The following is a 69,905-nucleotide window of genomic DNA, read 5'->3' as shown; positions in this document are numbered from 1 at the left end:
CAAATGCATTTTCATTGGATGATGTCAATACAGGTCCTATGTATATGTGCAGCCCCAATTCTCATTTGGTGCCACAAAATCTCAATTTAAATGCCAGTTTAACAGATAATGGCATCGATAATAGCTATCATGTGGAAGTTGAACATCCCAACGTGCACAAATCCAGTGGTCCTCTAAATGAGCATATTCCACCTCCGATTACTTCTGGTTCTTTTTTGCTTCCTTCTGGTGGAAGTAACAGCATTTATCTCGGGGATACCGATGGTCGGCCAGGTTGTTCTCTAGACACCCGCCGTGTATCTTGTAAACGAAAGGCAGTTGAAGGAAATGGTGGACAATCTTCAGACGGTGGAAGTTCTAGCTATAGTCAGCATACAGTTGGCAGTGCTTGGAATACTCTTCCTACTCAGGATTATGCAGGGAACAATTTTAACCAATCTGCACCGGCAGAACAGGTGAATGCAAGACTTGGCCTGAGTGTCGGGGACGGATCTTCTGAAACCATACCTGGGTCAACTGTTGCAGGAAGCTCGGAAAGCTTCCACAGAAATTTTCGTTTGAGGATAAATCCTTCAAGCCAACAAATCCAACAAATTTCTCTTCCTCCAACCACATTCTCAAATGGGAGTGTGATCAGAAACTCTAGTGTTCCTTCATCTGCTCCAATATTGCAAAGGTACCACCCTATCAATAATCCTCTGGACTTGAGGTCAGTACAACCAGTAAATGTGATGCATCCTCAAAGCGAGCCTCTTCTGGTTCATGTTCCTGCGTTACCGAGGAGTGCGCAATCCATCAGGTGGAGTGGTGGTTCTAGCTCAACAAACAACCATTCATCAAATTCAGTTTTAGGCTTAGATAGGGATAATCAACCACATGAGGAAGCAGGCTCAAGAGCTATGGCTAGAAACATTTTAGATCACCCATTGTTTGTACCTGCAAATGTAAGAAATGCGGCTCGAAATCCAACTAGGTCTTCGAGCAGTGCAAACTTAAGTATTCCAGGAAATGTTGCTTCGTCATCAAGAACTGCGCCAAATCCCCCAGCTATGAATCCATCATCTGTCTCGGCGTGGGTTTCTCGTCCTAATCCTCAGCAGTATCCTCGTAGGTTATCTGAATATGTCCGTCGGTCCTTGTTTTCTCCCGGTTCTGAAGGTGGAAGTTCAAGCAATAACTATCCTTCCTTGCGTGGTCCTTCTACTTCGTCAGAATCAAGAAATCTGCCATCTGGGACCAACCCTGGATCATCTCCATGGTTGGAGAGGTCAGCTGATAGTGAATTTGGAATTCCCTATTCCTTACGATCGTTGGCTGCTGCTGGTGAAGGAAGTAGTAGACTTGTATCCGAGGTCTGTTTTTAATCTCTTATCTCTTTCATTTCAATACTATTGTAGTGGTAATTGGTAAATGTTCAGAAAATATTGTTTTTTTTTAATCTTATATGTTGATAATTTAACTTGTATTTTTTGTTTGAGCCAATAATCTTTTGCTTCCTCCTCAAGATATTTTCCTTTTCGTTGATATATCTGTATTTTTATGAGCAATAACTGTTCTCTTGGAGTTGACATTCTTTATATTTTGTGCAGCTCCGCAATGTGTTGGGCATCATGCGTAGGGGTGGGAACCTGCGGTTTGAGGTTAGTTTTATTTTAAATTAACGGTGTATGTTGACCAATGCACTGATTACTAGTAAAACTTTCTTGAAATTCAGTGTCTTAAAATTGGTTCAGTTCTCATTCAGTTATAAAACAAACAATACGTTTACATGACCTGTTTAGCTGTAAGTGATGAATTGTTAAGTGCCCTCCTATGACTTATATATTTGTAATTCTGCTCAAACTTGCACTTATTTATTTAGAGACTATTCCTAAATAGAGCTTATAAAACCTTAGAAGTCATCACCTTTACTAGTGACCAATGCACTGATCACTAGTAAAGCTTTCTTGAAATTCAATGTCTTAAAATTGGTTCAGTTCTAATTAAGTTATAAAACAAAATATGTTTACATGATCTGTTTAGCTGTAAGTGATGAATTGTTGGGGGCCCCCTATGACTTATATATTTGTAATTCTGCTCAAACTTGCACTTATATATTTAGAGACTATTCCTAAATAGAGCTTATAAAATTTTAGAAGTCATCACCTTACGAGTTGGTTTTGTAGGGTTGAATTAGGGCTTACTCAAATTCTAAGATGGTGTCAAAGTTCATCCTAGAGTCGTTAATTGGCCACCGTATAGAAAAATCCAGAAGTGTTGGGTGTGAGGGAGCATTGAGAAAAACATTCAAGTCCTATATTGACCAGAGATAATGCCTATATAGAGCTTACAGTCTTACAGAGCTGAGGCACTCGTCACCTTGGCAGTCATTTTTTCTATTTTGTTCTCATCGTTGGCTCTTTCCTTTTATCTTCCGTTGAAGTTTTGTTCTGTTCTCATCTAACCTGTTGATCAAACGTTACCAAAGACTATTGTTGTGAGTTCCACATTGGATGAGATATTGTCTGAAAATGTATTTAAGAGTGGGAGACATCCATCACCTTACAAACCGGTTTTGTAGGGTTAAATTTAACCCAAGTTTAAGATGGTATCATAACCTATCCATGAGTTGTTGGGTCACCTGCTATTGGGCCACTTGAGCCACGCTCTAGATATTTTGTCATGGGTGTGAGAAGGTGTATTGGACTGTTGAGAGTCCCTTATTAGATCAAACATGACTTTAAATTATGTTTATAAGTAGAAGATATCAATCACATTATAAGCCAGTCTTGAATTAGGTCCAACCCAAATTTTAAGAACTATTATCATTAAGATGTAAGAATGATATAATCCAGATTTGAAGCATTTGAGGGGTCCAGAGCTTCTTGTTCTTCATTTGAATATTGGAGTTTAGCTTGGGGTCATAGGTGTTTGTTCGCCTTTGCTGCGAGGATTGCTCTGCTCTAGTTTCATTAATAATTAACAATACTACTTTCTCCCTTATTTTGATAGGAACTATTCTTATACAAGTATATGATGGTATGTTGGGTTTTTTTAAGTTTCGGTGCCGGGAGTCTTGTGTTTGGCCGCCCTCAATCAGCTTGTTCCATGGTTGAAAACACTAAAAATAATTGTGTTCATTATCTTGTTTAGGCTGTGTGCGACCTACTTGACTTTTATACTTATACTACTAAGATATTGTTTTAAGACATGCGTTTTGATTTTGTGATAGGATGTTATGATTCTCGACCATTCAATGTTTGCTGGGATTGCTGATATGCATGATAGGCACAGGGATATGCGGCTTGATGTTGATAACATGTCTTATGAGGTAAACCTAGTTTCAACATTTGGATCCATGTGTTTATGGAAATTTATAAACACTATGAAAATCCCTGATTGTGCAATACTTTTGAATCTAATAGGAGCTATTGGCTCTGGAAGAACGCATCGGAAATGTCAGCACAGGATTGAATGAGGAGACCATTATGAAACATTTGAAACAGAAGAAATACTCAGTTGATGGATTGGGTTCTCAGAGTGAGACAGAACCCTGCTGTGTTTGTCAGGTAAACCATGATTTTTTCTGTTTTCTGTCATTTGCATGCATGTGATGTGCACAACTGCACATGGGATCTTGTTCTTACCACATGAATTATATGATGCACAGGAGGAGTTTAAAAATGAAGATGATATTGGATCGTTGGATTGCGGGCATGATTATCACATCGACTGTATTAAACAGTGGCTAACGCATAAGAATATCTGTCCAATTTGTAAGACAACAGGCTTGGCAACATGAGGCTTGTGACTCATATTCTATTCTATCTTATTATAAGATAAGATGAACACATAGAGGTCAAGAAAACTGGCACAATTAGTCAGGAAAATTCTGCTTAATTGAAGTTGAAGTTTCTGGTGCCTTCGTTACTTATTAAATGGCCCTTAAGATTTAGCCAAATTTTCTTTATTATCATTTTTTGTTTTATTTGGGGAAACCAATTATCTCCCGGTTAAGGTGAAACATGAGATGATTGGTGTTGGATGAAGGAATATTTCTAAACTCTAGCTGATAAAGATTGTTTTACATTTGGGAAATTTTTATACATTGCTATATTTGCACTTATTGGTTTCATCCCTGTTATGATTGTTGATATGTGGGATATAACTTTGAAAGGTATAATAGAGATTAAAATGGTCTAGGGGCTATTTTTCAAACATCCCACATTTCTAAAAAATTTTATGGTGTGTTTCTAGGCTGTATAATATTTACATTTTGCTGGATGTGTACATTTGAAATCATTTCACGGGTAGGAAAGGTTTATGCCAATAGTTTAAGGTGATTGCTCAATAAGCTCCTCAAATTGCCCAATCCATCAGTTCTTACCTCCCTTTGCTTATGACTGTTTTTTGTGAGTAAAACTGCATCGAGTCGTAACCCTTGATGGTTATTTTTCTAAAATTATGAGCAATTGGTGGGGCTTATTGAGCAAAAATCATAGTTTAAAGGCGTGAAACTGGTAGGCCCATGCCCCATTATGCATGATAATTGGCTTGGAAATGAAAATGGGCCTAAGCCTGAAAATGGGTTGCGCTAGGGGAATTCGTCGGGGAGAAGAGAGAAGGAGAGATGAATTGGAATACACTAAAATGTATTACATGTATGACAAACTTTTCTCTCCAACATATGTTGAAGTGAACTCATACACTTTTTTTGTTTCCCGTAGATTATATTACGTCGGAGATGATACTATTTGAGGTGTGTCTCACATTAAATCCGGGAACCTCTCTTAGTCAGGGAATCTAATCCCTTCCACACCCTTGTTCCTGTTCTTTAGATTTAGGATCTTGAATGCTTGCGTGCATTTGGTATGTTATGTTTTGCATGTGTTTGAAGGCTGTAGCTTTGTTTCTTACCTTTCATTTGAATTTTGTTTGACTCAAATTTGATACCTAGAACTGTAGATAAGCCAACCATAGTCTATGCAGTACAAGTGTAGCATCTAAGTTTCCAACACCACCAAGAACATCTCAATCAGACCTCTTAGCTCAGGATACAACAAAAATAACATGGACAGACAAAGTTGTTGTGTGATTTGTGTTGTAATTCGTTTTGAGCCGATTATTTTGATACCGAGTGATCCGTTATTAGAAGAGGACCGCAATCCTTAGGCTTAATGTAGTCAGTAAAACTGAATTCTAAACTCCACATAAGTTTAGAGGTTGTTCCTATGAATTAATCAAACAAGAAAAACAATCTGTGAATTCTAGGAAATTCTATTAAGGTAAGGGGTACAAGGAATGTGAATGAGGAATATGAGTGTCCCAAGACCCCTATACTTTGCGTGGTAACATTATTAGCGTGTTTCCTATAAAATTGTTTTGTTTAGATTAATCTGTACATTTAGATGATTATTTTTGCGAAATCAAAAATATTTTGGTCTCCTCATATGTGTGAGATATTATATATTAAATGCTGTTGCTTTTTGATGAGTTTTACTATGTGAAAATAATTTTGAAATGCTTGTAGGACGAATATGTTTTAACTAGAAATTAAAATTTTGAGTAAAACAACCCCAGTGTGTGTTTTTTCTTGAACTCCAGGATCAATTCTCATATACGAGTTAGCTATTTCAATAAAAATAAGTTAAAAAATTTTAGTACATGTTTGGATGCTCATTCAGATTTTTCCCTTAACCGTTGTTGTGCTGTAAATTATGCTCGTTCTGGAATATCATGCACGTTTTAGTATTCTGACCTCGCTTAAAATGGATCCACATGCATTTCATCATAGTTTTAGGATTTTATATGCATGAGTCATGTTGATTTGTTGTTCTTATGTCTTGTTGGACATAGATGAATATTGTTAGTCACGATGAGCATGTTATGCACATTGCTTATCCTTGTTCCTTCACTCTATACACGATTTGAGTTTATGATGACTAACCATTTATGTGGCTATACATACCCAACCCAATGTGATATGCATAGATGATGAATTGTAGGTGTTGGGGATATAGATGCCAAATGTAATAACTCATTAGATTAAATATGAGTGGAGAGCATAAAATTGTATTGTTACGAATGATTATTCGTTGGTTGATTGACTATCAACTATCATTCCTAATTTTAAAGGAATGAATGTTTATTCATATATTTTTTCTTTTAAACCGATCTTAATGTCAACTTTATCTTCTTTTTTTCCCTCTTCACAACTACCTCTCATATCATGCTACACATATAATGAAGTGTTTATATGACATTTTTTACTTGATAAACTTTGATATAGTCACTTCAAAACTTATTAAACATTACCACCAATCCAATAAGGCATATAACAAACTCCAAGCCCATTTAGACTTGGTAGTCACATTTAACCGACGGTTGATTCAGCTGTCAGTTCATTCTTCATTGGTTGATTATGTGCCGGCTAATTGTGATGCAACTGAAACTATTGTGTTAGTATAAAAGATCCAAAAAGCTCATGAAATGTCAAAGCAATGACTTTTGCTTATGTTGTGTCTCCACCTCCAAAACCAAAGCAATGACTTTTGCACACACTCTCTCTCTCTCTCTAATCTCTCTCATCACAATTGGGTTGTTTTTGTAAATTGAAGATTACTACCCTCTTTAATCTCTCCTCACATTTTTCATTTTTTCCTATCTCATTTTTTTCAATTCATTATTTTCTTCCTCTTCCTCTTCCTCCACAACAACAACACCACCACCCTCTCTTCTTCTTTTTTCCATTTTCCCTTTCATTTCTCACTATTTTTTCCTTCATCAGGTGTTGAAATAGGACAGAAAGACAATAAAAAAACATCATGGGTTTTGGTTCTTTCCTTGTTTTTTCAGTTACTCTTCCATTGATTTTCTCATAGATCTACCTTCTTCCATTTTCATCTGGTAAGCTTCTTTCACTTTTTCATCCTTTGATCACTCTATGTTTTGCTTAGATTCAAAAGCTATTAAAGTTTGAATTTTTATGGGTTTTTTATTTTAATTTTTAAATTTTACAATTCTGGGTTTGTTTGGAAGAACATTTTCAGCTTTTTTTTTCACAAAAAATTTATGGATTTTGTTTTTTTACGATTATTTTAACCTTATCATTGATAAAGTCTAGTTTTTGTTTTGTGGGTCTAGAATTGTTTAATCCATGATGGTTTTGGATTGGTTTATACCCAATTTGGTGATGCTATAGTTATTCTGATTTTGGCAAAAACCTATGTTTTTGTTTTCTTTGTTTTGTTGATTACTGTAAAAAGGAGTTGACTTTATGTTTTATTGTTTATGGGTATTTTTTATTTTTATAGTTTGTGTTGAAATTATTTTTGATGATGATGAATTGACAATGCTGCATTAGTGGTTTTTGTACTGCAGGGTTATATAGGATTGACTGGTAATGGTGATTTTGATGTTTGGAAATGCTTTCATGTTCATTTCCATCACGAACTTTGTGCTTATGATGAAGCTTATCTGCATTGATTATTTTGTTATGTTCAAGTATGTTGATTTTGGGCCTGTTTGGATAAATAACTTATTTGCGGCTTATAGCATAAGCACCTATCATGATAAGCGCTTATGTATAAGTTTAAGCTATTTTTATAAGCTATATTAGAGAACTTATGAAAATCAGCTGAAAAAGACTTATGAAATTGTCATAAGCGGTTTTCATAAGTTCTCCCAAACAGTCTCGCAAAACTTACGCAAGTAGATAAGCTCAAATAAGCCAATCCAAAGAGGTCATTTGTTATCTTGTGTTATCATGTAGAAGTAGAATTTGTGCTGTCAACACAAGCTACTTTGTTCTTGATTACTTGTGTTGATCATAATTTTTTTTTATATGAGGCTTGACTGATAATGGTGATTGTGATGTTTGGAAATGCTTTCATGTTATCAATCATGAACTTTGTACCTATAATGAAGCTTAGTTACATTGACTTTTTTTATGGATATGATTTTGTTGAGTTGAAGTATGTTTATTTTGTTATCTTGCGTTATTAAGTTGAAGTAGAATATGTGTTGTCAACACAAGCTACTTTGTTCGTGATTACTTTTGTTGATATGCAACAATTTTTAATGAGGCTTGATTGATAATGGTGATTGTAATATTTGGAAATGCTTTCATGTTCTCCATCACGAGCTTTGTGCTTATGATGAAGTTTAGCTACATTGATTATCTTGATGGATATGGTTGTATTAAGTTGAAGTATGTTGATTTTGTTATCTTGTGTGATGATGTAGAAGTAGAATTAGTGCTTGTTGACATACCAATATTTAACCTGGTTTCCCCGATGATCACTATTTATTATGACAGAGCATTTTAGTGATAGTGAGTTCTTTAACCTGTGTCCACTTTCAATGCTTGCTAATCACTGTTGTGTGTTTTGTTGGACAGGTCAACTAAACTTTTGTGCATTGTTTCATTGAGGAAATTGTTTCGGATATAAAACTGTATTGAGTTGGGAAACATATACATTTCTCAATGCAAGGGCAGAGAGGCACAATTGGTTCCTCGTCTGAAACCTTCGAGTTTGATTGTGGATCTACATCAAGTACTGCTGCAGTTGATCAGCACATTTTTTGGAATAATATGCACACTCCTGCCGAAAATCGGATACCCGAATTTATGCTTTCCCCAAGTGAGATGAACCCGCCTCATGGGAATTCTCTAAACCATGAATGGCAGAACTTGAGCGGATGGAGCTTAGGAGAGCCAAGTTCCAGTAATACACAGAACGAAGTTAACAACAATGAGCTGAAAAGGGAGTTAGGGTTATCACCTCCGATAAATGGTGGTGCTATAGCTGGTCCAAGACTAGAAGAAAGGCACTTCGAACCAACAAATGCATTTTCATTGGATGATGTCAATACAGGTCCTATGTATATGTGCAGCCCCAATTCTCATTTGGTGCCACAAAATCTCAATTTAAATGCCAGTTTAACAGATAATGGCATCGATAATAGCTATCATGTGGAAGTTGAACATCCCAACGTGCACAAATCCAGTGGTCCTCTAAATGAGCATATTCCACCTCCGATTACTTCTGGTTCTTTTTTGCTTCCTTCTGGTGGAAGTAACAGCATTTATCTCGGGGATACCGATGGTCGGCCAGGTTGTTCTCTAGACACCCGCCGTGTATCTTGTAAACGAAAGGCAGTTGAAGGAAATGGTGGACAATCTTCAGACGGTGGAAGTTCTAGCTATAGTCAGCATACAGTTGGCAGTGCTTGGAATACTCTTCCTACTCAGGATTATGCAGGGAACAATTTTAACCAATCTGCACCGGCAGAACAGGTGAATGCAAGACTTGGCCTGAGTGTCGGGGACGGATCTTCTGAAACCATACCTGGGTCAACTGTTGCAGGAAGCTCGGAAAGCTTCCACAGAAATTTTCGTTTGAGGATAAATCCTTCAAGCCAACAAATCCAACAAATTTCTCTTCCTCCAACCACATTCTCAAATGGGAGTGTGATCAGAAACTCTAGTGTTCCTTCATCTGCTCCAATATTGCAAAGGTACCACCCTATCAATAATCCTCTGGACTTGAGGTCAGTACAACCAGTAAATGTGATGCATCCTCAAAGCGAGCCTCTTCTGGTTCATGTTCCTGCGTTACCGAGGAGTGCGCAATCCATCAGGTGGAGTGGTGGTTCTAGCTCAACAAACAACCATTCATCAAATTCAGTTTTAGGCTTAGATAGGGATAATCAACCACATGAGGAAGCAGGCTCAAGAGCTATGGCTAGAAACATTTTAGATCACCCATTGTTTGTACCTGCAAATGTAAGAAATGCGGCTCGAAATCCAACTAGGTCTTCGAGCAGTGCAAACTTAAGTATTCCAGGAAATGTTGCTTCGTCATCAAGAACTGCGCCAAATCCCCCAGCTATGAATCCATCATCTGTCTCGGCGTGGGTTTCTCGTCCTAATCCTCAGCAGTATCCTCGTAGGTTATCTGAATATGTCCGTCGGTCCTTGTTTTCTCCCGGTTCTGAAGGTGGAAGTTCAAGCAATAACTATCCTTCCTTGCGTGGTCCTTCTACTTCGTCAGAATCAAGAAATCTGCCATCTGGGACCAACCCTGGATCATCTCCATGGTTGGAGAGGTCAGCTGATAGTGAATTTGGAATTCCCTATTCCTTACGATCGTTGGCTGCTGCTGGTGAAGGAAGTAGTAGACTTGTATCCGAGGTCTGTTTTTAATCTCTTATCTCTTTCATTTCAATACTATTGTAGTGGTAATTGGTAAATGTTCAGAAAATATTGTTTTTTTTTAATCTTATATGTTGATAATTTAACTTGTATTTTTTGTTTGAGCCAATAATCTTTTGCTTCCTCCTCAAGATATTTTCCTTTTCGTTGATATATCTGTATTTTTATGAGCAATAACTGTTCTCTTGGAGTTGACATTCTTTATATTTTGTGCAGCTCCGCAATGTGTTGGGCATCATGCGTAGGGGTGGGAACCTGCGGTTTGAGGTTAGTTTTATTTTAAATTAACGGTGTATGTTGACCAATGCACTGATTACTAGTAAAACTTTCTTGAAATTCAGTGTCTTAAAATTGGTTCAGTTCTCATTCAGTTATAAAACAAACAATACGTTTACATGACCTGTTTAGCTGTAAGTGATGAATTGTTAAGTGCCCTCCTATGACTTATATATTTGTAATTCTGCTCAAACTTGCACTTATTTATTTAGAGACTATTCCTAAATAGAGCTTATAAAACCTTAGAAGTCATCACCTTTACTAGTGACCAATGCACTGATCACTAGTAAAGCTTTCTTGAAATTCAATGTCTTAAAATTGGTTCAGTTCTAATTAAGTTATAAAACAAAATATGTTTACATGATCTGTTTAGCTGTAAGTGATGAATTGTTGGGGGCCCCCTATGACTTATATATTTGTAATTCTGCTCAAACTTGCACTTATATATTTAGAGACTATTCCTAAATAGAGCTTATAAAATTTTAGAAGTCATCACCTTACGAGTTGGTTTTGTAGGGTTGAATTAGGGCTTACTCAAATTCTAAGATGGTGTCAAAGTTCATCCTAGAGTCGTTAATTGGCCACCGTATAGAAAAATCCAGAAGTGTTGGGTGTGAGGGAGCATTGAGAAAAACATTCAAGTCCTATATTGACCAGAGATAATGCCTATATAGAGCTTACAGTCTTACAGAGCTGAGGCACTCGTCACCTTGGCAGTCATTTTTTCTATTTTGTTCTCATCGTTGGCTCTTTCCTTTTATCTTCCGTTGAAGTTTTGTTCTGTTCTCATCTAACCTGTTGATCAAACGTTACCAAAGACTATTGTTGTGAGTTCCACATTGGATGAGATATTGTCTGAAAATGTATTTAAGAGTGGGAGACATCCATCACCTTACAAACCGGTTTTGTAGGGTTAAATTTAACCCAAGTTTAAGATGGTATCATAACCTATCCATGAGTTGTTGGGTCACCTGCTATTGGGCCACTTGAGCCACGCTCTAGATATTTTGTCATGGGTGTGAGAAGGTGTATTGGACTGTTGAGAGTCCCTTATTAGATCAAACATGACTTTAAATTATGTTTATAAGTAGAAGATATCAATCACATTATAAGCCAGTCTTGAATTAGGTCCAACCCAAATTTTAAGAACTATTATCATTAAGATGTAAGAATGATATAATCCAGATTTGAAGCATTTGAGGGGTCCAGAGCTTCTTGTTCTTCATTTGAATATTGGAGTTTAGCTTGGGGTCATAGGTGTTTGTTCGCCTTTGCTGCGAGGATTGCTCTGCTCTAGTTTCATTAATAATTAACAATACTACTTTCTCCCTTATTTTGATAGGAACTATTCTTATACAAGTATATGATGGTATGTTGGGTTTTTTTAAGTTTCGGTGCCGGGAGTCTTGTGTTTGGCCGCCCTCAATCAGCTTGTTCCATGGTTGAAAACACTAAAAATAATTGTGTTCATTATCTTGTTTAGGCTGTGTGCGACCTACTTGACTTTTATACTTATACTACTAAGATATTGTTTTAAGACATGCGTTTTGATTTTGTGATAGGATGTTATGATTCTCGACCATTCAATGTTTGCTGGGATTGCTGATATGCATGATAGGCACAGGGATATGCGGCTTGATGTTGATAACATGTCTTATGAGGTAAACCTAGTTTCAACATTTGGATCCATGTGTTTATGGAAATTTATAAACACTATGAAAATCCCTGATTGTGCAATACTTTTGAATCTAATAGGAGCTATTGGCTCTGGAAGAACGCATCGGAAATGTCAGCACAGGATTGAATGAGGAGACCATTATGAAACATTTGAAACAGAAGAAATACTCAGTTGATGGATTGGGTTCTCAGAGTGAGACAGAACCCTGCTGTGTTTGTCAGGTAAACCATGATTTTTTCTGTTTTCTGTCATTTGCATGCATGTGATGTGCACAACTGCACATGGGATCTTGTTCTTACCACATGAATTATATGATGCACAGGAGGAGTTTAAAAATGAAGATGATATTGGATCGTTGGATTGCGGGCATGATTATCACATCGACTGTATTAAACAGTGGCTAACGCATAAGAATATCTGTCCAATTTGTAAGACAACAGGCTTGGCAACATGAGGCTTGTGACTCATATTCTATTCTATCTTATTATAAGATAAGATGAACACATAGAGGTCAAGAAAACTGGCACAATTAGTCAGGAAAATTCTGCTTAATTGAAGTTGAAGTTTCTGGTGCCTTCGTTACTTATTAAATGGCCCTTAAGATTTAGCCAAATTTTCTTTATTATCATTTTTTGTTTTATTTGGGGAAACCAATTATCTCCCGGTTAAGGTGAAACATGAGATGATTGGTGTTGGATGAAGGAATATTTCTAAACTCTAGCTGATAAAGATTGTTTTACATTTGGGAAATTTTTATACATTGCTATATTTGCACTTATTGGTTTCATCCCTGTTATGATTGTTGATATGTGGGATATAACTTTGAAAGGTATAATAGAGATTAAAATGGTCTAGGGGCTATTTTTCAAACATCCCACATTTCTAAAAAATTTTATGGTGTGTTTCTAGGCTGTATAATATTTACATTTTGCTGGATGTGTACATTTGAAATCATTTCACGGGTAGGAAAGGTTTATGCCAATAGTTTAAGGTGATTGCTCAATAAGCTCCTCAAATTGCCCAATCCATCAGTTCTTACCTCCCTTTGCTTATGACTGTTTTTTGTGAGTAAAACTGCATCGAGTCGTAACCCTTGATGGTTATTTTTCTAAAATTATGAGCAATTGGTGGGGCTTATTGAGCAAAAATCATAGTTTAAAGGCGTGAAACTGGTAGGCCCATGCCCCATTATGCATGATAATTGGCTTGGAAATGAAAATGGGCCTAAGCCTGAAAATGGGTTGCGCTAGGGGAATTCGTCGGGGAGAAGAGAGAAGGAGAGATGAATTGGAATACACTAAAATGTATTACATGTATGACAAACTTTTCTCTCCAACATATGTTGAAGTGAACTCATACACTTTTTTTGTTTCCCGTAGATTATATTACGTCGGAGATGATACTATTTGAGGTGTGTCTCACATTAAATCCGGGAACCTCTCTTAGTCAGGGAATCTAATCCCTTCCACACCCTTGTTCCTGTTCTTTAGATTTAGGATCTTGAATGCTTGCGTGCATTTGGTATGTTATGTTTTGCATGTGTTTGAAGGCTGTAGCTTTGTTTCTTACCTTTCATTTGAATTTTGTTTGACTCAAATTTGATACCTAGAACTGTAGATAAGCCAACCATAGTCTATGCAGTACAAGTGTAGCATCTAAGTTTCCAACACCACCAAGAACATCTCAATCAGACCTCTTAGCTCAGGATACAACAAAAATAACATGGACAGACAAAGTTGTTGTGTGATTTGTGTTGTAATTCGTTTTGAGCCGATTATTTTGATACCGAGTGATCCGTTATTAGAAGAGGACCGCAATCCTTAGGCTTAATGTAGTCAGTAAAACTGAATTCTAAACTCCACATAAGTTTAGAGGTTGTTCCTATGAATTAATCAAACAAGAAAAACAATCTGTGAATTCTAGGAAATTCTATTAAGGTAAGGGGTACAAGGAATGTGAATGAGGAATATGAGTGTCCCAAGACCCCTATACTTTGCGTGGTAACATTATTAGCGTGTTTCCTATAAAATTGTTTTGTTTAGATTAATCTGTACATTTAGATGATTATTTTTGCGAAATCAAAAATATTTTGGTCTCCTCATATGTGTGAGATATTATATATTAAATGCTGTTGCTTTTTGATGAGTTTTACTATGTGAAAATAATTTTGAAATGCTTGTAGGACGAATATGTTTTAACTAGAAATTAAAATTTTGAGTAAAACAACCCCAGTGTGTGTTTTTTCTTGAACTCCAGGATCAATTCTCATATACGAGTTAGCTATTTCAATAAAAATAAGTTAAAAAATTTTAGTACATGTTTGGATGCTCATTCAGATTTTTCCCTTAACCGTTGTTGTGCTGTAAATTATGCTCGTTCTGGAATATCATGCACGTTTTAGTATTCTGACCTCGCTTAAAATGGATCCACATGCATTTCATCATAGTTTTAGGATTTTATATGCATGAGTCATGTTGATTTGTTGTTCTTATGTCTTGTTGGACATAGATGAATATTGTTAGTCACGATGAGCATGTTATGCACATTGCTTATCCTTGTTCCTTCACTCTATACACGATTTGAGTTTATGATGACTAACCATTTATGTGGCTATACATACCCAACCCAATGTGATATGCATAGATGATGAATTGTAGGTGTTGGGGATATAGATGCCAAATGTAATAACTCATTAGATTAAATATGAGTGGAGAGCATAAAATTGTATTGTTACGAATGATTATTCGTTGGTTGATTGACTATCAACTATCATTCCTAATTTTAAAGGAATGAATGTTTATTCATATATTTTTTCTTTTAAACCGATCTTAATGTCAACTTTATCTTCTTTTTTTCCCTCTTCACAACTACCTCTCATATCATGCTACACATATAATGAAGTGTTTATATGACATTTTTTACTTGATAAACTTTGATATAGTCACTTCAAAACTTATTAAACATTACCACCAATCCAATAAGGCATATAACAAACTCCAAGCCCATTTAGACTTGGTAGTCACATTTAACCGACGGTTGATTCAGCTGTCAGTTCATTCTTCATTGGTTGATTATGTGCCGGCTAATTGTGATGCAACTGAAACTATTGTGTTAGTATAAAAGATCCAAAAAGCTCATGAAATGTCAAAGGATCTTTTACAAAAAATTATTGGGAGATCAAATTAAGCTCATTTATAGCCCATGACACATAATCTAGTTAAATTGGTATGATGTTGTTGACTTAGATCTTAAAATTTAGTTCTCTCATAGTCTCAAATTCGATTTTCTCCGTTTCTTATCTTCATTGGCTAATGCCTTCTTACAAAAAATTGGCCATGGCACATTTCTTGTGAATCTTAACAACCCATGTCCTAAGAAGACCTAAAGTTACCTAACCAAAATTGGGAGTCATGAACCCTAGCAAAACTTGAGCCCCAAAAAAGGGAAGTCTAGCAAAGAAAAACAGAGGTTAGGTGTTTTATTTTCTATGGGAAAATTAAGAGCAACACAACACGGTACCAAAAGTTGCCTCGGGAATGTCACATTTTGGCTCTATAATAAATTGGTCTTGCTGGTCGTTTTTGGTTGGATAAGACTGTGATGATTACTATGACGTCTTTGACTTTATTCTTTATTTTTTTCCTTTTTCCATTTTCATTTTTCAACTAGTTACAAACCCGTGCTTCGCACGGGGGTTAGCTACTTTTTTGACAAAATATTATATCGGACGGATAGATTGCGAAATGACAGATAATTATAAAGCATAACACAATATTTAGAGTACTCCTGCATCACGGGTTAGAAGATGAAATGTTCAAAACGGCTTATCACGAGTAACAAATGAAAACGTTAAGGACTTTTTTTTGTAGAGAGAGATACAAAGCAAGTTGCAGTGAAGACAACAATTGAGAAGGCTAAACGTGCATTGGAAAAGTAGCAAGGGTTGAATAACGCATCTTGTAAAAAAATTGTTCCAAAGCAAAAATGAGCAAATTAAGGAATATTGCACAGACATTAAAAATATTAATCAAAGCCTCACTAAGTCTTGATTCATGAAATAGTTAAAAACTCGTGCTTCATACGGGTTAAATATCGTGTTTTTGAAAGATTTTGTTATACACGAAAATTGAGCAAATTAAGGGAAATAGCGCATTCAATGAATTACACCTTAATGAATTAAGGGAAATAATGCCTATGTTCTTAAATAAGTTGTACAAATTCGATTCAAAATTGTTGTGACACATTGTTGTAATATAGATAATGGATTACACCTAAATTCAACAACATAACCAAGCTGCTCTTTTGTCCTGTTTCAAGATGCATACTGGAAATTTCAGCCCCAAACAAACAAAAAGTCAAGAGACAAAAAAGAAAGATGAAGAAGAAACAACAATCTCAACCTAATAGAAAGAAATGCTGCAAATAAATGGTTTCATTGAATTTAAAGGTTTCATTGAATTTAAAACATATTCTCTTTTCTTAAAAAATGAATAGTTACATTCCCGTGCTTCGCACAGGGGTTAGCTACTTTTTTGACAAAATATTATATCGGACGGATAGATTGCGAAATGACAGATAATTATAAACCATAACACAATATTTAAGGTGGATTTGTTTTTCGCAAGGTTCGATCTAGAAACCTCACTTGAGAATATCTTGTACACATTTGGGCATTGCATACCTAGTGTAGTGCCATTAAGCCAACCCATTAGGGTAGGAACAAAGTGTTTGCTGAGTGCCAATTCTAATTCTAAGCAGAATTGTGTTGATTTGGTGTCTAATAGAATGAGTGGTTTCATTTCATTACTGTTGTTTTCTTTTTTGATTATATGAATTTAATTATCGGCATTAACATGACAATTTGTGAATCAATATACCAAAAAAATAACAAAAGATACAATTTAAAATTGAAAACTTATATTAATACAAAGACAAATCATAGCAACAGCATAATAATAGTCAATGAATCTCAAAATGGTTGATGGAGGGTAATTCATAATGGTTTGAGGCATTAGTAGTGAGTCTTTGAGCAATCCGGAGGATGGAAAGCCAAGGGACCAGCTGTATATATAACAGCCTCATACCTACTTCCGCGCAATCTCTTGTTCTCATAACGAAGTGGAGATCCATTCAAATCGTAATTAACATTCGCTAGAACACTGCAACTTTCAAGAGGAGACCAAACAGGCTTCACGAAGCAAGAGTGAAGTGGATGATCTATTATATAATGCTGCATCTTGAATCCTTCTAGTTGTGCATAGAGGTAACCATTTTTGTCTGTCTGAAAAACCTTGTAGTAACTAACATGACCTTTGTGTGTTTTGCAGGTGATGCTTACTTTAGCTGAAGGAATTGGCTTGGCTCCATTTAGAGATCAGGTTCCAGAATGGTCACAGGTTTGACAGAAGACTGTAGTTTCCACAACCACATCTATTTTCTTCTCTGTTGTATATGGAACAGCTTCAGTAGCATCAAAATATCAAACATAGAGTATAAGCCCCTGATCATCAAAAATTAAAGAAAAACTGAAAAATTAGTTACTGTCAATGTGGTGCTCATGATATAATATAAAGTACACTTTTAATAAATTTCGCCTAAGGCCTCAAAAGTCTTAGGCATGTCACCGCATGTACAAAGTTAATAGAGATTAAACCAATCTTCACTTATTGCATAAAAAGAGTAATTTGAGTAAATTAAAATTTAACTTTTAGTATAAACATCGAAATCAAGATTTCATTCAGAACAACAAAGAAATCAAGATTTCCTTGAGAACAACAAAAATTCGTACAAATATTTTTTATTCATCTAATTTACACTGTATCCCAATCAACTTCATCTACTCTATATCATCAATCCAAAGTATATCCCAAAAAACTATCAATGAAGAGCAAGCTAAACCTGTTGAAGGTGGTAGATTTCTAAGGACTTTCTTTGAAAGTTCATTCACTTAAGAGTTAAAGCAGATATTTTTACTATATGAATGAAAGAAAGTTTAACATAATGTTAGAGATGTGTGAACCAAATTCAGAAAAAGTAGCTATCAGTTCACCATTAGCTATCAATTGACTTCAAGTAGGCAGAAATATACATTTCAGATGCTACATACCACCACTACTGGTCTATATGCTCATGGTATACAAGGATTTTCAATTCTGATTATAAGAGTATCATGTGTGTGACATATTTTGTCCGCTATATGCAGTGCTGCTGTATAATTCTACTTAGTTAAAAACAATGAAAGAACTGTATTACTCTGCAATCAGAATTATACATCCATTATAAGGATTCGTGCCACAATTTTTGTTATACATTCCATGTCTTGAAATATATCAGAGTTCATAAGAATGTAGGCACTAAAATATATAATTTTGATATAGTTTGGAATAAAAAGAAGAATGAGCAATGAGTGATAAATTGGATTACTGCCTTGGTATCCAGCATACAAAGCAAAGCTAGGAAACTGTTATAAGGCCAACTTTTGATAAATTTAAACCGATGGTGTCTATACAAAGTGTTTACCTATAAGCAGGCGATGAAACTATATGTAAAAATAACCCTAGAGCATACTAAAAAAGCATACTAAAAAGAAACTACATTGTAACAAAATTGCAACCAAATGTCCACTGGATGAAATATATGGATTACTTAGGTGTGAAGAAATCAATGACACGCATATATAAACAAAGCGGTTATCAGTTCTACATGTCACGCCAAACACATATATGACACACATAATTGCTTCATTGAAAAATACATGAAAACTTCACATTCATATATGCTTGATCAAAACAAAGAATGTTCAAGTATAGACATTTTACCAATGCGATTTCAAATTCAACCATAAACCTGATGTTAGATAAAAAGGATTGAGGTTCTCAGTGGCAAAACATATTAACTTACAGATGTGAATTCATATTCAACCATATATGTCTTCAAATTCCAGATGTCCTTTCCAACAAAAGCAATATCATCACCAATATGCTGAGATGGTGGAAACACAGAGCATAGACAGATGAGTGCATAATGTGAAAATATACAAAAATTGGATATTCTGCACACAACAATAAAAGAAGACTATTTTTAGGGAACAAAACAATGAATCTTGTGTTTAACTCTAAATAAAAGAACCAACATATTGTAAACCGAATGAGCTGGTAAAATGAAGTTATATAGTATTGTAAAAAAACACCATTAAAATCATTAAAGAGGCACACCTAAGATCATCTACAAAGAAACAAAATGCAACGAAATAAACCAAAAAATAATAGAAGCTAACCTGGATATGTAAGTTGCCCTCATAACACAACCCACTCATATAATCTCGCAACCTGCAAAAATGATGTAAAGAAATCAGGAAAATGAAGGAAGATAGCCAAAGCAAGACATTTTACAACCACATCTAAACTCATAAATATCACCTTTGAAATTTTACCATAGTTTCAACTTCTTCAGGTCATAATGTAGAGTCCACATCAGCAACAAAGGAAGATTCAACACTCTGTACACATGAACAATCAGACCTATTTGACTTGACAATAACTTCATGTTCAGGGAAACCAAGTCAGCCAAATTGTAGTCATTTATTAAGAAAGCAATGGAAATAAAAACCTGCATCATGAAAATAAAGAAAAGTTAAGACCTAAAATGGAAGAGAAAAAAACACAACTCAAATCAAAGAAGTTCTAATAGAGTGTTCTTAAGTTTTTGTTTATTCAAAGACCTTATAACCATTAAGACTCTTCATGATGTTTCTTTGTCTCTGCAACATAACATACACATTGATGAAAAGATAGACATAAACTTGGAAAAACAGCTTCTCAAGCCGATTCATATAACTCAAGTTTTGGATTACCTAAAGTCAACCATGTACCTTAAAATTCTGTGACAGAACAGCTGTGTTTAAATAGCAACTGGGACATATAGGCAAATTATAAAATTATGAAATTAAACATGAAGAAACTACTGTAAGTCCTCTTTCAAACGCAACTGGTCCCACTCGAAAAGGAGTTTCCAAGCTTAAGATATTAACTTTCTAAGCTGACTGACGCAACATAACTTGTAAAATCGAACAGCTCAATTCATAAAATCACTATAAATCACATAACCAATATAAAAATATAAGACTTGACAGTATTAAAGTAGTAAAAGTAAGCTTTCCAATCTAATTGGTTTCGCAACCACCAGATTCATATTTATGCAGGCATATATCAACTGTGTGTACAATTATAGGACATAACAAATTTTAGAGAATAGAGATACATTTGAAATTATACTCTTTGAAAAATGAAAGCATGAATTATATCACAGGTATGTTACAATCATAATTTTCACTTTTATATTATCTAGTACTAATCATAATTAAGCATGTTCAACTGTTTTGCATACAAACAAAACATCATCAATTTTATCACAATCATAATTAAGCATGCTCAATAATCAAACCCTTTAAGAAAAAACAAATGCCAAATGTGTAAATGTGTAAATAATAGTAAACCTCATGTGTAAATGTTCTGACAGGTATGCCAAATGCCCTAGCCAATCCAAAATCTGCAAGCCTTACTGAATTAGTGCGACTATCAACAAATTCTGTGGTTTCAAGTCTCAATGAAGAACTCTATGTGAATGACAATAAGCAACTCCACAGAGCATTTGATAAAGGAACATCTGCAAAAGGATTAGAGAATTCAAACTCCAAATTAACTGGCCAAGTTCACAAAAATTAGCAGCTCTATTTTTAGCAGCTCACACAAAAATTCGCATAACTTTTTTAAAAACAGAATCTAGATGACTAACAGTATAGAGACTAATCCCTATACTATGTGGAATACTTACCTTACACGAAGAGTTTCCCATATTGCTTCATCACTCATGCTTTCTTCATCCCCTGGCATTAGAGCTTTACACATTCTGCACATATAACAAACATGAACGACCCGTGAGTGAGAAATGGGAGGGAGGGAGGGAGGGGAGTAATGTTCTTTGTCTCACAATTCATTCATAAACACATTTTACCCAAGGTAAGGCTCTAAGCTAAAAAGGAACTCACCATGACTTATTCTGAACACTCTCAATAGATTATGCTCCAATTCAAAGCTCTTGCCATTGCTATCCCTTCAGCCCTCTTCTCTTCTCTTGCTCTTAAAACCATAGCTCCAGACATATGCTTCAATCCTTGTCATTTCAATCCGGGCGGTGCACCAAATATTTCAACATGAACATTCCAACTACATTAGAGCAGATTTTTTATTCAACAACTGAAACTTGTAACTCAGTTTTCTCCATCATAACATAATTGAATTAAGCAATTCCAAAGCCTATTTCAAGTTAATTTCTGTCTTCTTTCTACTGGTATAAGTCCTATTCCAAACTGGTGTATGAACATAGAGATATGACAGAACATTCCAACAACAACAGTTCAGATTTTTACTTCAGTAGCACAAACTTCTAACTCAATTTTCTCAGTCATAGAATAACAAAATTAAGTTCTTCCAGAGCCTATTTCGTGTTAAATTTTGTCTATTTTCCAATGGTTCAATTTTCCCTCAAAAATGATGCCAGCACAAATATTTATGACCATTTTTCTAACAGTAGGTCTATACAAATTTTAACCAACATTTCTTAAAATTCCACCATAACCAACTAACAAATCCTTCTCTATCAATTGGTTTGTAATTGCATTCCTCTAACAAAATCACACAACCAAATCAACCAAATAATTTTTTAAAATTCCAAAACTCAAAAGAATAACTAAAAGTCTTGTTCCATGCCAGAAACTCCTCCACCACAAACCAAAAATTATCAACAGAAAGCATGAACAAAGGATTTTCCATACACAACTCACTAAAAACGTACACAATCTAAGGTTCCTTTCAGATCAACAATATGCTCAATGTAATTCAAATGCTTCTCAAAGATTCATTGCATAGAAAATCTGCATTGATGCTATACCAGAAAAGTACTTCTACACACAAGATTACAGAGTGAAAATGCATTTCTTTAACAAATTCTTTTTAACAAATCAACCAATTTTTTTTTTCAAATTCCAAAACTCAGTTGAATAGCTAAAAGTCTTGCTCATTGTCATTGAATTGCCTTAACATTAACCACAAAACCACAAAATCAAAGTACGTTAACGACACAAACATGATTAGCACAAAACATGAGATGTGACATTGTAACTTTTGTAAGGCTTATAAATAACCATCAGTATCAATTAGATTTTAATAAGTCAAGTTCACAGTTGCTAGTAGTCCCCTGAGTTTGGTAAGTCACATTCAAACTCATAAGATTCAAATTCATTTCAACACCAAAGCAAAGCTTTTAACAACACTGCCAAATTTGAACCATCATACGCATAAGAAAGGCAACAAATCTTTAATACCATTCCCAGAAATAAATAAATCAATACCATTTGCAAAACTTTCAATAACATCACCAAATTTTAACCATCATAGACACAAGAATGGCATCAAATCTTTGTCATCATTCCCTTATCAACTCAACAATATAGCAGACAACTTAAGCATTATTACCTATTATATATTTAGAGAAGTTAGAACCACCAAAAGTATCCTCTATGAGCTGTACATAATCCAAAGAGTATCAAAATTATTGTTTCAGTTGTAAAATGTAGAAAGGAGGAAATTAGTTGCACTGTAGAAGGTAAGGAAAACATAGAAAAGATCTTCCCCAACCAAAACTAAATAAACCTTTGAAGAATACCATATATAATGAAAGACAATCAATGATAAAATTTTGTTTCAAAGCAAATTTCAAGTCACACCAAAGAGAGGAGTGAATCAACCAAATTTTAACTCACATGATTTCTTGACGATGGCTCCTAAAGCAGAACATAGTTGGCATTTATTGTATGTAATCAACCAAATTTTCTGAAATATAAGTTTTTATCATAAAGTAATCATAACCATAGGTTTATAGTTGGAATTATCTTGCCTCCTAGCATAAGCAATTGTAGGCAGAGTTGAAGGGTTGATCTTTTCAGTCATTGCTCGTGGATTTGCTGGAACTTCAATAACCTCACAGTGACCCCAGAATCTGCACCTTGTATCACATTTTGATGGCCTTGATCCTATCTGCTTCCTCACTATCACCTTGTTATCACCTAATGTCTGCACAAATCACATAAATTAAATTACATAGATATCTCTCAGAATTGTAAAATTCATGGGATGGGAATAGTTGCTGCATTTCTACTTCAGTTTGGTTAAAAAATCAATGTATAATTTACACATTTCCATTTATGAGTCATGAGAACTTATTGTGAAGAAAAAATATAAATAAGTGTAAAATTTCTGAATTCTTTACAAAGAATAATTTCAATCAGCAGCTTGTAAGACCCCTCTTCAATAAAGGGCCAACCTTGGTTTCCTTCATAAACCTGAAAAAACAAATAAAATCAAAACTTTTTTTCAATGTAAAGCAAAACAATGGAAAAATCAAAACTTTTTTATTCAAAGTATTTGAAGAAAAGAAAACTAACATCAAGAAGCTCCTCAACAGTTTCTCTAACCCTCTTCATACCTACACAATCAAAATCACAGAATTAAATCAAAAAATTAACAATTCAATTGATCAATTATTAACAACAACATTAACAACATAATTAACAATTTGATTAACAATATTGAATTGAATGTATATGAAGATGACCCAGAAAGTGAAAAGGGAAAAAAATTCATACTTTATGAATTTCCAACGAAAATTATGCTGAGAAAACAACAACTTGAGTAGAAAAAGGGGAGAATTTCATCTTCTATTCTCTCTCAGGTTCAACCACCGTACCCATAAACCCCATTAACCAAACTTCCAACTTCCATGAATCAAGCCATATTTATTCATTTCTTTTCATCTCTTTTAGTTGATAGAAGGTGGAATTCCAGCAAAGAATGAATCCTAAAACTCAAATTGGAAAAGAAAAAAAAACCTGAAAAAGCCAAATTGAAGAAATAAGCTTGAATTTGAGCTAACATCTTACCAGGATTAAGTTTCCAAGCTTGCATGTTGATTTGGAATGGATTTGGTTGATGAATTTGGTAGGAATTGGAAGAAAGGGGGAGGCCGAGAGAGAAGTAGAGAGAGGGAGGAGAGTTTTGTTTCTAGGGAATTTCTAGAGAGAGGAAGAGCAGAGAAAATGAGAGAAAAAATTGTGGTTTGGCATATATATAATCCTTAGGTAAAATTACCAGTTTGTCCTTCCTTACCATTTTCTAAATGACCAAAATGCCCCTCAGAAGGACAAAATGGTAAAATCAACGGGCATTAATTTTTATATTTAGTTTAGTAGATAGGCTTAACCATTTTTCTTTTTTTCCTTCATAATCTGAAAGAACAAATATTGATGAACACGTCAAGAAACAATAAAACAAAACTATATCTGACACTGCAATAAATAAATCAGTTTTCTCTAGAAGCAAATTGTATCCCATAGCAGAAAACCAATGAACATTTTTCTTCAAAATAAATATGCATTCATATTTTTATAGTATTATTTTTACTTTATCGCTTCACACAATAATTGAGCCATGCCTTCATAAAAGATAATAAGAAAATATTATATATAAGATATTAGCATATTTTCAATAATGTTTATGTAACCAAAAAAAAAAAATCAATAATGTTACGCCTACCATTTTTAAGACAATGTTTAACTTTGGTCCATTGTAAAATGTCAATTTATCATAGAATTATATTTTGTTCAATAGCTCGAGTACACTTTGGTTTCCTGTTAATCACTTTGAAAATAATTAAACTATAATTCTCAATTCATGATACGTTGATTATTTACACCTCCTCCACCAATCACATGTAATATAGACTCATACATACTTGTATTTTATTTCATTTTCATATATATAATTCAATGAGTTAAAAGGTGATGCACTTTCAATGTAAATTTATTTTACTCTCATAACTAGTTGTCAACCCGTGCTTCGCACGGGATGGATTGCTTTTTTTCGGATAATTTTGTTGGCAAACACATATTTGTTAATACGCTTAAAAGTAAACTGATTCGAAATTTAGGATATATAAAACTGGCAAACACAAATATATAAAACCTTCTAAGCTAAGAAAGGATATATAAAACATTCTAAGCTAAGAAAGGATATTTTTAGATATCGGTAGTTGTCCGGTCGTACCCAAACAGTTAGATTCCAGAGGAAAATGCACCTAAGATCAAATATTTCGAGCCAGCTTCCGTGGAAAATTACAATTTTGCAGATTTGACCCAATTTTCCTGCATGAAACATGTCAAAATTCATCCAAAAACAGTCCCCAAACAGCCCAAACCAGTTTAATCATCATTACCTACAAAACTATTCGGATTGAGCAGCATTTTCGTTCGCCAGCCTTCGATATCCAAAAGATAGAATTCCGTGTTCATGAGATCTGAATCGTGCAACATGTTAACGAACCCGTTGGCGTAAACGCTCAGGGTTCAAAAAACTCATTACCACTAAAACTGTTCAGAAACAAAAAGAGAGAGCATGGATAACAAAGCAGAAATTTACGGGTCAAATTGAAAGTGGCTATGCCACTATTGTGGGTTTTAATAGAGAAAAAGGCCATGAAATATCAAAGGGATTAGAATGATAGATTAGTTTTCATTAGTAATAAAAATTTAGATGGATAACTCTTATAGCCATATCAATCACAAGCTTTATGGAGCAGTTGCATGTCTGCTAAACAAATTCTGGTTAATTGTTATAACATGTTATATTTTCAGTCCAACCCAATACTCTGCCAGTTGTAGTATAGCAATCTATGAATCAGAATTTAACAACACTTGCTTTCATACAAAACTGAATCCAAATATTTAAAATATCTAAAACAAAATTGAAGCAAAATCAATCCAAAACTACAAACACAACACTCATTTGTACAAATTTCCACATATCTAATTTCTATCCACCTTTTACTGCATGATTTATGTTGCGGTGTTCAAATTTCTGCACGAGACGGCGAGGCAGAAAGTAGAGGTTGCATGTTGAGTGGCATTAACCTCAAATTTACGTATCTTGTAATCAACATGCAACCTCTACGCACAAATTTCTCCCTGCATTATTGTTAATATGATTCCATGCTATACCAAGAGAACGTTATATTTGTTACTCTGCCTCAACATGCAACCTCTATGCACAAATTTCTCTTCTTTGAACTGATTTATCGTTTTGAACGGGGTTAGCATTGATTTATCGTTGAAACATGCAACCTCTACGTAATTCAACCCATGCTAACCCTTAAGATCGTTGTTGCCTTCGCACAAGTTGAATTACGTATTTTTTTAAAAAATTGCTCTAAAGGAGAGATGTTTAAATTACGAAACATTGTCATTCTTCGTAATTTTGAGAACGAAGATCGCATAATAAGAATTTTGGTTCTTCATTGTCTAATGCTAGTCTAGTGATGAAGAAAAAAGAAAAAAGAAAACTTAACCAAGAAACACTTAATCTTCAATCGCATGTTCGTCACTTGACCGAAATGCATACTCAATCAACACAAGATGAGATGCCAATAAAATAAAATTAGTGTTTCAATTATTCACACCATCTAACAAAGAAAATGTTAGATCCCGTTTGCCTGTATAAAGGGCGCATTCTCTTTTAAGAAGATGATTTCAGGACTCAAAATTCAATGCCTTATCTACCCTCACTTATTAAAAAATTACAAATTTGCAAAATCTATTGTAAGAGTAAATACTTAAATAATTGAGCATATGTACAGGCTCTTCATTCTTGGTATGAATAACATAAAAGATTTGGCCGTGATCAAGTTCACCGCTAAACCAAGGTGACCAAACCTCCCTGACCAACCAACCAACCTATGAAAAGCAGAACATCCATCAGAATATGTACACGGAATTGGTACAAAGCAAATTGGATTCAAAATGAGCAGAAACCAAACATACCCTGTGTAAATAAGTTTCTGAGTTCTTCGGAAAATCAAAGTTAATAACAACATTAACCGCTTCGATGTTTATTCCTCTAGTAAAAAGATCTGTAAATGTTTCACATAAAGGAAGAGAAATGAAAATGATGAATTATTAGGACAATATATCTATATTGTAGGTTAAATATCGTTCCAAGCAACTTACGAAAAATAAACACACTGCCTGTTTATAAGAGGTTTTTTTAAGTGTTATCATTAAATAGGCTTACATGATCTGCAATCTCTTGATAATGTCTAAAAATGAATGGCCTTATGGAGTGCATCAGAGTGAACCATTTCTGGCTAAAATCAGACCAAATAGCATTAGCTTTGGGCCGTGTCTCCTTCAATGTTTTCACTTTCTCTATGAATTCCAACAAAATTTCCTCACATGATAGACTTCAATTGTTAGTCATTCTAAATGACCTTAGATAAATATGAAATGGAAGGGTTCCCTATTACTTACATCTTTTCACATGAAACTATAAATTAGTGATGATGAAGTTGTTAAATTCAATATGAACTATCAATTATTAAAGCAACTTAATGGCACACAACCAAATATAAGATAAATATGTTTTCGAACCCTTTCTTTCAAATTAAAAGTATATGTTCCCACGCGGATCTCAGCAATCACTTGTTCTGATTTTACATGTTGATCATTTTGAACTATTAGCCAAACCAAGCAAATTATTAAAGCAACTTAATGGATGTGCAAAATATAAAGAAAAACTGGGGTTATCTTTACCATTAAAGCATGACCACCATCACCAATGTCTGAAATCGCATCTTCCTCACTTGGACCCATAAAATAGGGTATTCATTTGTAAATAAAAAACATTGAATCAAACAGAATCAGAGGTATAAAACATTAAACAAAATTAATTATACACAAAAAACCTAAATAAAAAATAATAAGTAAAAACAAAGAATAAATCATATCATAACAAATGAAGGGAGAAATTTTGGCAAGATATTTTTTTCCTTTCAAAATACTCTGTTAAATCCACACACGCATGACATGGTTTCTTAGTAAAATCAAGGGCAAACAATGACAAAATATATTCAGATTTGATTCATCAAATTCTAAATTGCCAATTTCACTACATCTGTTTATCTAAAGAGAACTTGGACCAAAATAAACTATTCTCATTGGAGAATAAACTATTCTTATCCCACAAAGGTAACACGCTTACCATTAAATGTGCCGAATTACATTGAATACAACCTAGAAACACCATTCCTCAATTTTGCAAAACCTCACAATGACAGAATTCCTGAGACAATCGAAACTATTTCAACCATATTTCAAACTTCACTGTGCTACTTCCGATTATTTTGTTGAAGCAATGGTTAATTTAAAAAGAAGATAGCATCAACATATGAAATTTGAGTTTAAAATATGTCAAAAAGGAAAAGGGAGCAGTACATACTAAAAACAACATGCAAACTTGGTGATTGGAGTCACTTCAAACCACTACAAAAGCATCATACTTGAGTCCACATACATACTTTATATCATAACTTTGGGAGTTTGCTGTTCAGCATCCTTGTTGGCTTAGACTTGCCATGCTCACAAGAGAAGAAGCTGAAATCATATATTGAAAGATAAATATCTCAAAGTTGTATAGTGTTAATATTGTCAAGTCCATAATCAAACAAAAAATACTGCAAATTTCTGCTTGAATTTTTATTCAGTTCATATCTTTTAGCCACTGCAAATTTCAAGCACCAAGATATAACCAAAATAATGCAAACACATAAAAAATTGATGACTCACAATTAAATGGCAAGTAATGGTGTATTATTTCCTATATGTAATCACTAAGTTGGTTGAGAATCTTGAGATTGTTCTTTTATAACCTCAATTCATTAATACAACTACAATGGATATTAGTACCTGTTTGTCATGGAGCTCAATGAATTTTCTGATAAGGACCTGCAAGTTCACATGATTAACCTTCATACCTTTTCTAGTTATTGCCATAAACAACAAAATAAAAAAATAAAATCAGGTGTAGGGACTTTCTTGATCCTGAAAGCCGGAACCGCTTGTAGTTTTTAGGAAAATGAATATTAGAGAAAGCTATACAGAAGTGTATATATTCCTTTCTCTTTACTTTCTTTTTGTTTTTAGAGAATACCGAAAGAGTTACACGGAAGATACCTGTCAACATTTTCAGTATTCTTTGCTGCGATTCCCCCTTTGGGAGCTGCTGATAACTGCCAAAAGAGTACAAATAAAATACAAATTAGCTTGACCAAAAGCACTGTCAGTTGATATAAGTGCAAAGATTAATAAAAGCTTATTCCTACCTGAGGCAATATCCACACCGATTTCATCAAGCACCTGCCAAGAATAGGGTAAGTGAAATTACTATAAGTTTCTTTTTGTAATTTCAAAAGCTAATATTATCTTAATGTAAGGCCTTGAATTCATTTATCATCTTTAAGATTTTGTTTTAAAAATATTTGTATGTTTTATAATCTAAATTCACAAGAACTGCATTAGAAATATAGAAACACTGCAACTAAAAATATAATTAATCCTAGCCTTTAATGTTCAAGATCAAGACAATGACGCTAAAAAAATATACACAGTCTTTGTTGCTAACACTTGCATACAATTATTATGAGTGCTCAGAGTGCATTTGTAACAGAATAAACCAAAAATCATTAAAACAATATTTAAATGAGAAATTAACAGCGATGAATAAACCTAATCAAACAAAATAAAAGTCACGGCGACCAAAATAAACCACAGTTCATAAAAGTCGCGAAATCGAGGTTTCTACTTACATCGTGCAGAATTTTCCGCGCTTCAGTATCCATTGGTAGTCACAATCTGGCAATTTCAGTTAAGCAAGAGCACCATTAACTGACCTGAAAAGGTAACAACCAAATTATAGCAAGTAATTACCGTGTAAAACACAACAAACCCATCGCTCATGATTTTTTATGGGAGAAACATATCAAGCTTAAATCAAAATTGTGGGAGAAACTCATCTCTCATGATTTTTTATGCCTAACTATGATTCCAAATCATTGTAGAAACCTGGCAGAGAGGGATTTCTTTGTCAGTGTGGTGAATCCCGAAGAGGTATGTAACATATCAATATTTGAACTTGAATATTGGAATTTGAAGAGGTATGTCTCTTAAATAATTTCATCGTTTCAAACTGATATTTTAAAATCTACCTGGTTCTGAAAGATGGAGTTATTTGAATAATTAACTCAATTCAGTTTCCTGTTATCATAAAATGTTAAGCTGGTCTCTCACTTTGCAGAAAGTTTGTCAAATTAGTCCATTTGTCATGTATTTTCTCATCGCTTGAATTTCATAGACACTAAGTATGTAATTTCATGGACTAAGAATATGAAATTTCAGGGACAACTTGATACTCAGTATGTAACTCCAGTGACAACTAAGTGAGGGACTGACGTGACATTTTATAAAAGCAGGGGACCAAATTGACACACCCTATAAAAATAAGGGAGCAAACTGGATATTTACTACCCTATCTATAACCAGCCTGATTTTTCATTACAATTACAGGAGTCTTCCATCTTATTTTTATCAACATAAACTGACAACAAATTTTAGAAAATGAAAACAAAATATGTTTTTAAAAATTAAACAGACACTTACACTTCCTTTGCTTGTGCCACTTCTCTATACTTCCATACCAGTTCCACTGGAAACATAGTGCTGCAATACACATTATTCCAGCAGCAATAACCTCAACAAATGCCATTAAGAAAGACCTCTGAGGGGATAAACCTGAAGTTGCTAGGGATAACGCATACCCTCCAAATAGGTTACATAACAGATATGATCACAACTGATCAATGATAACAGACACACATGTTAAAGCTTACATACATTCTTATTTTTAAACATCGGCAGAAGTCACCGGAAGATAAAGCTTACCTACATCAACTCAATTTCAAGCCGGTCATGATGAATGAAAGGAAGGCGACATTGAGGATGATCATCACCGGAAGTTTACGGCGGCTAGCGAATCCTGTTTCAGAGATTCGAGTTCAACGACTGATTGAGCATCAGATTGCAAGAAATATTTGATTCAAAGATTTCAAATTCAACGAAAAAGATGGAGAGAAAGATTGAGGGCGATTCACTTCCTTGCACGTTTTTGTCTCTCTTCCTTGAAACGCTGCTGAACCAATTTATAACAACCCTTCTAATGGTCAGAACCCAAATCGTTATTCTGTCTTGCCGCTTGTTCGCCGTCTTGCAAAGCCATCTCACCGTGTCGCCATTATGCAGCCCACTGCAATACTTTGTTCTGAAACAGTGAAATTTAGAGATGAATTGTTAATTAAAATAAAGAAACAACACATAACATCAAACACTAAGCATATATACACCCTTGATTTATTTAGGGCTAGTTTGGATTGACTTATTGTAGCTTATCTGCTGAGATATGTTTTGTGAGACTGTTTGGGAGAACTTGTGGAAAAAAGCTTATGAAAATTTTCACAAGCTTTTTTTGGTTTATTTTCATAAGTTCTACAATATAACTTATAAAAATAGCTTATAGCATATATAAAAACACCATTTCTATAAGCTATTTAGATAAAATTAAGATTTTTCACAATTTAGATTTAAGGACCTATCCTAGCCAATGTCATCAAAATAGCTTATAGCATACACAATTTAAGTTTTTTCACAATATAAACTATTTTTAACACCTATTATGACAACTTAACGACCAATGTAATCATCAAGGTTATTTTGATAAAATTAAGATTTTTTGCAATTTCTGTGAAACTGTTTTTGTATATACAAAAGCACCTATTATGACAACTTCATTTCACAATTTACCATCAGGTTCATACTACATACCTTGATGAGGCCAGTTCCAGTAACATGATCAGCATGTACGTGTGTATTCATAGCATACACAAACTTCAAACCCAATTCTTGAATGAGTGATAAGTCTCTATCTACTGTCCTATCAGCAGGGTTAATCAACTGAAGTTTTCAACAACAAAAAATCAAAAATCAAAATCATCAACAACTAAAATTTTCATAAAAACACCAAAATCATCAAAACAACTGAATTTTTCGTAACAAAAAATAAATCACCAATCATCAAAACAGAAGAAATCCATTATTCAATTCAACAAATAATTCTGACCCACATAAAAAAATTCCCATAAAAAAAATCTGACACTTCAAAATCATTTTTTTTCACAGAAAAATAAAAATTCGTCAATCACCAAAATAGAAGAAACCCATCATCAAATTCAATAAATACTTCCAACCCAGATATAAAAATTTAATCTTCAGAAAAATCAATTAAAAAGGCCACATACCTGACATTCTCTATTTTCACCAATCAATTCACCAAAAGTTGAATTCTACGAAATCCCTACATCAATTTTCCTGCACAAAACCAAACAACAACCCAAATCCAAAGAAAGTAAAAAAATCACCATTGATAATCAAGAAAATGGAAGAAGAAAATGAATAAGCAAGTACCTTTCCTAATCCCTTACCTCCCTTAACAGCCAAACCTCTACTTTGTACCATCCTCCAATTAATTGGTTCTGGTCACCAACACAACACACAAACAGTTCCAAAATCACCCATGCATAACTCTTGAAGCTTGAATTTGATTAAATCTCAATAATGGTGAGAATGGTGGTGAGGTTCAGTTAGGGACAAGAGAGTGGAAGATTAAAAAAATAAAACTTGCATAAGATAATTGAGGCTACATGGGTCATGATCTTTGAATTGCATGCTGCAGAAATTTTGTCAAAAAAGAAACGGCGGAGACGGCGAGGTCGCGGTGTGAGGAATAAGAGAACGGGTGGAAATTTTGAAGGAAGAAGAGAACTGTGTACGGTGTGAGCAAACCCAGATATATATGCCATGCCCGTTAATTTTACCAAAATGCCCTTCTCCAAAATTACAGGATTACCAAAATGCCCTCAGAAGGGCAAAATGGTAATTTCCACGGACATTTATTTTCTTATTTAGTTTAGTAGATTAAATAAGACCACTTCTTACAAATAATTTCAACATATCTTAAAAAGTGAATTAATGAAGTGGTAGAATAGTAAACTGTAATCGGATATTAGTATAAAACAATTTTGGTGCATGCACTTCAGACTCTAATCCAGTTGCACCCTAAGAGATAGATGAAGATATCCATTTAATCTAGAAAAGAATGAAAAAACGGTCAGAAAAAAACACAGTTAACATAAATGGTGTTTTTTCTTGACCAAAACACATAAATGGTGGTTTGGATATATACTATACACATGGTAAAAGGAGATATATAATCGTTGGGGTAAACCTAGTTCCAAATTCCAATCATCGCAGAAGAAAGCATTCATGGGGTATTAGGACATGGAGATATATTGTCTCTATGTCCACATAGTGTGTGTTTGTTTTTTGATATAAAATTATAATGTGATTTATATTGTTGTTAGAGAAACATTCTGGACATAAAAAATGATCGTATTTATATTCAATTTGTATATGGTATTTTTTTTTTTGGGGGGGGGGGGGGGGGGGGGGATCCTACACTAAGTTTTTGGTGAAATAATGGTGTAAAAAAATTTGCTCAATGAATGTAAAGGTTACATGATATTTCACCTAAAATAACAATTTTGGTAATTTTATTTAGGCTAATTGAAATAAATAAGTCAGTAGCATTCTCTAACATTTAATTTTTATGGACATCCTTCATATCTAAAAAAATAAAATAAAAAAATTGGTGTGGCTATAACTACCAAGTCATATATTAGATCCCCCCATGGGTGTGATGCTATTTTCTTTTACTTTTCTCTTTCTCTTTCTGTTACATTAATAATAATAAGTTATGAATTTTGATTTAATTTTGGATACAAGATAAAAAAAAAAATTATGTGCTGTTCATAGTTAGATAACACAATGCGAACGTATCACGACACAGGGGGCATGATTTCCACTCACCTACTATTTCTTGATAGCCGCTCATCCCAAAATTTTCATTGGCTTGATTTTGGTTTGTGAATGGTTCCAGATAAATCTTTTCGCAATGAATAGCATTGCTCATAACTTTATTATGTGTTGTGAATTTGAAAAATCAAATGACACCAATAAACCTAATATGTGGAGCAAGAGTAAGTATCGACCAAATCTAAAGTATTTAAAGCAGCAACAACAATAACGACAGATCTAAAAACTAATTAAGCAAAGCAAGAACAAAGTTAAAGAGAATAAAGAAACAAACAAAATACCATTTGATTATCCAATTCGATCCAATAATGACCTATGTCTGGGAAGAGAGATATTTCTGGTCCACTGTCAATGAGTTTTTTTACAAAGAGATATACTTAATTTCTATCTATTTTCCAATCTTTTCCATGAACAAGAGACTTAAAGATTTTCACTCATCCAATGTGTTTACAATGTTTCCTATCCTAAAAATCTCACTCAAAGATCCTCAACCCTTAGCCTCTATAGTTCATAAAAGTCCCTTCATTTGGTTTCATAAGATTACGCAAAAAGAAAAAGTTTTGACCTTCAAACATTAAACACTCTAAAAGCCGGAAGAAAAAAAAAACCAAACCCTACAACGACTTGTGCGCCCTCCCATACTAATACAATTTATGTTGTATAGGTTGGTGTAGCTAACACATCGGACCCTGCATCTAATGTAGGCTACTAATAACATCCTTAAAATAAACAGTCATGCGCTGAAGCACCTAGCGCATGGCTCCATGCGCTTTCATTGTGAGATTTCAAAGCATGTCACAGCACTACTTAATTTATTACTCTAATTCTAGTTTTACTTTGTGGCAAGACAAGATTTAAGAAGGTGGTGGAGAGAGAGAATACCAATTTAAAACGTTAATCCCGCTTCCATAAACCCAACGTCACTCTTTTTGTCCGGTTTTTCTATTTCTAACCTTCTTGCTCAGCATATCATATACTACTTGCATATCGCTTGAGAGAACAGAACAGAAACAGAACACCATCAACATTCTCTCTCTCTCTCTCTCTCTCTCTCTCTCTCCTCTTTCTCTCTCTCCCTCAAAGTTTCATAACAATAATAACAATAATGGCTGGTTCTTCTGATGATGATATACACCAAACACACCCATCACTTGTTCCTCCTGATTCTCAAGACTTCTCCAATTTATTCAACCAACTCATGGATCCATCTTCTTCATCATCTTTCAATTTTTCTGATCCCTATCCTCCTAATCCTTCCACCATCTCTTACCCTCCTCCTCATTTCTCTTCTTCCTCTTCTGCTCAGGTATATATCTATATTCTACTATCACTTCTTCAAATACATAAATAAATACCATAATTCAAACTTCCTAAATATTACTATAACTTTATCTTGCACCATTAGGGCTTGTTTGCTAATACGGCAAGTTTGTCCAAATCACGAGCTTGTTTCTGCTAACACCGTGATATCAAACATGCACTTAATATGGTTTTATAAGTTAAGAAAACTCAAAAACAAAATTTGGTAGATCTTATGCTACTTTTTTTTTCAAGTTCAAAATTACATTTTGTGATATCTCTATGTAACTTTTTTAAACTTTTGTGATTATTTTGATGACTTTTTTTATTCTTTTTTTTGTTTGAAGAATGATGAAGGTTCAGAGTTGCCATCATCAAAGGCTGCCCCACCACCACGTTCTTCTTCAAAGAGAAGCAGAGCTGCAGAGTTCCATAATTTGTCTGAAAAGGTTCAATTCAATATTTTTTACCCTTAAAAAGAAAGATTCTTTTTACTTTTTTTTTGCCTTTCTGATTTTGAATTTTAATGAATGGAACAGAGAAGGAGGAGTAAGATTAATGAGAAATTGAAAGCTTTACAAAATTTAATTCCAAATTCTAACAAGGTGATGTATTTATGTAAATTTTCTAGCATCTTATCTCTTTTTATACTTTATTTTAATTTATCTTACAAAATATTATTATTTTACTTCTTATTCTTGTGGATGAGTGAGTAATTTTGTGTTTGTTTATTTTTAATAGACAGATAAAGCTTCAATGTTAGATGAGGCCATTGAATATTTAAAGCAGCTTCAGCTTCAAGTGCAAGTGAGTTTTCTTTCACTTAAGATGAACAATGAAACTCTAAAACATGTTAAATACTATTATGAATGGTTTTTTTGTGCAATAGATTTGTCCTTAACCATGTCAAATTGTCAAGTGTTGTTGATGAAACAAAAGGCTAAGGTTTGTCCGGATTGACTTATTTACGCTTATTTACTGGTATAAGCACTTGTGAGCGTGTTTCAGAGAGCTTATAGTTAGAAACACCTTATAATATGTACATAAGATATTTTCAACTTATTTTGGTAAGCTCTTCAGGCTAGCTTAAGAAAACAACTTATAGCTTATATGAAAACGGTTTAAATTTATATCATCTTTTGTTATAGAAACAGTTTATATGTGAACACTTATATGTAAGTGTTTATGCATAATCTCATAAACACTTAATCAAATCGTTTATCCGAAGTCCAAACTCGACCTATGACTCAATTTGGATCATCTTCTAGCTTACTGAGCTTCACAATTAGCTAAGGAAGAAATTAAATAAAAGAGCTTCTTGATTCTTTAAATATTTATTTTCTCTGTGAATGTTTCTTGAAAAATTTATCCAAAGTGACTATAGGTCCATTATTCCATCATGGACTAATTGTTACTTTAGTGTTTGTGATTAATTCTGCAGATGTTAATGGTGAGAAATGGTTATAGCTTGCATCCAATGTCGTTATCAGGAGGATCGCGGCCTACGATGTTTCCTCAGACTGAGTTGTTCAATCTTGATGAGGGTAATAGTGGATTTCACAATTCTAACAATGCAATTACCCCGCCTGCTAACAATGAATATTTCGCACGGCAAGCTTTTAGTTTTCCAGAACAATGCAGCATGTCAAATCAATCTGTAATCATACCCTCGGCGACAAATTTAGCTTCATTTGATACCTCATCAAGTTTTCAAACCTCTATTAAGGTTCATGTTTGATACAAAATAATTTTAATGAACAGTTACTTCATTTATTTGTTTATTGAACTTAACAACTCTTATTTCTGATGTGAAGGATGTTTTCAGCCACAACAACATGCCACAACTGATTATGGATACAACAAGGATTGGAAAAACTCCTTCTTCTGATGTGTCATAAACAGCTTGAATTCACCAGAGATAAAGGATTTTTTGGACATGTCATTTTGAAAAGGGTAGTTTTTGTTCAGACATCATGTTCTACAATTGAACTCAAATTTGACACTACATTAGGTTGTTTGTGGTACAATTAGCAACACGGTTTGACACAATCTTTGTGCCATTGATAACTGTAATAACATTTTAAGAATTCATCAATTAGAAAAGGAAGCTAATGAACATTCTGCAACATGCAACCACTTGCTTTGGATGGTTTAGTCTTGAGTGACTAGATTATTGCAAATCAGTCGTTGTAGTATAGTGGTAAGTATTCCCGCCTGTCACGCGGGTGACCCGGGTTCGATCCCCGGCAACGGCGACTTTTTTTTTTAATGTTACTTTAATTAATTATGATTTTTTTATTTTTCAAAATGTTAAGTTTTTATTGAGGAGCCTAAGTAGAAACTACTCCTATATAAGGTCTATGTAATTCTACACAAGAACAAAGCCTAATGTAGCAAGAAAAAAAAGTGGACAAGTTAGTTGGTCGATTCAATTCAACCCTTTTTCTGGCTGGTTGGCTAGTGTGTAACATCAAATTTTGTTTGATGTTCAAAATATTTTGATTTCTGTATAAGGTGGATAAAAAAGCAAGCTATGAGTAGTGTTCTACCGTTGAGCATGTGGAGTGTCATGAACAAAAAAGATTTAGGAACAAAAGATAAGATGAAGACACGAATCTTAACGAAATACAAATAAGGAAGAAGTTGATATCTATGCATGCTAAGGCAATCAATTAATTCATACTAGTAGTGAACACTAATCATCTTCCATCATCATCCCTACCTCTACTCTACCCTCATTTCAGACGTGGTCCTCACCCAACACAACAATAGGATTTGATTTTCTTCACATTTTTGGAAACTTGAGCTTTAGGTAACATTATGACCTTGCCCCAAAAAAATGGTAACATTGTGACCATGGATTGTTATTTTTTGAATTATTTTACCATAGTCAAAATAATATAACTTGGCTTTAAATTGGATAAAAAAAACTGGTTTTTAAAATGAGGAACCCGAAACTGCATTTTTTAGAAAATAGAAGAATAAAAAGGTTTAAATATGATTTTCGTCCCTGTAATATAGGCGTGTTTTGATTTTCGTCTCTGTCAAAAAAAAAGTTTGAATTACGTCCCTGTAAAAAAAAATTTGTTTGAAAATGGTCATTGGCCCCACTGTTCAGCTGACTTGGCATGGTTTTGGCCATGTGGCAGTTGCTGACTGTGCAACTTTTGTCACGTGGTGCTGACGTGGCATGCCACATAATATTAAATTTTAAAAAAATATTTTAAAAATTCTGAAAATTGTTTTTAAAATTAAAAAATATGAAAATAAATTTAAAAATCATAAAAAAATTCCGAAAAAAATCTGAAAATTATAAAAAATTTCCGAAAAATCTGAAAATAAATTTAAAAATCATAAAAAATTTCTGAAAAAAATCTGAAAATTATAAAAAATTTCCGAAAAATATGAAAATAAATTTAAAAATTCTGAAAATAAATTTTAAAATATTAAAATAATTTTCTGAATTAATTTTTTTGTATAAATTTCAATATAAAATTAATTTTTTTGAATATTATATATCCTGAAATTTCTGAAAAAAATAATTTTTTTTAAAATTAGAATTTTCATAAAAGAATAAGAAATTAGATTTTTTTATTAAATTATAATTTATTTTCAGAAAATATAATTGCCATTGTTTTTCGAAAAAAATTTATATATAATTTTCAAATTAAAAAATCTATTTTTCGAAATTTTTTATGATTTATAAATTTATTTTCAGATTTTTCGGAAATTTTTTATAATTTTCAGATTTTTTTTGGATATTTTTTATGATTTTTAAATTTATTTTCAGATTTTCCGAAATTTTTTTATAATTTTCAGATTTTTTTTAGAATTTTTTTGTGATTTTTAAATTTATTTTCAGATTTTTCGGAAATTTTTTATAATTTTCAGATTTTTTAGGATTATTTTTATGATTTTTAAATTTAAATAAATAATTTTCAGAATTTTATTTTTATTTTTTAATTAAGTGGACCGCCACGTCAGCGCCATGTGGCAAAAGTTGCACAGTCAGCAACTGCCACGTGGCGAATACCATCCCAAGTCAGCTGAACAGTGGGGCCAGGGACCATTTTCAAACAATTTTTTTTTTACATGGACGTAATTCAAACTTCTAAATATCCCATATTGTTCTAACTTCTTAAATGCTTCTTCTCAAATCTTGTTTTAGGCTTCAAAATTTGATGGGTCGACCTCTATGTGATAGATTGAACTCTATGATGGTCTCTACTTTGTACATTGTAAATTTGTTGACAGAAAAAAAAAAATGTTGTTAGAGATGGTGATTTTCTCATTTTCGTATGTTAAAGTGATTTACTTAAAAAAAATGTGCCCATAGACTAGCCCATTTAGCATGAAGTCCACGGAGGGATAAGGCAAATTATTCAATAAAATTGTTAAGTGTGGCCAATAATCTTTTGGCCACCCCGTAAACTTTTTCTTTAATTCCGAAAACAATTTGGGTACCCAGCAACTTTTTTTCTAAAAATGATTTTCACGATCAAGAAAGACGTTAACAGTAAACATGACTTTTATGATAGTAATTCTAAAGTTGACTTTTATGAAAAAGAAAAATATGAAATATAAAGAGTAGTGATATTTGTACACCTCTTTCTAAACAACTTCCATGACAACTTTGTTTTTATTTATTTTGATTGGTTAAAATCAATAGAGAGAGAGAGAGAAAAAGGTAGAGAGAGAATAAAAATATAATGTGAGTATGAGAAAGAAAGCTGTCAAAAAGTTGTTAGAAATTGGTTGTACAAATATCATTTCTCAAATATAAATATGACTTTTACAATGAAGCAAAATATGAGCAGTAAACATTACTTGTAGGATATACAACTTTTTTAGCAAATCACGATAAGGATGACCGTAAAATATATGCGTGTTTTTGTGCGATAGTGTAGGGTACTCAAATAGGTGTTGAGATATACTCCCTCCGGTCACATTTATAAGCAAAAAACACCTTTTTAGGTACATTGAATAACTAATGTATCTAACATATAAATGTGACCGGATACATTAATTATTCAATGAACCTAAAAAAGTGTTTTTTGCTTATAAATGTGACCGGAGGGAGTAGATAACAATTTGCACTACTCAATCTTGATCGAATTTGCCTATCATGGACGATTTTCTAATCTGTCTGGTTTTTCTTTACTGATTGTTCTATTCTTTGGAAGGAACTTTCTCCACCCTAACACGACATCAACATGGTAGAAAGAAGATAAAGAGAGGAAGAATATGAAGGAAGATAGAAGAGCAAAAAAGAGAGGGAAAGAGACATAGTGAGAGGTAAAGGAAAGAGTGAATAAGGGATGGAGTTAGAAGACACATTTTGTTGGTTGTAATGGTGATGCAAGTAGAGGATGTGGGAGACTCACATTTTAGAAGGAGATTGATGATGAAGGTAAAACGATAAGCCTCATATGATCTCTTTCACCATTCCATGGGCATAGCAAACCTCTTTTGGTATATGGGAAGGAAATTTTGAGTTTTTATGAAGATGTGAGTAAAATCATTTTTGGACAAATAAAATTGAAAAGTGAAAAATAATTGTGAGATGTTCAAAATGTGGAAAACCTAGGCATGTAAGAAAAACCAAGTAATGTATACTTTTTATGGTGGAGTATTATACTCCCTCCGGTCACTATTATAAGCAAAAGTTGACTTTTTAGGTTCATTCAATAAATGATGTATGTGGTCTATATATAGACTACATACATCATTTATTGAATGAATCTAAAAAGTGAACTTTTGCTTATAATAGTGACAGGAGGGAGTAGTTCTTTTGAACTATGATTGTAATGTTAAGCAATGTGGGACATTTTTCAAGATGCTTCAATTTCAGCCAATTGTAATAATCTTTGTCTTGATTAAAATTGTTACATATTTTTCTTCAACTGTCTACACATTTCCTAGCATTGACAATCACAATTCAATAGAACTATAATAATCCACCATAGATAGTACACTTCATTTGAAGCTAAACAACTTCAAGAATTTCTCATATTCGTTTGTGAAGTATGGGAGAGCGTCGAAAGCAACAATGAGCAAATGATCCATGACTAACCAGAGCCTGAGCACCACATATAACTCTTATATATTCAATATATTCAATAATTAACAAATAGTCATCGCATGAGCGTATAATGAAAAAAATCAGAAAATTACTCATTGTCTTATATCAGCAGCAGTTAATTGTTGTTAAATATTTTTCAATGGCAATTAACTGTCGCTGAAACATTTAAAAATCGGTTCAATCACTTTTTAAATTGTTTCAACCGATCTTAAAAGCAGCAGCGGCAGTAGTGAACAATTTCATAAGTGAGGAGAGTATTTTCCAAAAATCACTTGGTGAGTTCATATTTGGGCCTAGATTGTCGAAATCTCAAAGTTGGTCCAATCCATATGATATCTTTAATTTCGTGAATAAATAAAGGAAAGGGGTAAGTGTGGAAATTCATAGAAGAAACTTCTTCATTGTCCTCATCGCCATTCACATTCACATTCCCTCGAGAGACTTCTCTCTTCTCTCCTTCTTCTTCTTCTTCTTCTTCCTCCTCCTCCTCCATGGCTTTTCTTCAAGACCAGTTTCAACGCCACTACCAGCAACAACCACAACCTCAACCACAAACCAAATCTTTCAGGTAATTACTATTTACACCCCTCTTAATATTCCAAAATAATTCCAATTTCTTTCTACCTTTCACTTTACCAAACATTTTTTTTAATCTCTCTTTCTTATAATTTAATCTTGTAATTGATCCTTTAATTATCTATTTCTCACTAATCTTAATTAATTTTTGGTTAATTTCAGAAATTTACAAACAATTGAAGGTCAGATGTCGCAGCAGATGGCTTTTTACAACCCTACTGATTTGCAAGATCAGTCTCAGCATCCACCTTACATTCCTCCATGTATGCAAATTCTTCATCTTTATTCAATTTGTTTCATTTTTATGCTTTTTATTTTCAGCTGCATCAATTTTTGCTCTAAAAATTGAAATTTTTAATGAAAAATATGAATTTTTGGTAGCTACCCTTTTGGTCATTTTGAGTCAAAATTGTTCCTTTTGTGTTGTAAAATGATTTAATTGCTTGAAAGTTTAAATCTTTGAAGTCTATTTAGTATTTTCTTTAGGTTTTTCTTAGGGGCTTTGTAGATATAAGCTACCCTTTTGGTTATTTTGAATTAAAATTCTTTCTTTCATGCTGTAGAATGATATGATTTAACTGCTTGAAAGTGTAAATCTTCAAAGTTTATTCAGTTTTTTCTTTAGCATTTTATTGAAGGGGTTTTTAGATTTAATTTTGGGATTCATATAGTAAGTTAAACCCTACATTTTCATGTGTTGTGACTATTTTGTTTTTGATTTTTTTGGGGGTTTAGTTCATGTAGTTGGTTTTGCTCCGGGTCCTGTCATTCCGGCTGATGGAAGTGATGGTGGTGTTGATTTGCATTGGAATTTCGGTTTGGAACCAGAGAGGAAAAGACTAAAAGAACAGGATTTTTTGGAGAATAATTCTCAGATATCTTCTGTGGATTTCTTGCAACCTCGATCTGTGTCCACGGGGTTAGGATTGTCGCTCGATAACACTCGCCTGGCTTCAACAGGAGACTCGGCTTTATTGTCTCTCATAGGGGATGACATTGATCGTGAGTTACAGCAGCAGGATTTAGAGATGGACAGATTTCTCAAACTGCAGGTTAGCTCAGGTTTTCTATGTCTAGTTTAGCATCTTATTGGTTTATGGGTTACTTGTTCAAAGTAAATAATTTTCAATTAAGCTCGTTTTATTGTCACTCAAATGTAAATTCATCATGATCGGTAACTGGACCATATTATTTAATATTTACACACACTTGATATATCGTATGCTGATGATTTGTAAGTGGATCTGTTCAGTGTTTTCTCAAACACTGTTTCATTGCTTGAACTGAAAAATAAATTTAAGCAGCATGTCAAAGTAGCATTTATTGTATAAATGTTTTTGTGCTTGTTAGACAATGGTTTTGATATTTGACATTGCGTAAAGCCATTGTCCAAAGATAGAGAAAAGATTGTGTAACATTTTTCTTGTTATTTTTTCTGTTGATTATGAAAGTGCTCTGATTACTACATTTTTGTGTTATAAATACGTGTATCACCAATCGATTATTTCACAAATCACAAATCTTATCAAACTGATTTGAAGTTCAAATATATGTTCTCTTTGTAGTAATTAATTTGAAGTTCAAATGCCGTATTGTGATGCATTCTAACCTGTATATATTGTACTCGTAAGAGCCTAATTTAGCATCTATGAAGAAATGAAATCTCTCTCTTTCAAATGAAAATGCTACGCTAATTAATTTTCTCTCTAATAGGGTGAACAATTGCGGCAAACAATTTTAGAGAAAGTTCAGGCAACACAACTTCAAAGTGTTTCAATCATTGAAGACAAGGTCCTCCAAAAACTTCGCGAGAAAGAAACGGAGGTAGAAAACATCAACAAGAGGAATATGGAACTTGAAGATCAAATGGAACAGCTAAGTGTAGAAGCAGGCGCGTGGCAACAACGAGCCAGATATAACGAAAACATGATTGCTGCTCTCAAGTTTAACCTCCAACAGGCATATCTCCAAGGTAGGGACAGTAAAGAAGGGTGTGGTGACAGCGAGGTAGATGATACAGCTTCTTGCTGTAATGGTCGTTCGCTTGATTTTCATCTGCTCTCCAATGAAAATTCCAATATGAAAGACTTGATGAAATGTAAGGCTTGCAGAGTCAACGAAGTGACGATGGTTTTATTACCTTGCAAGCATCTTTGCCTCTGTAAAGATTGTGAAAGTAAGCTTAGTTTTTGTCCTCTATGTCAATCCTCTAAATTCATCGGCATGGAGGTCTACATGTAACTGGATATTTTATTTCAACGGTATAAATCTCTAATTTTATGTTGAAAGTTATGTGTCCTGTGTTGTTGCTTATCATAGTTATAGTTTAAGTTATTGTTCAACCATTGTAACAAGTACCGTGACACATTGCAACTAGTTTTTAAGATGTATTTTACTGTAATGTAACGATTATCAGCTATTCAGTTTTAGTAAATTTTGGAAGGATGTCTATATTAATTGTCTGTTATATGTTGTCCAAAAGCATAAGCTTTTGGGATGATGAGTTATAACTGCGTGTGTCTAAATTCATTTGTGGAACATTGAAGATTTTCTCTTGATTATTTATGAATATATGGGAAAACCTTCTGATGAGGAAAACAAGATCATGATAGTGAATCTGAACCAATCCTATGAAATGTTTTTTAAAAATGTTAACATATCAACATGATAAATGATCATATAATACTTCAATCACACTTAATTATTTTAGAAAAACATGTTATATAGTCTGTAATTTAAAAAAAAAAAAAAAGTAAACCTTCAATTCAAACACACCCTAAAATTTGTAACCTAAGGAATCCAAGTCTGTAACTTAAAGAGATCAAAACTAGTCGCCGACCCGTGCTATCGCACGGGTTATTGATGAGATTCATGTAGAGGCAACATATGAATTTTGATTTAAATGAAAGATATTCAATAAAAACGACATAAAATATATGTCAATTTCATTACAATATTAAAGGATAAACATTTCGAAAGTTTAATCAATGACATTTTGGAACACCTCATCATTCCATATCTAATGGTTGCCGTTCTAATTCTGTGCATATATATTGACTTATTTGATCTTATATAGGACTACAATAAGCCAAAACACTAAATAATACAACGAAAGGAAATTTTCATTACAAACACGACATGATGATCAACTCACGACCAAAATACTTATGACCAGAATAACCTTATCAGGTGAAGTCAATCACAATCTTGTAATTACCTCTCATACATGATGATCAACTTTAAATCTTTAGCGACTGAGAGAATAGAAACTCTTACATATCTATTGAAATACAAAGTATTGTATTTATATGGAAGCTTATAACAAAGCTATTGCTGACAGTAGAGCTCAAGTACTTGGTAGAATTGAAAGCTGCACAACACACCAGCTGATGCCAGACACACCAGCCGCTGCTGCACTCCACTAATGCCAGGAAAAAACTCCAAAAAAAACAAAGCCAGGACCCATAAAAAGCCACATAACAGCAGGGTCCCAAAGAACCAAACACGCAGGGGTCAAAAACACCTGCTAGCATCCCCTGCAACAACAAAAATCGTCCCATCGAGCCATTGACCACTCCCCCTTCACACAATTATAATCACCAAAGTAAGTATATATTAATACTTTATACTTCATAATACACATTTAAAATAAAAATTAGATTCCGACACATTGTTCAAAGTCCAAATTAGTACGTAAAATGGAAATAAAGAAATGGTTGAAAACAAAGTTCCCTAAACTTAATCAGTGCTTCTAGATTGGACAAAGGAGTTCATTTCACATTGACTCAACCTTTCCAACCAATAATGAAGTTGCAAAACAAAATGTTTCCACTACTAAATAATCATCAACCAATATACTCATTGTTATTTGGATCTCACAACATTACATATCTTCCACTTTTGAGTCTAAATTCATTCTTCACAAATCACGCTGACAATTTTCCTTCCTTTCTGCTGCAAAATAGCACTATCATTGTAAGCTTGAGTTACAATGGCTATGTGAGTTAGCATTTCTAACTTTGCAAAATATGAATGGCTATGTCATAGATGAAATTCATCTCCTTATAACATGAAATATAAATACAAATTACTGCTTAAATATTAATATTTCTCAATCCAAACCATTCATATTTCAAAAATAAATTACTATTCTATGTCTCTACCTCAATCATTAACATAACTTCAAGATGTTAAACACACATTCTCGTAGCAACGTCCACTTGCCAAAATGATATTTTGCATCTCATATATGATTGTTACGTTATCTTTCTTTCCTCTATAGAGAAGATACCACAAAGCACAAAGAATTTTTTTTTTTTTGAAAAAGCAAAATTATATTAAAATAAAAGTCAAAACCACCAAAAATAGAGTTCACAGTATTTCAATTCTGTCCAGAAACATCCAACAATTATAGCCTAACTTCCAAACACAACACTACCAGAGTTACAAAACTTGCAGCCATCTAATTCCAACTTGAAAACCATGAGACCTCTACAACACCAATTAATCAGAAATTCCTGTCATGACAGATGAAAGAAATATGAAACTTACGATTTTCATGACTGTTTTACAACTATAGTTTCTTTAGATATTGAGATATTATCTATTTCTTCTTCAAAATGAGCCAAAAAAGTATTTATAGTCTAAATAAGCCAATTCCTTTCTCCCAATTAGTTCATTACCCTTAATGATTTGAACAAATTAAAAGAGATAAACAAATTCACATGTGCACCTGCTCTTAGTAGAGGAGAATAACACCCAAGTATTTTTCAAGCAGAATCACCAATTTAGTGTTGAACGGAATATGAAACTGCAATGAAGAAAGGTTAGTTATCCTCATTTCTATCCATTCTTTAGTCAAGCATTGTTATTCATCTTTTGTCTTTTATATCAAACATTAAGTAATAAAATGAGGAAATATTTAGTACTGCATCAGTCATTGTACACAGATAAAACAATGTGTTATATTGTTATTCTTCTCAGAGTAAAAAATATGATAAAGACTAACTTCCTCTCAGTTGCATGCCATGATGGAAAACCAACTGAAGGCCTCATGTGAATGCTATCAAACATTTAAAATTTAAAATTGAAAACATTCATACCATGTCACATAAATTTCTGGATAATACATATACATATCAAATGTCAATTAGGGCAGGCTAAACTAATTCTTTTCCTATATGGATGCATCTTGTTTTGACTTTGCAAGGAAAAAAGGTCCCAGGGCATAAAAAAACCAAATTAATAACTATTAAAAATAAAGGATTTTGAAATAGAGATAAATTTAAGAATCAGAGATGCATCTTAATGATAAGGATGGACCTAAAAAGGATTAGTTTTTTTATTGTTTTATCAAATCACATACAGAAAAATTCTGGAATCAACTTCCCACAACAAATGCCACAAAAAGTAACACTTTCAATTCCAATATCATGTTGGAGTTTCAAATTGAAGTGTCAAAAGAGATTGAAAGATAAATAAAAATTCTCTGATATAACCTATATAACGTGTACTCATAAGCTATGCCTGCTTATCTAAATGTGCCAAACCTGTCATACAATGTTTCTATAAGCTCTCATAATCAATTTCACAAGTGCTTATGCTAATGTCAAACACTGTTTCAATAAACTCTCCTAATCAGTTTCACATGTGCTTATGCTACCAAATAAGTACAAATAAGACAATCCACACGTGCCCATATGCAAATAAATTGAAAACAACTTATGCAAATGCCATACACTGTTTCAATAAGCTCTCTCAACCAGACCCAGAAGTGCTTAAGCTTCTACATATATTCAAAGAAGCCAATCCAAACATACCCCAAATTCTAAAATGACAAAAAATTCCAATAACAATTACAAACAGAAAAGAACATACCATGAGCCTTGAGGATCCTCGTTGTATTATTTAGTGTTTTGGCTTATTGTAGTCCTATATAAGATCAAATAAGTCAATATATATGCACAGAATTAGAACGGCAACCATTAGATATGGAATGATGAGGTGTTCCAAAATGTCATTGATTAAACTTTCGAAATGTTTATCCTTTAATATTGTAATGAAATTGACATATATTTTATGTTGTTTTTATTGAATATCTTTCATTTAAATCAAAATTCATATGTTGCCTCTACATGAATCTCATCAATAACCCGTGCGATAGAAAGTGTAAATAAGCCATGATCAAGTGGACGTTGCTACGAGAATGTGTGTTTAACATCTTGAAGTTATGTTAATGATTGAGGTAGAGACATAGAATAGTAATTTATTTTTGAAATATGAATGGTTTGGATTGAGAAATATTAATATTTAAGCAGTAATTTGTATTTATATTTCATGTTATAAGGAGATGAATTTCATCTATGACATAGCCATTCATATTTTGCAAAGTTAGAAATGCTAACTCACATAGCCATTGTAACTCAAGCTTACATTGATAGTGCTATTTTGCAGCAGAAAGGAAGGAAAATTGTCAGCGTGATTTGTGAAGAATGAATTTAGACTCAAAAGTGGAAGATATGTAATGTTGTGAGATCCAAATAACAATGAGTATATTGGTTGATGATTATTTAGTAGTGGAAACATTTTGTTTTACAACTTATGCAAATGCCATACACTGTTTCAATAAGCTCTCTCAACCAGACCCAGAAGTGCTTAAGCTTCTACATATATTCAAAGAAGCCAATCCAAACATACCCCAAATTCTAAAATGACAAAAAATTCCAATAACAATTACAAACAGAAAAGAACATACCATGAGCCTTGAGGATCCTAAGGATTTTGCTGCCAGTGATAAACTTAACCTGAGCAATTCCATGAGAATCTCTAAGAATAACACCGATCTGCGATGGAGTCAAACCCTTCTTTGCAAACTTGCAAATAGTCTATTCCACCTATAATTCAAATACAAAAAGTCACATTTTTAAGCTAAATAAATCGATTAATAAAATAACAAAAAACAATAACAGAAAAAATAATGGGTAAGAGAAAAATTGTATCTTGGAATTCATTTAAGAACAAATCAATAATGATAAATTGGAGAATGAATCAATACACTGAAATAGTGAAAATGAAGAAATCGATTGAAAAAGAATGAAATATGCAAATCGAAAAACTGGAAAGATTGATTACCATGTGTTAATGAAGCTGAGAGGGCCCAGCGACGAGACCCTATCTCCATCCGTTAGCGCCACCGCGATCCCCTTTCTAATTTCACCGTTAACACAAACTCTGTTAGAAACTTCTAGAAGCAGAAAACCCTTGCCACCACAAAACACCATAAATCTTTTCCTGAACTGGTGAATGAAGGGAGGATCCTATCACCCTCATTCATTGGATCTCCTTCGGCTCAGTTTGTTGTGTCGCCGCTGCCGTCTCATAGTTTCCGCCTGATGCACGAGTAGGGAGAGAGACAGAGAGTGTGTGTTTGGATTTGTGAAGGAAAAATTAGAAATAGGTTTGGATGAGAGGAAGAAGAAGATATGGCTTTCAGAGAGAGAAGAAACTGGTTATGAGAAGAGAAAGAGAATGAGAGAGAGAAGTTGTATTATGAGAGAAATGGTTTCAGAGAAGAGGAAGAAGAAGGGAAAATTCAAACCGTATGGGAGAAAGAGAGAGTTTGAGTTCTGTTATGAGAGAAATGATAGTGTTTGCAGGTCACACGTGAAGCATCCTCTCCTATTGGCCATTTGTGTGGTGGTATTTTGAACAGTGTGCGCCCCCAGAATTCAGCACTCATGAAGGGTTAAATTGTCATTCCTCAGTTTCAAACTCTAGGGTTTTCCCTCCATGCCTTAAATCAGTACAAAATTGAGGAGGATGCATAGGGTTTTGCTAGGGCTTTAGGGCAGAACTATTTTCCATTTAAATATTAAGGATATCTAACATTTGTAAATCAAATGACCAAAATGAAACTAAAAAAGCACAAGGGAATGAAGTGTCTAACATTTGTAATTTGAAGGACCAAAATGAAACAAAAAAACTCAACGACCAAATTGAAATCTAAAAATAACTTAAAGGGATAAAAATCATAAGTTAGCATACTTTTTATTAATTTAGGTGAGATGATCAAATAGAATGATTACTGTGGGACGAAAGGAGTACATTCTTTCCACTTTCCTGTTTTTTTTTCCTTTCCTTTTCTAAACCAAAGAAAGCATTAGAGTATTGTTTATTCTTTTAAATAAAAGGATCATAAGCCCCAAGAAAGAATTAAAAAACATCTAGGAAAATTAGTAGCAGCAGCCAACAAAGACATTGGAAATAAAATAAAGATAAAACTTGAAAATTTTGACACTAATTAATCTCCAACATCAAGCCATATTTTGCCAAACTATCTGCATTCTGATTAGCTTCTCTGTGTACAATGAGTCCAGAAATGTCATCAACGTGGTTATAAACTTGATGAATAGCTTCAACATGTGTTTCACAAGAACGTGTGTAAGCAACCACCTTTGAGAAGCATGATCCCATTCAAAGAACCTGCAAAGCCCTGAATTTAACAAAAAGTTACCTCTATCTTCTCTAAGAACTCTTCCACATACATGAAGCCAAGGTGCGGTCCGTGTCAGAGTCTGTGCTTCTTGATTATGAAGTGGCTAGATGCAAGAGATTAAGGTTAGAAACGCCGTTTGCTGCCATCAAGGTTACCTTGTGAAACAACTGCATGTTGGACAACAATTTATTTTAAATACATGCATATTTTTTCTACACAGGATGTAATCCATTTTGATCAATAGACATGGACTTTGTTTTGAACAAATCCACATGTAGAATATGCTAAGAAGTATAATTCACCAGAGGAAGCAACTAAGAGCACCAAACATCATTCCAAACCAAGCAAATACACAAAGGAAGGTTGGATACAAAATCTTCAACTAGCCCTCATCATATAGACTAAATTCACACCTCATATTCCTTGATCTGTACTGCTGCACTCCACGTCCCAAGAAATAAGGTGTAGAGTTCTTCTGGTCTCCTCAAATAAAGCCTCTACACAATTTATCAATATCTTCACATAAAAGATTTTTAAAAACACAATTTGAATTACATAAGACCAGTGCCATTCAACATATTTTGAGGCCAAAAGAAGACTATATTTGAGGCTTTTTTTATATTAGAGTATATTAAAAATTCAATATCACTTTAAAACAAAACAAAAAAAAAAAATATGTCATATAATTGCATTATTTTAAGAGCAAAGCAATTATAACATTTTTAGTTGTATAGAAATAAAAAGGGAATTCTGCTCTTCTCCCAGCACATTTTGCTCGCGCCCAGCTAAAATACCTAAAATATCCATGCGTTAGTTAACTAACGCAAGTGTTGAAAATTGCGCAACTTAAGTGATTCAGCATGAGTTAAGTCATGCAGCGTGAGTTAAGTCACGCATCGTGACTTAACTCACTTTATTCTAATTTATTTACTTCATTCAAATTAATTTATTTACTTTATTCTAATTTATTTACTTTATTCAAATTAATTTATTTACTTTATTCTAATTTATTTATTTTCTAATTTATTTGTTCACTTTATTCTAATTTATTTACTTTATTCAAATTAATTTATTTACTTTATTATAATTTATTTATTTACATTATTCTAATTTAATTATTCACATAAAATAAATATTTATTCGAATTTATTCATTAAATAAATGCAAATATAAATAAAAATAAATTAACAAAATTAATATTTATTCAAATTTATTCATTAAATACAAAATCAGAAAATAAAAGCAAAAATAAATAAAAAGAAATGAACAAAATTAATACATATAACGTCTCATTTTATTAATAGAATTCATACAATAAAGGATACATTTGATTCGAATTCACTAAATCTACTTATTTTCTTTTTACCCTCTTGGGGTAAAAAGTGATGAGCCTTGGGGTAAATAGTGAGCAGCCTTCTTGGGGAAAAGACATCATCAAACCTTGGGCTAAATCTAAATCTGGTTCTTTTTATACCGCAAGAAGATTCTTTTTACCCACGGTAAAAAGTTTTTGGGGTAAAAAGAAGGAAATTTAATTTTATCCCAAGAGTTGATCACTTCCCCAAGTCGGTTACTCACTATTTACCTTAAGACTGACCACTTTATACCTCAAAGGGGCAAAAAGAAACTAGAAACTATTAAAGAAAAAAAGAAAAAGAGAAATAGGGGGAGAGAGTGAGGAGGAGAGAATGTGAGATGGTGTGAGGAAATGAGGAAGTTTAGAGGTGTGTTTATATGGGGAGATTGTAACATAGGTTATATTTACCATAAATATAGTCAAAAAACGTGAAAAACTTAAAAAAAAAAAAAAACGTGCAAAACCAATTAAAATGTATTGACCAAAGTCCGAAAAATGTGTGTTCTTTAGCTCTGACCAACCGGCCAACTTGCGTGAGTTAACTCGTGCACAGGCCAAAGGAGCGTGACTTAAGTCACGCAAAGCTATAAGGTGCGTGACTTAACTCACGCAGGGGTATAATTGACAAATCAGTTGGGCGCGAGCAAAATGTGCTGGGAGAAGAGCAGAATTCATAAAATGGCGTTGTGTAACTGTTAAAAAAGACCTTGTGTTGGTTGTGTATTAAGCCTAAACCCTTTATATTTTGTCCAAAATGAAGAAGAAATTTGCTAAATAGTCCCCTTAAAATGCACATGTCTCTCAAATGAACAATTTTGGTGTGGATACAAAGATTTAGACATATAATTTGGTCACACACACATAAAAAGAAAAAAGTGGAAAAGGTAATAATTAAATATTCACTGGTTTTTAAATGATTATAGCATGGTGTGTGATCAAATAGAGTGTCCAAATCCTCATGTCCATCCAAAAATTATTCCCCTCAAATATCCTAAAATGCTCCTTTCGGTTCGTAACTCCCAAATCTTTCAGGTAACATCTCTTGATCGCTCTAATTTGGGGGTTACCACCGGATTCTCCATTTTTTCATTTTGGCAGGGATCAGGATTTATGAACTGATTCTTTCGGGGGTTAAAACTCAATTCATTCATGCATCAGACTGAAACATAATATACAAGACCACCAATCATAATTCAACTTCCACTCATAATTCCACAACAAAAATCAACAATCATGATTCAAAAACAATAACCAACATTCATAATTCAACTCAACAACAATAGCAACCATTCATAATTCATTAACAATTACAAAAACTCATAATCCAACAACAATTACGAACGCTCATGATTCAACAACAATAATTTAATAGTTAGCCATGGATTATAAATACATAGTTATAGCATATTATCAAAGAAATAATGTAGATTGTGTACCTTGCATTGAATGATCATTTAGAGTAATTGAGTAACGTTGCGATGGTTGAGAGCTTTTCTCTCCCTTCTTGATGCTTTTGCTTTTACATGAGAGTGTGTTCTAACCTAATGAAATAACAAAAATATATAAGCATTAGTAGAGAAAGTGATCTCTCAACGGACTTACAAAAGAGAACAATTCAACCGATTACTCGTTGTTCCCAATTATAGCTCAATACAATATTATTCATTTATACATAAAACAAATACTTTAACATTTCAATAATTGATATTATATTTATATAATTAATTAAGGTTAAGATAATAATTATATGAATTTAATCATTATGAAATATTAAGTAAGATATCAATTATATATATATATATATATATATATATATATATATATATTAAAAAGATTATTTTCAGCTCATTGATTGATGAATTAAGGTTAACGAATCAAGTTTAACGAATTAATTATAAAATCATATCACTAATCTAGTTTGAAGTTGGTACCATTCATTGTTCAATTTTTTTTGTTTTGTTTAATTCTACATATGGTACACACCACACCACTAAAGTTGACCACTATAGACAATAATTTTTAAACCTTAGATCAAGTATGGCTCACACATCTTATCACGTAACTACTGCAATGGATTTCACTGCAATGAGGAGGCTTTACCTTAGAAGCAAGAAATGGAGGGAAACGGTCCATTTCAAGGAGTCTCCATCAATAATTGGTTCTTCGATCTTTCCCCGAATTTTACATGACAAATGACACATGATACAACGCGACTTCAACGATGTTGAATTTTTTTTTGTTGATAAATTCTACGATGTTGTATTTTATTCATTTAAATGTTTGTTACTATTGTTAGCATTAATTAAAAAAATAGGTTGAGTAGCAGATGGGATGATTATCATATAATGGCATTTTAATAATATATAGTTAGACACGATTTTGCAAGTAATAGTGTGATTACACGGAATTAGAAGTTTGAACTTTGAATCTCGATTTATTAGTATTGATATTTTAGTTTTAGAAAAGGTCTTGCTATATAAAACTTGATTTAGTTTCAAACGAGAAAGTAATTGATACGTTTTATATATAAAAAAAAAAGATTTTTTTAAGTTTTAATGTGTTTAATACATGGTTATTAAGATAAAATTCTCTTCTATAAAAGAATAAAATTTTCTCATTTGAATCCTTTACAAATGCCTTTAGCAATTTTCTTTAAAAAATTACAAGAAAAACATCTTAATTTTTGTTTTTTTCGAAGGGAACATCTTGAACATTTAATAAAATAGAAAATATTTTTCAATTTTCTTATTAAAAATAGTCTTGTTTTGCCAATCAACTTATGTAAAATATCAAATAGCTTTGTCCACGACTAGTCTTTGTTGGGTTACACGATCAAGTTGGTTCAATACTTTTTAATAGTACATTAGATCTAAAACAAATTTTAATGTATGAAACCTTTTTAATCAGTATATGCGACCTTTTATTTTTATAAAATATGATGAAAAACAAATTTTGTTGGAAGGTCTAAAACAAATTTAGTGAATGAAATACAATTTTAAAGAGTAAGTCGTGTGGTTCGCGTGAGTTTAATTTAGTTGATAGAAATATTGTATAATATATGTAAAGACTGAACTCGAACCTCGGACATCTCACTTATCAAACTTAAAAAATGTGAATTTTTAATCACTAAACTACTTGACCAAAAGAAGAAGAAAAAAAAAAGTGAGTCGGATGAGTACTTCATGAAATTGTGTGGTTCACTCAATTTGATTTTCAATACTAATGAGTCGAAAAAGATTTTTATAATAACTTCTTAAATTGATTTTTTATCACATCAATTATTCTCAACTAGTAGTGAATTTTCTCTAAAAGGCATCTCAATATAAAACTTAATTTTGCATGCGCCCTTTAAAGAGGTATGGATGGTAATGGCTGCTTTGTGTTCCTTAGAGGCAAGGATGCTCTTATCAGTCTCAAATCAGTTTGGTTAGCTCCATAACCTTCATATGGTGGAAGGTTTCTAAAATTTGGGCCTTCAAATTGTGGACAAAAAAAATACTTAAAAAAATTTCATTTAATTATAAATATTTAATATGACAAATGCTTGGCTAACTTAATTAGTGAAGAAGATGGTCTCAAATTTTCTCTGTCTGACCCAGGTCAAAATTTGGACTCACATGTTGAGTCAGGCCATGGGTTTGTGTGCTAGGATGAACCAATGAACCATAATGGATTTGTGTTTTAGGATAGGGTAGCCCTTATTTTTGTTATAAAAAAAAAACAGTGCCCCTATTTCATATTTTGATTTTCTTATATTGGCATTTTCATGTATTTTTTTACGACTTTTAATTTCTTTTTTTTTTCTTCTCTAAATCAAATTTCTGATTTGTATTGTTTTTACTCTTTCTTTCATTTGTATTCTTTTTCTATGGGCTATGGGGTATCTTTTTTACGCTTGGGTTGGTAGACAATCCTAGTCAATAAACCTATATTGACCAATAAAGATTAAAGACCTGCAGAAAAATGGCAACTAGAATACTACCTCTTACTTTTTCTTGGTTAATTATTTAATCTCCAATTTCCACCAAAAAAAGTATATTTAATCTCCAACTTGCGATAAATATACGAAAACCAGCGAAGGAAAATGAACTTATAAGAGCAAAACTCCAAAATACAAGTCCTAAGTCATTAATTAATACTATAATTAATATAACTTTCCCATTTGCAGTATATAAATATACAAATGTATAATAAACATTATGAAAATAATTATTTAAATCTGAATTCCATTTCCTATATATATACGTGCATTGCAATGTAGACATAAGGTTTTCTGTAACACGTTTACGCTATATATAATATAATCCATTCATATATCTCTATCAATATATTTCTACATCATTCATTCACATTTCTTGCTTACAATTTTCTTTTGCTAAGGCATTTCTTAAAGCTATGGGTTCCGAACAACAAATACATGGAGATTATCTATTTCTGAGGCCACAAAAAGCAAGTGTTGTGGAACTAGGAAGCCTCTTGTTTTCATCAAACTTAGCAAATAGAAGCTTCATTGATTGCCCACAAGGACTTGAGGCAAGAAAATTTCGACAAAGATGGCTTCTCTTTACTTCAGTTGTTGCACAAATTGTTCTTGTTGCCATAGATCCCTTCTTGAAAATTATTGGAGACATGTTGGAGTCTTGGCTTAATTGTTTATCAAGTAATGGAGGGCTCATTGGACTCTTCTTCAACTTTCTTAAAGGTTTATTCATTTTATCATTATCAATATTATTTATTTTCTCATCATGATCACTTTCATTAATAATTTCTCTTTGTTTTTGCACGCATGCATGAGTGAATTGAGCAAATAAAGTTTACATGAATTTAAATTTTGGTGGTGCAGGAGAGGTGATAACACCGGAAAAGTCGTCGGCGGAGTTCTTATCGGTGGTTGGCCACCTTGACACAAGAGTTGATTTAGACAAAAATATTCATCATAAGGATGTAAAGTACAAAGGGTTACTATCTATCATGGCTTCTAAATTTTCGTACGAGAATGAACAAGTCATTAGCAATGCAGTTAGAAATAATTGGGGTGTAAGTTCTAGTTATAGTTTCATATATATGCAGATTTTTCTATATTGAACATGCTAAGAACCATAGTTTTATTTAGAGTAAATACTTTTTTGTGATTATTTACCAATCAACTTGGTTTTATCTTATTGTTTGCAGATGGAATTTTTGGGGCTATACAGCTTTTGGAACGGTAAGTAATGTTAAGAAGCCATCCTTCATAATTTGTAAGATATACGAACGTAGAAATTTGGTGAATCATCATTATGCAATACTTTTTTCCTATGATAAGTTTAATTTTTTTGAGGCAATTTTTTTTTCCTAAGTTGACTTTTGAGAACATTTGAATTCATGAGCACAACGTAAGCACATGTATTTGGGGATGCTGATTAATTATATATTGCATTTTGAAGGAAAAATTTGATTATATAGGACAATACATGATTAATGATAATGTACTCAAATACAGTAACAATAGAAAATAATGCAATGCTACTAGGAGAAATTGTTTATAACAGCATTGTTTCGTGGAATCTGCCCTAACAATTGGTTTCCCACCTAACATTTACATTGATGGAAATGCTTCATAATTAATTTTCTGCACACTCTTAAACTAAGTCAAATCATCATCATATTTACAAAGACACCTCATAATTTTAGAATTTTTCCATATAATTTGCCATCATCATATTCACATTCTAAAGTTCATGTCTAATTTAAACCAAAATTGATGTTGAGAATGACGAATTGATATTGATATGTTTGATTTTCTTTTTAAAATAGAATTTATTTTTCCTTTCAAGTTGATGGTAGTTAAAAGTTAGATTTTTTTATTAAAATGATAAAAAAAAAAAATCATTTATAATTTTTTTATGTCGAAGGAAAAAAAATATGGCATTTTTTTAGTGGAATCAATATATAACACTTATTGTGGTGAAGAGTATTAATAAACATAAGATGATATTAGTTTTTTATTTTTTTTTTATCAATTAGATATGATAACTTTAAATATTATAATTCATAATTTGTTGAGTCAATAAGACAAGATATAACATTAAACTTAAGATACCCATAACATAAAACTATTAAATAAGTGTTTATAATATTATTGACAGGTAACCTAGTCCTACACATATTTGACTTTTTCATATGTATAATATCCATATCTCTATACATGTGACATACTTCTTCAAAAAATATATAACCGTGTGACATGTTTAGTTTATACAAATATATTTTTATTTTATTTTACCTCTCATTGACCTATTTTAATTTATCCTTAATTGGGTTATGCTAACAAGTGTCTTAAGAATGCACTTGTTAAGAAAATCAAAAGTAGTAAGTTTGCATTGAATTCAAAGATATTTTAATTTTTAAAACGTTAAATTCTATTTTTATCCTCTTTACCAATACCCTAAGGACATTCTTTAACATTTCTCTAATTTAAATGAAGGGAGTTCAAATCTCTCTTTAAAAAGATATTTCTAAAATAATCATCAGTAACACTTCAATTATTAATAATTTATCCCTTCCATGATTTTCAAATGATAAAATTGGGATATCTGGCTAGCAACTTGTGTGTGTCAATGAAATTTATAGACTATTTGACAATCAAAACGATGCCATGCAGATTACCAAAAAATGGAGTCTACAAAAGCTATGATAGTGAAAGATACCAAGTCTGAGCCAAACTTGATTGTGGTTGCATTTAGAGGCACAACTCCATTTGACGCTGTGCAATGGAAAACAGACGTTGATATCTCCTGGTATGACCTACCAAACGTGGGTAAGATGCATGGTGGGTTCATGAAAGCTTTGGGACTATTAGAGAACGGTGGATGGCCTAAAGAAATTGATGAAAGAAGCCAGCATCAATATGCTTACTACGCAATTAGAGAGCAACTGAGAGAAATGTTGAAGGAAAATAAGGATGCAAAATTCATATTAACAGGGCATAGTTTGGGTGGAGCATTGGCTATTCTGTTTGTCGCAATGCTAATATTTCATGATGAAGAACCGTTGTTAGATCAGTTAGAAGGTGTTTATACATTTGGGCAACCAAGAGTTGGAGACGAGAAGTTTGGAGAGTTCATGAAAAGCAAGTTGAGAGAGTATGATGTGAAGTACTTTAGATATGTTTACTCCAATGATATGGTTCCTAGGATCCCTTATGATGACAAATCCCTCTTCTTTAAGCACTTCAGTCCTTGTCTGTTTTTCAACAGCTTGTACCAAGGGCAGGTATGAAATCTACTTAATAGTGAATATGTTCTGTTTTGTGTTTTGCTTTACTTTACTTGTCTAGAAAGGATATATGATTGAGTGCTTTTTATATGTATTGAAATCCAGATTCTGGAGGAGGAGCCAAACAAGAACTATTTCTCTTTGTTCTGGGTGATACCAAAGATCTTAAACGCAGTTTGGGAGGTGATTAGAGGTTTCCTTCTACCATTTGTTATAGGTAAAGAGTATAAACAGAATTGGTTCATGGCATTGTTCAGGCTTGTTGGATTGATAATTCCAGGACTACCAGCTCATTTCACTGCAGATTATGTCAATGCTACCCGACTGGGATTCTTAGACAAACACCTAGAGCTTCTAATTTCCAAGGATGACTAATGTCTATGCTTTTGTGACCTTCAACCGAATCGACACATTTCTGTTCCATTTTTTTACATTATGATGTTAAAGTGTTCATTGATCAATTATTGTAAAAATAGGAAGATATAGACAGAATAAATGATTTCATGAATAAATTAATCAATGGCATATGACCATTTCCCAGTGCCAGTGATCCTTATATATATTCATGTGTGTATCTCATGCCAAAAGTTGTATCATTGAAGCAAAATCAGTATGTGATAGGGGACAAGAAATAAACAGAAATCAAACTAAAGAACAAAGAACAAATTTAAGCATGCGTAACTTTGAGATGGAAAGGCTAAATTGCAGAGATTGTGATTAATTCATCCTTCTACTATAGATGATATTCATGTTAATAGATTACATTTGAACAGAAACTATCAAGTAGGAAAAAGAGTACAAAAAGAGGCTTATTTCTAAAGTTTGGCCTAAGTACATACATATATTATTTATCTTTGAATACGAACTCCCAAGGATGAGGCTACAAGGCACTTAGATTCTACCGGCTAAAGTGCTTGTACTTCATGCATTGCAAAACTGCAAAGACACCAATTTAGTGTCAACATAGTAAGCTGCTCTCTCTACATCTTTCATTCATTAGCACGTTGCAGATTTAAATCCTTCTGATTTCTGAAACCTGGTCAAGCATGCAACAGCCTTAATCAAAAAGCATAAAGAAGAACAAGGATGTAAGTTATGCAAATTTAATGGCAAGTAGGTAAGGGAATAGTAATTTAGTAAACTTGAGGCTATCAAAACCCATGGATAAGATTCGGATGTAAGAGAAGGAATCTGAAGCAGGAAATGGGGTCAGTTTTAAAAGATGTCAAATTAATACTGTTTCTAGCATAACTTGCATAAGAAACCTTTACACTTACACATAACCTAAAACTATGGTACAATTGACAAAAATCACAACCCTTCAAATTCTAAATTATGTAGACAATTGATATTGAAGAATGTGTTATTTTGAAGATCTTCAAAACCACGAATATATTAGCATACAATTCATCTTACTAGGACAAGGATTACAGAAAAAAATTACCTAGCTTCACTTGAACAGAAAGGAATGCTGTAGAAGCTTAAAAGGCATGACAGGTGAAACAACCACTCAAAGAACCCATCTGGCCGGCTCTCCGAAATGACATAACCTTGTGAGAAGTTCTGGCAACTTGATGAGCCTGGTCGACTGAAACTGAACTCCTCATTTCCTGAGCCTTTTTCTGAGCGAATTTCAGTTTGTTCATAATCTTATCCATGGAAGATGCTCGCTTCTTTTCCAACTTCATCTGAAATAGCAAAATAATGAGATCGCACTCAATCTTCTCTAATTACTTTCCTTTATTTTTAAGGAGAAAGGGATTCTTAATGCATGCGGTTGTGAAATGAATTAACAAAAAATATGATTCATACATCATGTTAGATTAGTTTATGATGAAGTAAAAAAAAGTGGTCTTTAAGACATTTACAATCCTATTAGACAGCCCACAGTAATTGTTGTGAATTCGGACTCAAAATCACACCAATACAAACTATGATGTGTGGAGCAAAGGAAAGTAGTAACCAATATCAAAGTAAACACAAGCAATAACAACAATAACAGCACCTAGATCTAATCTAGGAATCAAAGTGAAAAGCACAAAACCACAAGCAAAAGATAAAGGGAGAAGAGAAACAAAACACACCAAGAAATGTTCACCCAGTTCGGTCCAACTTGACCTACTCTGGGGGAGAGATTGATCTCTCCAATCCACTATCAATGAGCTCTTACAAAGAGATACAAATGGGTTACAAGAAATTAGCTTCAACAAGCTCACAAAGAACAACCCTAATTTCTACCCATTTTCCCAATCTCACCAATGAACAAGACACTCAATGATTTTCACTCACCCAAGGTGTTTACAATGTTTCCCAACCCAAGAGAACCTCACTACAAAGACACTCAACCCTAAAGTTCCCTCCTTTGCAGTCCCAAGTTTCTCTCTCTTCAAGCTCTCCTTCAAAATCTGCAAAGAACACTTAAATAGTACTCTGCAACCGTCAAAATCGTGTCACGTTTTCCCAAATCGTGACACGTTTGGTGCGTACGACCCAAGGTACGACCAACCTTATCCTCAAAACTTGCCCAGCAAGCCGAAAATCGTGTCACGTTTTCCCAAAATCGTGTCACGATTGGACACCCTGCAAAACATGCTCACGGCACAGGAAAATCGTGACACGCTTGCTAAATCGTGTCACGATTGCAAGTTTCTCCAACTTCACAATTTGAAGGCATAAACAACATTCTCCACCTTGACTTCAAATTGATGATGATGCCACTTTTAACCATCAACCACCAATCCCCTTTTTCTTTACCTTGCATCCAACTACACCAAGTAGCTCCACAAGTCTACACCAAACCCTCTTCAACCACGGAACGTCTCCCGCTTCCTTGAAGATCACCTTGCATCCAATTACCCTTGGTCTTTTAGGCAATCACACAAGCCACATCATACATTCTTCAACCCCTGGAATGCCTTCCGTACTCATGAAGAATTCACATGCTCACAACTAGAGCATAACACCCAAGGCCTCCATGGCCGTACCATTCCCGGTGTCACCAACTCCACCTCAAGTTGAGCTTTCTCTACCTCAACTTCCGAATGCGTACACACACTATGCCTTCACCTTGAAACTCCACCTCAAAGGTTGATCACGAGTATTATTCACACCGCCTCTCCAGGCTGATGTTGAGTGTTTAACGTCTCTCCAGACGAACACCGCTCTACAAAGAATCAATACCAAGGTGAGAAACCTCACCTTCATCCTCCCAACAACTCACCACCAAAGCACCCGCATCCTCATACTCCTCGGACACAACTTGCGCGGAGTTCTCATTGTCCTCCGGACAATCCCTCTTGAAGTGACCAAACTTGTGACACTTAAAGCACTTATACTTATCCTTGTTACCGCTCTTTGAGCTTCCTCGGTTACCTCTACCTCCACCATTTCCTCTTGAAACACTAAGGCCTTCACTGTTTTCATCCGCTCTCAAGTCCTTGGACTTGGTCAACTCCTTGGTTCTCAAAGCCGCTTGAACTTCTTCCAAGGTGACAGTGCCTTCTTTGCCATAGAGCATGGTATCCTTGAAGGATTCAAATGATCTCGGTAGAGCACACAACAAGAGTATAGCTTTGTCTTCGTCTTCAAGTTGCACCTCAATGTTCTCCAAATCATCAAGGATTTTGTTGAACTCCGTCAATTGCTCCATCACGGTCTTTGACTCCACCATCTTGAATGAGTAGAGTTGTTGTTTAAGGAATTGCCTATGAGCCAAAGACTTGGTCATATACAATGACTCCAACTTTGACCACATCGACGCCGCGGTAGGTTCCTTCGCGACATCCCTTAAAACTTTGTCCCCGAGGCACAAGACAATGGCACTCCTAGCCTTGTCCACCATCTCGGTCTTCTCCGCTTGTGTCATGGTGACCGGCAACGCACCTTCACCCTTCAAAGCTTTCTCACACTTTTGTTGTATCAACACCGCTTGCATCTTCACCTTCCATAACCCAAAATCATTACTTCCGGTGAACTTCTCGATGTCCCACTTTGAACCCATGGTACTCACTTAACCAATTCACTCCTATTCCCCACGGTCGGCGCCAATTGTTGTGAATTCGGACTCAAAATCACACCAATACAAACTATGATGTGTGGAGCAAAGGAAAGTAGTAACCAATATCAAAGTAAACACAAGCAATAACAACAATAACAGCACCTAGATCTAATCTAGGAATCAAAGTGAAAAGCACAAAACCACAAGCAAAAGATAAAGGGAGAAGAGAAACAAAACACACCAAGAAATGTTCACCCAGTTCGGTCCAACTTGACCTACTCTGGGGGAGAGATTGATCTCTCCAATCCACTATCAATGAGCTCTTACAAAGAGATACAAATGGGTTACAAGAAATTAGCTTCAACAAGCTCACAAAGAACAACCCTAATTTCTACCCATTTTCCCAATCTCACCAATGAACAAGACACTCAATGATTTTCACTCACCCAAGGTGTTTACAATGTTTCCCAACCCAAGAGAACCTCACTACAAAGACACTCAACCCTAAAGTTCCCTCCTTTGCAGTCCCAAGTTTCTCTCTCTTCAAGCTCTCCTTCAAATTCTGCAAAGAACACTTAAATAGTACTCTGCAACCGTCAAAATCGTGTCACGTTTTCCCAAATCGTGACACGTTTGGTGCGTACGACCCAAGGTACGACCAACCTTATCCTCAAAACTTGCCCAGCAAGCCGAAAATCGTGTCACGTTTTCCCAAAATCGTGTCACGATTGGACACCCTGCAAAACATGCTCACGGCACAGGAAAATCGTGACACGCTTGCTAAATCGTGTCACGATTGCAAGTTTCTCCAACTTCACAATTTGAAGGCATAAACAACAGTAATGACATTAGTCCATAACTAGTCTTGTCGGTTTAAGATAATGGATGAGAGATCACTGATCAGAAAACTAACTTTTACTATCCCAATAGTAAAAGCAAGTCAATAGACAGAAATACATAGATGACCGAAATTGAACTTAGGGAAAGAGGGAAATAATTCAGCACCCTGAAATAAAAAAAACAAGGGAGAATCCCAAAATGAAACTTAAGATAATATATGTGTATGTAGGAGCAATAATTGCTTGGATGATCACTTGAGCTAGTAGGGTTTTGTACATAAAAATCCCTTCAAGTGGTTCTTTGTTTACCTCTAGTTTCTGTATTGCTGCTTCAGCTTTTGCCTTTTGCAAATTTTCCCATGCGGTGATTTTGGCTTCCTCCCTTTTAGCCCTGGGACAAACAAAATTTACTGGCAATTTAAAAACAATGTATGTGATGATATTCCTAAGTCAGTAATATGAGTTTTCTCAGCATGAATACAATTATCAGATCAAATACTTAAAGAATTTTCTATTTTCTAGTTTGAATTGAATAGGATGGTCAATCAGTACCATATTTGAAAGGTGGTAATAAAGAGAGATTACTGATGATTGCACACTTAGCATTTCAATTTAATCATTTCATTGCCAATAACATAGCAAATTTAGTGAATACATCGCTAGAAATTCCAAAAACTCCAACCATATAATTTCAAGGTAGCTCATGGCATTTGGTTAAGAGCAGAGCGAGAAGGGGGGAGTTGACTTCAACGGGAAAACTTCACTTCTTATTGGCAGATTCTTTATATGACATTGATTTCGGTTTAATGTTGTTCAAAATCATTTTCCTTTATTTAGCAGATGAAAAAATTAACAAAATTGATGCAAGCAAAAGTAGACGTACTTCGAAACAGTCTTTGAGCGTTCAGAAATTTCCCAAGATGAAGATCGAGTGCTGGTTTCTTTCTTTTTCCAGCTGTCAACATTTTCTGAACCTCTACCAGTGAATAGGGCCTTGTGTTTCTTGGACCACCTTGTCATGGTTACACGTTCATCCACCTGCACATCCCTGATATCCATTTTAGAGAAAGAGATACTCTGCAAATCTGTGACGGGCAGGGAAGGTGGAGTGGAAGCAGAGAAAGAAGTCCTCATATTGGGAGAGGAGCATGAGCTACCCTCTGGGCTCATCTGGGTTGCCATGTCCCTTCTTGAAACAGCAGGGGATACATTGGTGCCCGCATCCTTGAAAGCATCAAACTTCTCCTCTGTAAATTGGAGCCAACGTGAAAAAGAAAAGAAAAGTTATATCATGTACGCAGAAGTATGGTATAATAATCACATAATACTAACATGACATGGCATCTAAACTTAAATTATTACATCATTAAGCATAATAGTTTTCATAACGTGGATTTGCTACAGTCAAGAAATAACAATCCGCAAATCAGATTCAAAACATAAGCTCAGAATGTGAGCTGCCCAATTTTCATCCAAAGACTCTGATTTAATGAATGCAGTAACAGTGTCACTTTCTTGACCAGAGCATATTAAAATTCTAAACAATCAAGTATCATCATTTGAAATGTCTTACGAAACCAAGAGTTCAATCCACATCACAATAGTTAATACAGAATGAAAAAGTATGAAGTGTTCAGAACTCAAGCATAACTTAACATACAAATTACATCAAAATCACAACTCAAAACTAGATAAGGTAAAATTTCATCAATGAATATTATATTAAGATTAGCATAACAACCTCGGGAAGGAATCGACGATTGACCCTGCATCTGAGAGCATCCATGTACACTAACTGAGCGAGCCATGCAAGGATCCGTTCGTGTGGGAAGCCCTCCACCACCATTGCCACCAGAACTATTTGTAAACCCATCAGCTGAGGCATTAACAGCAGCAGAAAAAGGTGAAGCAGCTGTCATAAAATTTCCTCCATCAAAAAAGTGACCTGCAGGCGAATACAACGAATAATACGCAACACCAGGTGGACCAAGCGGACCACTCTTCGACTTAGGTCTCCTCAGTGGCTGTGGAACTGAAACCCTTCCAGTTCCATCACCCCCCGAAACAGGACTCAAAATCCACCTCTCCGCATCTTCCCATTTAGACGGCAACGTTCTCCCATTACTTAAACACAACGCAGTCACACCATTACCAACTTGCTTCCGGCCCCCACTTACAACTCGCTCAGAACTCCAACCTTTTTGCATTGCAACACCACCTTGACAATGACGATAATTCGGAGTTCCAGGACTCGGAAATGTACCAGTCCCCGTCACTGTACCCGTTCCCGATTTCCTAGTCTGAACCATACTCTTCTTCATAGCTCCAACTAATCGAGGGGAAGAACCAGTTCCAATTCCAGTTGCATTAGCATTGTTCAGATCTAACGAAGCAGGTCTTCGCCGATCTTGCTTATTAAATAAAGCTTCACATCTCGATCTCCGATCTTGACATTCTTAATCCAAATACAAAAAAACAAACTCAATCAAATAAAAAAATAAACTAAACTCAAAATCTAAATTCGTAATTGAAGACTTGAAGTGATAAAAATTAGTAAACTACCTTTGAGTGCTAGAGAGAAAGAGTTTCTTGCAGAATCAAACTCCGAAAGTTGATTTCCGTCTTCAGAATCAATGTCACTATCTTCCTTTTGAACTGTGATGTTGATAGTGCGATGCAAGATTTATATAAAAAATGAAAAACAAAATAAATAATTAAAAAGTGAGAAAAAGAAAGTGGAAAATGCATGTGAATGTGAATGTAACGAACCTTTTGTTTTTTCTGCTTTTCCAGAGAAAAGAGTTTCGCGAAGTTTCTTTTTCTGAACTGAATCTGAATCTGCATGTTGTTTTCTGTTATGATTTTGATTCGGATCCGGATCCGGATCTGGACCACTCCAGCTTTCACTCGGAGCAAAATCACCACCGTGACCTGCCAAATGCTGCAAGTTCATCTTCTTGTTAGAACTTCGAAGCACGAATTTGAACTTCATTACACGAATTTCGTTATTATTGTTACGAAAATGAGAGATTCAGTTTCAGTGCAATGCAATGTGAAGTACCAGTGAGATTTCGGAGTTTAAGGAGTCGCGGTCGTGAGCATCGGAAGCGAAGGAGCAGCGATCGACGCTGGCGGAAGCGGAGGAGAAGAGACTAAGGTTAGATTCGAGAGTGAAGATGACGGAGTCAGGACTTGTATCGCAGCCGCCGGTGACGGTGTTGCCGGTGGTGTTGCGTGTTCTTGAACCGGTGTTACGCCTCCACGAGCGTCGTTGTTCGTGAAACCCTAAATCACGCATTGTTAACAAACATCGATTCGCATTTGCATTTGGTTTTGCATTTACCAGATGAAGAAATAGAGAAGCATAGTCCAAGAGAGTGAAGAGAAAGTAAATATGGCGGGTATTGCTATTTAGTGTAAATATAGTGTGTACTGTAATAATTAAATAAGAGAAAATGGAAGAAACAATGCAAGTGTAAACTAGTTTTACACCAACGTTCAATTGAGAATTGGATAACTATTATTTTTACAATGCTTACGTAGCAAGACCATGAATATTTATCGAAAGACAGACTGAAACTTTTGGTGATGGCCGATGTTTGAAACCCGGACATTTGCATGTATTATGCATTGTTCTTACCAGGTAGCTAAGCTCACGAGGATAAAGACAAAGTGAAACTATTTTACATCGTCAGTGCACTTCCATTAAATTTAGTAAATAAAGAGAAAAAAATGCATAAAATAACTTGGGGTAATGGTAATTTAATCAGGAATGATAAATAAACACAAAAAATCAGACACAAATACGACACCACCGTATTTTATACAGTATTCTTTACTTTTTTTTTCTCTTTTCCTCTTCTCTTCCCCCTTGTCTGCACTCTCTCTCTCTTTTCTAGTTCACTACAGCACTGTGTCTCCGACCACTGCTCTAGCTTCCTCCTCGGACGTCTTTCTTTGCACCTCGCCACAACCTCCGCCTCTTAGTTATGTGCTCTCTCTCTCACTGTTCTCTGGCCACCGAACACCGTATCTCATCTCTGCGACTCTCCCAATCGCCGACGACCAACCACCTCCACCACTCTGCAACTATGGCGTTCAAATTGTTCGGATCTGAAGAGATTTGGTTGAAATAGCAACGTCGGCGTGCGATTAAGCTCAACGACGACATGGTCGTGATTGGTTGTTGTTCTTGCAAGGAAGAAGGGCGGATGACAACGGAAGAAGAAAAGGACGAAGGGATGGTGGTGCGTATTTGGGGGGTCAGATCTGATGATGAGGGAAGGTGCGGTGGTGGGTGTGGCCGGGAAGGATGGCGTTGGTGGGAGAGAAGAAACGCACAGTGCACACACAGTAGAGAAGATGAAGAGAGGGTGTGTTGTTTTGACAAAACTGCCCTTGTTTTAAAGTACGAAATGTCCAAATTGCCCATAGTGTCTGTATTGTGTCAAAAATTATGTGTCTAGTTATCATTTCTGTAATTTAATCCCTAAATATTTAATGAGTGGTCACAATAGTCTGTTAATGTATAAAAATTTCAAAATAGTCCTTGATCATGCTATTCGTTAGTCAAAATAGTCTCTGATGTTAATATGCTTCGTTAATATTGTCATATTAGTCTTTCAATATAATTACTTATTGTCATATCAGTTCGTATAAGTGCTTACTACTTATTATCATTGTAGTCCTCATATTGAAAAAGTTATTGTGAGCATTGAGAGATTATTTTAGCGTCAAAGACTATTTTGGCTAACAAAGTGTACAATCAAGGACTATTTTAAAATTTTGATACATTGAAGAATTATTGTAATTATTCATTACACATTCAGAGACCAAAATGACTATTATCCCTAATTTTATATTGACATCCTTGTGTTCCAACAAGTTTTTTAAGATTTTTTTAAAACTAATTATATGACGTGATGGATGAGAACAATTAAAAAAAAAACTTTCTTTTCAACATTTATTTTATTATTTGATAAAACTTACGTAGGTCTCATCATTTTATATAAAACTCGATTTCATAACACTCATACATGATAAATTGGTTGTTTCTTATTACATGACGGTGTAAAACTAGTATACACTTTCAATCTGCATGCCCATTAAACTAAATATAAAATGAAACAAAGAGTACGATTGCTTTTGAGTTGTATTTAATTTAACGCGTCATTGTCGTTTGACTAAAATGATATATGTGATTCTAAAGTATATGATGAGGTAAGATAAGTTAAGCTAAGGTATGCAGGCATTTTTGAAGGACAAACGATGACTGGTTGGAACGTAATAGGTTCTATTTGTAGATGAGTGAACGTGATGGAGTTGGAGGGCATAGGGATGGTGTAGCTGGTTGGAACGGAATATGGTCTATTTGCTAGAGCCTAGACTTTGCCATGTACTATTGTTTTCCAATGTCTTTTCACATAATGTGTAGTAAGTACTAAATTATTGGTGTACAACATATAGGATGGAGCTATGTGCTACATCAAATTTGTGTAGTAAGTACTAAATTATTGGGGTTATGGTGTACAACAAATATGATGGAGCTATGTGCTACATCAAATTTATGTAAGTGTAAAATTATTGATTAAATTGAAATTCCTCAATCAATGTAGACCATCTATCATGAAAATGATCATTCTTTGAACTATCGTTGATGCAGAAATCAAAACCTATTGAAAGTGATTTATAGTTCTTGAATTCATTGCATTCGAACCTTACTTCTAATCATACCCGTGAAGTTAAAAGATATACTTTTTTTTTGACAATTTTGATTAGAAGACTTAACAACTCAATTTTTAGCATTTTGATGGTCTAAATGGTGATTAGCCTCTATTTAAAGCTAAAAGGTTTAGTTACACGCTTAAAGTTCATAAGATCCATCAAAATAACATGTTATAATTGACATTTGGCTTTTAATTTAGTGAGTCTATTGG

The 69,905-nt window shown here is 33.9% G+C and overlaps 7 protein-coding genes, 4 long non-coding RNA genes, 1 other non-coding gene and 1 pseudogene across 29 annotated transcripts in view; 6 read left to right on the top strand and 7 right to left on the bottom strand.

Moving 5' to 3' along the window:
- The window catches only part of LOC146952056 (putative E3 ubiquitin-protein ligase RHG1A), a 6,448-nt gene extending 2,343 nt beyond the window's left edge, over positions 1–4,105 (top strand). The window contains exons 2-6 of the mRNA XM_085757819.1: positions 1–1,352; positions 1,590–1,640; positions 3,212–3,310; positions 3,405–3,548; positions 3,650–4,105. The exon at positions 1–1,352 is cut by the window's left edge and continues 445 nt beyond it. Coding sequence (XP_085613945.1) covers positions 1–1,352; positions 1,590–1,640; positions 3,212–3,310; positions 3,405–3,548; positions 3,650–3,781 — 1,778 coding nt within the window. The 3' untranslated portion in view covers positions 3,782–4,105. The remainder of the gene's footprint in view (positions 1,353–1,589; positions 1,641–3,211; positions 3,311–3,404; positions 3,549–3,649) is intronic.
- A 2,536-nt stretch (positions 4,106–6,641) lies between these two features.
- Positions 6,642–12,927, top strand: LOC146952055 (putative E3 ubiquitin-protein ligase RHG1A). Its single transcript, XM_085757814.1, has 6 exons — positions 6,642–6,885; positions 8,378–10,174; positions 10,412–10,462; positions 12,034–12,132; positions 12,227–12,370; positions 12,472–12,927. Exons 2-6 carry the CDS (start codon positions 8,465–8,467, stop codon positions 12,601–12,603), a joined length of 2,136 nt encoding a protein of 711 aa, XP_085613940.1. The 5' UTR covers positions 6,642–6,885; positions 8,378–8,464; the 3' UTR covers positions 12,604–12,927.
- Positions 12,928–17,036: 4,109 nt separating this feature from the next.
- LOC146952054 (non-classical arabinogalactan protein 30-like) lies at positions 17,037–17,628 on the bottom strand (annotated as a pseudogene). The gene has a single exon (XR_015033331.1). The product of XR_015033331.1 is annotated as a non-classical arabinogalactan protein 30-like (transcript).
- Positions 17,037–21,797, bottom strand: LOC146952053 (uncharacterized). 4 transcript variants are annotated; one of them, XR_015033323.1, is made up of 8 exons: positions 21,196–21,797; positions 20,982–21,056; positions 20,644–20,813; positions 19,870–19,908; positions 19,582–19,757; positions 19,426–19,477; positions 19,050–19,200; positions 17,037–17,649 (listed from the first exon to the last, which is right to left on the bottom strand). XR_015033323.1 is itself a non-coding variant. In XM_085757796.1 (8 exons), the coding sequence occupies exons 4-8, from the start codon at positions 19,891–19,893 to the stop codon at positions 17,629–17,631; spliced, it is 354 nt and encodes a 117-aa protein (XP_085613922.1). In that variant the 5' UTR covers positions 19,894–19,908; positions 20,644–20,813; positions 20,982–21,056; positions 21,196–21,797; the 3' UTR covers positions 17,037–17,628. The 4 variants fall into 4 exon arrangements, 3 of the variants coding, with proteins under 3 accessions (XP_085613922.1, XP_085613926.1, XP_085613931.1); XM_085757796.1 differs by having other exon boundaries at positions 19,050–19,130; XM_085757800.1 differs by having other exon boundaries at positions 19,050–19,130; positions 19,582–19,647.
- A 1,342-nt stretch (positions 21,798–23,139) lies between these two features.
- LOC146952052 (uncharacterized) lies at positions 23,140–24,293 on the bottom strand. The gene is made up of 5 exons (XR_015033339.1): positions 24,145–24,293; positions 23,851–24,062; positions 23,650–23,690; positions 23,475–23,547; positions 23,140–23,278 (listed from the first exon to the last, which is right to left on the bottom strand). It is a non-coding gene; the product is annotated as an uncharacterized LOC146952052 (long non-coding RNA).
- Positions 24,294–26,639: 2,346 nt separating this feature from the next.
- On the bottom strand, positions 26,640–32,960 carry LOC146952051 (uncharacterized). 13 transcript variants are annotated; one of them, XR_015033315.1, is made up of 16 exons: positions 32,602–32,960; positions 32,436–32,505; positions 31,963–32,091; positions 31,027–31,402; positions 30,877–30,937; positions 30,745–30,804; positions 29,895–30,150; positions 29,412–29,445; positions 29,263–29,318; positions 28,996–29,034; positions 28,529–28,683; positions 28,292–28,372; positions 27,844–27,892; positions 27,326–27,398; positions 27,076–27,164; positions 26,640–26,988 (listed from the first exon to the last, which is right to left on the bottom strand). It is a non-coding gene; the product is annotated as an uncharacterized LOC146952051 (long non-coding RNA). The 13 variants fall into 13 exon arrangements; XR_015033300.1 differs by having other exon boundaries at positions 29,895–29,978; XR_015033304.1 differs by having other exon boundaries at positions 29,895–29,978; positions 32,619–32,960.
- Positions 32,961–34,987: 2,027 nt separating this feature from the next.
- LOC146952050 (uncharacterized) lies at positions 34,988–37,493 on the top strand. The gene is made up of 6 exons (XM_085757778.1): positions 34,988–35,374; positions 35,715–35,816; positions 35,907–35,972; positions 36,109–36,174; positions 36,809–37,093; positions 37,182–37,493. The coding sequence occupies exons 1-6, from the start codon at positions 35,174–35,176 to the stop codon at positions 37,263–37,265; spliced, it is 804 nt and encodes a 267-aa protein (XP_085613904.1). The 5' UTR covers positions 34,988–35,173; the 3' UTR covers positions 37,266–37,493.
- Positions 37,494–37,550: 57 nt separating this feature from the next.
- On the top strand, positions 37,551–37,622 carry TRNAD-GUC (transfer RNA aspartic acid (anticodon GUC)). The gene has a single exon. It is a non-coding gene; the product is annotated as a tRNA-Asp (tRNA).
- Positions 37,623–41,832: 4,210 nt separating this feature from the next.
- On the top strand, positions 41,833–44,476 carry SBP1 (S-ribonuclease binding protein 1). The gene is made up of 4 exons (XM_085757844.1): positions 41,833–42,017; positions 42,188–42,288; positions 42,761–43,077; positions 43,739–44,476. The coding sequence occupies exons 1-4, from the start codon at positions 41,941–41,943 to the stop codon at positions 44,264–44,266; spliced, it is 1,023 nt and encodes a 340-aa protein (XP_085613970.1). The 5' UTR covers positions 41,833–41,940; the 3' UTR covers positions 44,267–44,476.
- A 650-nt stretch (positions 44,477–45,126) lies between these two features.
- LOC146952047 (uncharacterized) lies at positions 45,127–49,906 on the bottom strand. Of its 2 annotated transcripts, XR_015033378.1 has the most exons (5): positions 49,157–49,905; positions 48,780–48,918; positions 46,758–46,835; positions 46,189–46,542; positions 45,127–45,605 (listed from the first exon to the last, which is right to left on the bottom strand). It is a non-coding gene; the product is annotated as an uncharacterized LOC146952047 (long non-coding RNA). The 2 variants fall into 2 exon arrangements; XR_015033372.1 differs by lacking the exon at positions 46,189–46,542 and having other exon boundaries at positions 49,157–49,906.
- Positions 49,907–50,044: 138 nt separating this feature from the next.
- Positions 50,045–53,508, bottom strand: LOC146952046 (uncharacterized). The gene is made up of 2 exons (XR_015033388.1): positions 53,313–53,508; positions 50,045–51,016 (listed from the first exon to the last, which is right to left on the bottom strand). It is a non-coding gene; the product is annotated as an uncharacterized LOC146952046 (long non-coding RNA).
- Positions 53,509–56,141: 2,633 nt separating this feature from the next.
- On the top strand, positions 56,142–59,693 carry LOC146952045 (triacylglycerol lipase OBL1-like). Its single transcript, XM_085757839.1, has 5 exons — positions 56,142–56,578; positions 56,720–56,913; positions 57,049–57,082; positions 58,520–59,130; positions 59,239–59,693. Exons 1-5 carry the CDS (start codon positions 56,272–56,274, stop codon positions 59,506–59,508), a joined length of 1,416 nt encoding a protein of 471 aa, XP_085613965.1. The 5' UTR covers positions 56,142–56,271; the 3' UTR covers positions 59,509–59,693.
- A 122-nt stretch (positions 59,694–59,815) lies between these two features.
- Positions 59,816–67,363, bottom strand: LOC146952044 (Remorin family protein). The gene is made up of 8 exons (XM_085757833.1): positions 67,031–67,363; positions 66,739–66,910; positions 66,532–66,624; positions 65,711–66,424; positions 64,853–65,216; positions 64,279–64,360; positions 60,578–60,821; positions 59,816–60,169 (listed from the first exon to the last, which is right to left on the bottom strand). The coding sequence occupies exons 1-7, from the start codon at positions 67,265–67,267 to the stop codon at positions 60,615–60,617; spliced, it is 1,869 nt and encodes a 622-aa protein (XP_085613959.1). The 5' UTR covers positions 67,268–67,363; the 3' UTR covers positions 59,816–60,169; positions 60,578–60,614.
- Positions 67,364–69,905: the final 2,542 nt, after the last annotated feature.

This window comes from Medicago sativa, chromosome 1 (assembly GCF_051527215.1).
Source record: "Medicago sativa cultivar Bolivia chromosome 1, Bolivia_mono, whole genome shotgun sequence".
NCBI lineage: Eukaryota > Viridiplantae > Streptophyta > Magnoliopsida > Fabales > Fabaceae > Medicago > Medicago sativa.
This window is presented reverse-complemented; position numbering and strand designations above follow the sequence as displayed.

Coding starts and splice junctions, on each gene's coding strand:
- LOC146952053 (XM_085757796.1), bottom strand. CDS start 19,893: ATGAAGAGTCTTAATGGTTATAAG. Junction 19,131..19,425: donor AGGGCAACTTACATATCCAG/GTTAGCTTCTAT, acceptor CCACCATCTCAG/CATATTGGTGATGATATTGC. Junction 17,650..19,049: donor TTGAATATGAATTCACATCT/GTAAGTTAATAT, acceptor TTTGATGATCAG/GGGCTTATACTCTATGTTTG.
- LOC146952050 (XM_085757778.1), top strand. CDS start 35,174: ATGGCTGGTTCTTCTGATGATGATATACACCAAACACACCCATCACTT. Junction 35,973..36,108: donor TAATTCCAAATTCTAACAAG/GTGATGTATTTA, acceptor TATTTTTAATAG/ACAGATAAAGCTTCAATGTT. Junction 36,175..36,808: donor AGCTTCAGCTTCAAGTGCAA/GTGAGTTTTCTT, acceptor TTAATTCTGCAG/ATGTTAATGGTGAGAAATGG.
- SBP1 (XM_085757844.1), top strand. CDS start 41,941: ATGGCTTTTCTTCAAGACCAGTTTCAACGCCACTACCAGCAACAACCA. Junction 42,018..42,187: donor CCACAAACCAAATCTTTCAG/GTAATTACTATT, acceptor GGTTAATTTCAG/AAATTTACAAACAATTGAAG. Junction 43,078..43,738: donor ACAGATTTCTCAAACTGCAG/GTTAGCTCAGGT, acceptor TCTCTCTAATAG/GGTGAACAATTGCGGCAAAC.
- LOC146952045 (XM_085757839.1), top strand. CDS start 56,272: ATGGGTTCCGAACAACAAATACATGGAGATTATCTATTTCTGAGGCCA. Junction 56,914..57,048: donor CAGTTAGAAATAATTGGGGT/GTAAGTTCTAGT, acceptor TATTGTTTGCAG/ATGGAATTTTTGGGGCTATA. Junction 57,083..58,519: donor GCTATACAGCTTTTGGAACG/GTAAGTAATGTT, acceptor GATGCCATGCAG/ATTACCAAAAAATGGAGTCT.
- LOC146952055 (XM_085757814.1), top strand. CDS start 8,465: ATGCAAGGGCAGAGAGGCACAATTGGTTCCTCGTCTGAAACCTTCGAG. Junction 10,175..10,411: donor GTAGTAGACTTGTATCCGAG/GTCTGTTTTTAA, acceptor TATTTTGTGCAG/CTCCGCAATGTGTTGGGCAT. Junction 12,133..12,226: donor TTGATAACATGTCTTATGAG/GTAAACCTAGTT, acceptor TGAATCTAATAG/GAGCTATTGGCTCTGGAAGA.
- LOC146952044 (XM_085757833.1), bottom strand. CDS start 67,267: ATGCGTGATTTAGGGTTTCACGAACAACGACGCTCGTGGAGGCGTAAC. Junction 66,425..66,531: donor TTTCTCTCTAGCACTCAAAG/GTAGTTTACTAA, acceptor ATTTGGATTAAG/AATGTCAAGATCGGAGATCG. Junction 65,217..65,710: donor ATCGTCGATTCCTTCCCGAG/GTTGTTATGCTA, acceptor TCCAATTTACAG/AGGAGAAGTTTGATGCTTTC.